The sequence below is a fragment of the Mytilus trossulus genome, chromosome 2, assembly GCF_036588685.1.
Source record: "Mytilus trossulus isolate FHL-02 chromosome 2, PNRI_Mtr1.1.1.hap1, whole genome shotgun sequence".
NCBI lineage: Eukaryota > Metazoa > Mollusca > Bivalvia > Mytilida > Mytilidae > Mytilus > Mytilus trossulus.
Window position 1 is genome coordinate 72,834,328 of NC_086374.1, and position 72,089 is coordinate 72,906,416.

Sequence of the window (72,089 nt, forward strand, 5' to 3'; positions counted from 1 at the left end):
GTAAAAAAAGTCCTATCATTTCAACTTGTATATCTATTTATAACTGACAACAATATGCATAACCTTTTAGTTTAAACATATTTTATTTGCAAAAGTAGCAAAAGGGATTGGACATAAGTTATAACAACATTAGAGACGTCCTCTCCCAATATAAATATAAACACAAAGTACATTAGATAATGGCGAGAGAAAAAAACCACAACATAGTAGTAATGCATGTAATACATACTTCAAACAAAAGTTAGAAATAAAAAGAAAAAAAAAATACAATATAATAAGGAATAATAATGAAACAACTAGACTAAAGTGAAAGGTTGTAATTTAAAAGCAGAAATTTAGAATGTTAATTGATTGTTTTAAATCTTTATGTTATTCTGATATAAGATTGTACGGACTCAAAAATGTCTTTGTTTTGCTGAAAAGAAAGGTCACCCTCACCAGCTAATAGAAGCTCAATGGATATAGCATAACTTTCTAATTTTGAAAACAGTATTTCTCTGGCTTCGTTGTGAAGAGCGCAACCTAAAAAATAGTGTATACTATCCTCAACCAGGTGGCCACAGCTGCATGCGGGACTGGGTTTAATATTAACACGATGTAAATCTGAATTTAAAGAACTGCACATATTTCTCAAACGTGTATGAATGATATTAAGTTTTCTATCCCCACAACTAAAATAGGAAGGTGGCTGTATCAATTTGGACTTCATCTTTCGTTTAAAAATATTTATGTTTTGGACGTACGTATGTCGGGGGAAGGCTATTCCATTCAATAGTAGTGGATGGGAAAAAGGATTTTCTAGTTATGTCTAGTCTATAACCGGGTACTACATAATTATTACTGTTTTGCAAATCGTAGTTAAATACTTGACCAACAAGCGGGGGCATTAAATTACAGAGATAATCAGGGGCAGTCCCATTATGTAAAGAATATAACATATTGAGCTTTCTGGATTTTCTTCCGTCCACAAGCAATTGCCAGCCAGTTTCAAAATATATAGCTTCCTGACTAGCAACAGGGGCGGGTTCAGGTAAGGGCGTAATGGGCGTACGCCCCCCCTTTAAAAAAAAAAAAAAAAAAAAAAAAATATCGTTATAATCTGCTAGTATTGTATTGAATAATGGCAATTTATCATATTCATTAATTAAAAATGCCCTGTCGTTGTGCTAGACAGACACATCGTAACAATGTTCCGTCTTCATCAGATAAAGAATACTTTAAACGGGCAATCTACTTACCTTATCTTGATGAGCTTATTCAGCAACTTGATATGCGTTTTGGTCAAGAGGCTGTCTCTGTTGTTCGTGCACTGTCAATTTTGCCTTTCCGAGTTCACCTTATCTCCGAAGAGATGGAGAAGGATGTTTATGATTATTACAATACTGATATGCCTTCGCCTGAAACATTCAGGCAAGAGATGAGACTCTGGAAGTCGTTTTGGGAAAATCAACCGGACAAACCAGAGTCAATAACATCAACCTTAACTGATGTAAGGGCATGCTCGACTTTATTTCCAAACATCATGAAAGTTCTCTTCTTACTTGCTTTGACGAGCGTCACGTCAAGCTCCACCGAAAGAGCTAACTCATCCCTTAAGTTGATCAAGAATGATTTGAGAAGCACCATGAAGGAGGATCGTCTAAATGCTCTGCTTCTTTTATATGTTCACAGAGACATTAAACTTGCTTTTGATAAAATTATTGACGATTACGTCATGAGAAATCCACGTAAAAGTGTTCTAATGAATCCACTCTAGTAATTGAAAATGAGAGTCCGTCAGTATTTTTCTGTGTTCATTTTAGGTTTTGCGTCAAGGTACATGTATACTAGAAATATGTATATTTCCACATTAAAGCAATACTCAGAACGAAAGAACTTTATTCTTCAGTGTTTATTTGTCTTATATCATGTGTGTCGTTCAACGAAACCCGAACTTAATCAAAAATAGAGGGATTACTTCATAATTTGATGCTAAATTGATGAAATTCAGGAGCTTCTGAGCTTCCCCATGGACCCTCAACTGTAATCACGCCTCTCGTTCATAAAATCCTGGCCTAGGAATTGAAATGTTAAGTAACTCCTTATATCCTTGAGTTTGGAATTTCACGTTATTGGTCTACTGCTGTTTTAAAGATCCATCCAATTATTTTAATATACCATAGACAATTAATGGATAGAACTCGGCATAAAAAATGTCAAACCCTGACACTTTAACTATAAAATATACATGCTCCAAGTCAGAAGTCAGGAACCGTTACATTAGTGCAATTCTCTATTATTTCATGTTTTTAAGCCAAAAAAGGGTCCAAAAAATATTCGCCTCGCTTCGCTCGGCAAAATAATTTATTCTACGCCCCCTTTCAAATATCCTGGACACGCCCCTGAGCAAACACGGGCAACCCAGTTACTAACCTCCCTGCTTCTAACTGAACATGTTCTAAATTGTCGGCTTCTTGTTGAGTACAACCATCCCATAACTCACATGCATATTCCATAACGGGTCTTAAATAAGTGAAATATATACGAGCAAGATAATTTCTATTCAATACATATTTCATTTTTTTAAGAACATTTAATCTCGTGCTTGCACACTTTAAAATATTTTCTATATGTGTATGGAATTTACCATTGGAATCAAAAGTAATCCCTAAGTGTTTATGACAGGAGACAAATTCTACTAATTGGTTTTGAAATTCTATTTCAATATCATCTGGGGAAGTATGGCAGGAGAATATCATAGCCTTTGTCTTATTAGGGTTAAAGTTTATAAGCCAATCTTTAGATTATACTGAAATGTGTTCTAAATCGCTGTTTAAGACATCCTCTATAGTGTAAGGGTTATTGCTGGAATAAGAAAGAGATGTATCATCAGCAAACAATCGAGTTAGACTTGTCAAATTATCAGCTATGTCATTTACATAAATAAGAAATAGTAGGGGACCTAATACAGAGCCTTGCGGAACTCCTGCATTAGTATTATCAAAAGGCGAATAAGCATTTGAAACAAACACGCTTTGTTTTCTATTTGAAATATAACTTTCAAACCATTTATACAGATTTCCATCAATACCATACGCTTTTAGTTTTATTAAGAGGCCACTATGCCATACCATATGATTATCAAAAGCTTTCGAGGTATCACATAATATAAGAGATGTTATACAGCGATCATCAAGTGACATGCATATCCTATAATAAATTTCTATTAGCTGTTGAACCTTTTGATATATACATGTACCTGTTAAAAATACGGAAAATGAAGCAGCTGTCGAGTCAGCTATTGTGGTAAGTAGATATTTTGATTTTTTTCAAAGTTTCAATGTTGTGTGCGCGTTTAAGTCCGTTTTTGTTTGGTTTTTTTTTTAGGGGGAAAGGGGGGATGGGTTAGCTATATCCCATATCCCAAAAGTGCAATCCTTTCAATTCATTGCTCAAAATGAAAGTCACGTATACCACATTTTCATATGTCATATATATGTTTTGCCTCCAATATCACGTTAATATTAAAATTCTGCGCGCAATGAACAAAAGTTTCCGTGAATAACTTTATAACTGCGTTATCGGATTTAACAGTTGATACTTTTATCGGTAGATATGAGTGTTCATATTTCCCCTTTCCTTATTATTCAATAAATATAGCCGTCCATTTTTTCCCCCTTTGATTCCCTTTTTTCTATTTTATACTGATATAATATATGATTTTAAAAATTTAATTCAAATGTTTTGATCAAATACCCATGTATTTTAGGACGTTTCTTTAAATAGTGTGGATGATAAAGGATTTAAAATAGTTTTAGTTTATTGTTACTATTGTTTATTGTTACTTTTGTTTATAGTTACTTTTTTTTTTTTTTTTTTTTAGCCTTACCTATAGTCTTAATACGAAACACTTGACGGACTGAAAAAAACACACACAAATATGTATATTGATAAATTACATCAGAAGGCATAACATGTACATCATCACAGTCGGAACTTGTTTAATTACAAAGATTTATATAGATTTTACAACAAATATTTTGTTCTTTGAACAGAAAAATGCATGACAATTAGGTTAGGCTAATTTTTGTTTTCATTTAATATAAAATAACTTATTATATGGCAAGTATGCAAATACAGAAATGTTCCTTGTTTAGTACCTTCAATATTTGTCTCTACAATATCTTCCATGCATATGTATGCATTATACTTTTCATATACCGAGTATTTATGAATTTTTGAATAAGTTTGGTTCTAATATTGCGGAATATACGTTATTTTATTCTTCACTTTGCAGTCATTCTTTGAATAAGTATTTCTTGTAAGACAATTTTAAGCCACATCAACTTCATTTCTTCATTTTCGGGCTTTTGGCCAAACTATAAGAGAACACAAATCCATGTTTGTCAAAGAACTCCGCGTTACTTAATTTCATAATACACAAAAAATCCCAACCTTTCTATATTCTTATATAGCATTAAATGTTTAAATGATGTCATATTGTTATAATTCAAAATTAAATTTGTGTTGTTTATAGTTATTTTCTAAGATATCGAATTTTCAGTGACAGTCATGAAGTAGCTAAAATGCCAAAAAAAATGTGGTATGATTAACAACGAGACAACTTTCCACAAGAGACCAACATGACTCAGATATTAACAAAAATAGGTCACCGTACGGCCTTCAACAATGAGCAAAGTCCATACTGCATAGACAGCTATAAAAGGCTCCGAATGACAATGTAAAACACTTTAGACGAGAAAACTAACGGCATTATTTATTAAAAAAAACTAAATTTTATGATATACTAGTATGTAGATATAGGAAGATGTGGTGTGAGTGCCATTGAGACATGCAACTCTCCATCCAAATAACAATTTATAAAAAGGTAAACCATTACAGGTCAATGTACGGCCTTCAACACGGAGCCTTGGCTCACACCGAACAACAAGCTATAAAGGGCCCCAAAATTACTAGTGTAAAAACAATAGCATAAAATCACAACAAAGAAAAACACACGTTACAATATCAATTGGCAGACTTAACTCAATCAAAACACATAAATTAATACACATATGTAGCTGTTTTCCTAAGAACTGTTAATAATATATGCATAAACAGAAATGTCATAAGATGTTGGAACGTTTCGTATATAATTCATCGACATAACTTCATTATATGCTATCAGATATATGTTTTTAGTGTCAATATCAATAAAACACTTTCCAGTTACGATTATCTTTCCATTTTTAAATACCATAATTACGATTATCTTTTTTTCCGAGTTACGATTATCATCCCGAATTTTTCGACGGCAATTTTCAAAGCGCTTAGACAAATCCAGTGCACCTTTACGATTCAAATATGATGTAATGGTATAGATAAACCTTGCAGCTGAGTAACTATTGACAAAAGCATGCTACATTTAAGAAAAATGAGTGTAACGATTTTACCTATATCTACCGTCGCCATATTGGGATAATCGTAATTGCAGTTACTATTATCTCTTTAATACCAGTGCAGTTGAAATAGAACAAAAGAATCGAAGCTCTTTGCTAGAGAAGGCGATAAATGCTTACTGTACTGTTAATTACGAAGTGTTTTATTTTAAAAGCACCGTTTGCATAATTTTTCAATTTATCTATTTCATAGTGATTCAGAACAATTACATATCAACAGATCAAGTCGACGACATCGGTGTTTATCAAGTTGGATGAAGTAAATGTACAACCTTCTTTTTTGTTTTTAAATCACCACGGACGGAGAACATATCAATCTATTCGTTCAGTAGTTTTCGTGTCTGCCCTTCCATTATGTGACTCAAGAAAAAATTCCAAAAAATGGTTAACAATTGTATGGAATAGAGAAAATCGAGTGCACCTTAATATGTAAGGACGTGTTTGAGGTGTTGATTTTGTCTTTAAAACGTACAAAACTAAAGTATTTTATATATCATCTCGCTTCAGATTCTATAATTTTTATATATCAAAGCTACAGGTTAAATTTATCATATAAAAAAATCACAGTACGAAAAGATGAAATATGTGGGTCAAGTGAAATACCTATCTAATGAACCACAAGCACAGAGTAGGTGAGTTTGAATAGCTATTTTTATTCAAAGTACTTGATGACAGTATTTTAAGTTATATTATGAAAATGCATATCTTCGAGAGAAAAAAAATTGTGTGATAACTAGGGTTTATAATCTTCAACCATTTAAAATTTTAGTCTTCCCTTCCTCAAATATTTAAATAGAATTTTTTTAAATGATTAAGAATTTCCGTAAATTCCACCTGACAACCGATCAGACAATAGTTTTAAGTTGAATCAATGCAAACAAGCCCATTAACTGATGCTCATTAGCCATTAAATACATTTGTCTTTTAAAATACAACTGGCATATAAGGATTGTAATGGTGCTATGTGGATAAACTTATCGGTTTTTAGGAGAAAATTTGGCAGCGCGTCGTCCCTACAATGGCTTCATTTCTACGATTGTGAAAATGAACTTGCGTAATGGGGAGATAATTGAAACGAAGTAGAATCCTTACTGAATTATCGGTGGACTACTTTTGTCCATTTCATAACACGCAAATTGTACATTTTCAAGACGTATAGTCAATTTTGTTTTTTAAATGCATCCTCTTCCATAAAAAGAAAATAAAGCAGTGCATAAGAAAGAAAATGTTAGTATGATATATTCAGTATTGCTATTCCAAAAACTAATCAATTGTGAAAGATATCCTGAAATTGAAGATCTTACGAGATCCATTGATTTCAATTTATGCGAAAACAGAGGAGTGTGTGCGAATGTGTCATAATGATTATATTGTACTTGCTTGAAAATATAAAGGAACAATTCTCAATAAAAGTCAGTCAAAATGTGCCTCTCTTTGTCAATTGAAATTTATACATTTTCTCTACTAGCGCAACATCCTCTTTAAAACAGACAATGCATTTTTACACTCTAGTCTTGTTTATGCTTGCAAAAACTTACTACATGTATGTATTTTATGAACAAAAATGTGATAGAAAAATACTCTTCAACTTTGTACTTGTCTAACTTTATAACTATTTTGATCTGAGTGTCACTGATGAGTCTTATGTAGACGAAACGCGCGTATGGAATATCAAATTATAATCCTGTTACATTTAATAACTATTAAATGGAAATTAGAATTAGATTATAAGAAATGATTATGATATTTGTTTCTGTCTATACGAAATAGCTACGTGGGTTATTCAGTGTGCACTACAAAAAAGTATGTAGTGCAATTTTCAACGCACACAAATATGTCGGACTTATAATTGACGAAAGCCGTACGAGAATATATAGTTCATGTAACCTCAACGTTTTTTTTATCAGGTGTTTTTACGTTGAATTCAATCAATATGAACTATGAATACCAATAAATTATTGGACTAGGGGTGGAGGGATTTTGTCTTGTATTGGGATTCGGGAATAATTGAATATTTTTTGGGATCAGTATAAAATTATTGTTTTTCTTCTTTTGGATTTCGGTGTTCAGCTTTTTTTTGGGAATGACATCCCTTATATCCCATTCTCACTGTCCTCGGCGGGCAGTGTTGAGGAAAAAAGAACTAATTCTGTATGAGACTTTGATGATGTTTTTTTAATTGCGATTCTCAAAAAATCTCAAAACCTGCAGATATTCTGTTATATCAGTGGAATGAATATCATTCAAAGGGTGTGTACGACTTTCCAAACTTTATTTACATTTTATCTTTGTTACTCAACACTTTTAATACTGAAACAATTAGAGATATCAACAAATTTTGTTTCTTTTTCAAATATCGAATAATGGAACCTAAATAAATATGTAAATACATCTGAAATATTTCTGGGATTCTCGTCCACTACTCGACAGTAGACACAGCATTTGATAGGACCAAGACGCCCGGCTAAGTTTATATGACTTCAGTTTAATAAAGGCGTGGCAGTCAATCACTTTTATCCAAACAACTGTCCTTTATGTTAAAGATTGGCACGATATTGTAGTCAGAAACAATAAAATGACATTGTTATAGTTTAGTCATAGTCACGTCACTATCAAAGGACACTGTACTTAATTGTGGAGTTAGTGGACTACTGGTTCAAAATAAAAGTGTGCTCATCAAGTTGCTTTGTAACGACTGTCATGATGCTATGTGAAAAAAGAGTTGTGTATGCTTTAATGGTCTATCTGCAAATTTGCGGATGCAAGTTTTTGTTCTTCACTCTGCAGGATTCAAACTCATGCTATTGGGACATCCTACAATGTGACCAACGATCTTGAAGACAAGGCCACCTAAACTAAAATTAATTCCTAGTATTACCTTTTGCCTTCAGTAGAATCAAGAGTTGCAACAGATAAACCTATTAGTGACCGTCTGATGTTGTCTATTTCTATGGTCGGGTTGTTCCTTTGCCACATTCACCATTTCCATTCTCAATTTTATGAATATGGAATTGATTGCAGATAAGCTAAATATATATCGTAAACAGTCATACTATTGTCAGGTCATTAACGATTGCATATTTTGGTGTTAATATTGATTCACTTATAGGGTCACATCGGTATAAAGACATCATTCGTTAATATAGCTCAACATGCAGACTTCTAATACAGGTATCTAGTTCAGGTATTTCACATCCAATGTTTTATGGAAATATTCTTTATAAAGCACAAAGGTGTCAGTATTCACCTCAGAAACTTACAAAACCTTTGAATAGACTTATTAAGAAGGGATATAATTACGATACTGTTGTCAAGTCATTAAAGATTGCATATTTTGGCGTTAATATTGAGTCACTACTAAGGTCTTTGCATCGGAACTAAAAACAGTTGTTGGCATGACACGGGTTATGTTCTTCTCATATATGTTATGATGGTATGATACTAAACCCCTAACGGGAAGGATTGTGCCTGATGTTCATATGATGAAATCATAATCTTTCAGTCAGTTTAATTGAAGTCTGGAGCTGGCATGTCAGTTAACTGCTAGTAGTCTGTTGTTATTTATGTATTATTGTCATTTTGTTTATTTTCTTTGGTTACATCTTCTGACATCAGACTCGGACTTCTCTTGAACTGAATTTTAATGTGCGTATTGTTATGCGTTTACTTTTCTACATTGGTTAGAGGTATAGGGGAGGATTGAGATCTCACAAACATGTTTAACCCCGTCGCGTTTTTGCGCCTGTCCCAAGTCAGGAGCCTCTGGCCTTTGTTAGTCTTGTATTATTTTAATTTTAGTTTCTTGTGTACAATTTGGAAATAAGCATGGCGTTCATTATCACTGGACTAGTATATATTTGTTTAGGGGCCAGCTGAAGGACGCCTCCGGGTGCGGGAATTTCTCGCTACATTGAAGACCTGTTGGTGACCTTCTGCTGTTGTTTTTTATTTAGTCGGGTTGTTGTCTCTTTGACACATTCCCCATTTCCATTCTCAATTTTATCTTTCTTCGGAACTCACACATTTATTCAAAAACCAGTTGTTGGCACGACACGGGTTATGTTCTTCTCATTTATGTTATAATGGTACTAAACCCCTAACTGGAAGGATTGTGCCTGATGTTCATATAATAAAATCATAATTTTTCAGTCAGTTTAATTGAAGTCTCGAGCTAGCATATCAGTTTACTGCTAGTAGCCTGTTGTTATTTGTGTATTATTGTCATTTTGTTTATTTTCTTGGGTTACATCTTCTGACATCAGACTCTGACTTCTATCGAACTGAATTTTAATGTGCGTATTGTTATGCGTTTACTTTTCTACATTGGCTACAGGTATAGGGGAGGGTTGAGATATCACAAGCATGTTTAACCACGCCGCATTTTTGCGCCTGTCCGGAGCCTCTGCCTTTGTTAGTCTTGTATTATTTTAATTTTAGTTTCTTGTGTACAATTTGGAAATTAGTATGGCGTTCATTATAACTGAACTTGTATATATTTGTCAAGTTAGGGGCCAGCTAAAGAACGTCCCCGGGTGCGGGATTTTCTCGCTACATTGAAGACCTGTTGGTGACATTCTGCTGTTGTTTTTTCTATGATCGGGTTGTTGTCTCTTTGACACATTCCCCTTTACCATTCTCATTTTTTTTAAGAAACAGTGCAGGTGGTATTGTATCGATATCCAAATAGCATGAGTTAAAATCCAAACGAGTGAAGAACCAAAATGATGTTGTGCAACCAAATGGTATTGATATTGATTTGGCGTTGTGACATCTATCAATCTGGTTATGGGTGGTCAATAGCAACACTTGTTTATTTTAAATTTTTTTAAGGACAGTAAATTTAGACATTAAATTGTCTGTTGATAGTAGGTTCATGTATACCTGTCTGTTAATACACTCATCAGATATATCAGGATTGAAATATTATTCTAAATATTTGATTCATACTTTCATTGCAAGGCATTTCAAGGGGGAAATGAAGGATTGAACCTGGTTTTGTGGCATGCCGAACCTCCCGCTTTAATTGCAATGTTAATTATAACATCAAAATGACAATATTACATGACAGGACTAAAATAAACAAATGGGAGAAAAAATAGGATAGAGACACAAATCAAAAATCAGTATAAGAATTCGTGCGACTTAAAACTACAATGGTATGTCTAATAAACTCAGGTAAGTGATAAATTAAAATTAAAATATGCAAATGTGTTAGACAGGCCGGTCAAGATGATATAACTCCCGGTATATGGTATAATAATGTCTGAATAGATAACTGTTACCTTTATGCATGCCCCTAATTACTGCATCATTACACATTACATGATGCTCTACAGCTTTGTTTTTACAATCGTCTACCTCCCATCCGCTAAATTTCAGTTCCTCGTAGACAAAGTAAACACACAATACGGATTCCAGATCTTCGAGGTTGTATTCAATTGTATAAGAAACATTTTCATAAGATCTGGTACCTGTTGGTGTCTCGTTGTGTACTTTGTGTATCGTCCATATAGTTATTGAACTGGTGAATATATATGATAAATATAAAATAAGGAAATGTAATTCGAGAAGTTTTCAAAATAATCTTTAAATTAAATAATTCGACTGTAAATGACGTAGTATTAATGTAAGAAATAAATCAATAGTTTTAAACCGATGGTGTACTTTGTAATTATACCTTATTCCGAAAGCAATACGTCTTATAGGATACATATACTGAATTTTACACCAATATACGAATTTTATAAGAGGTATGTAATATATATAAATATAAAGGTGACCATCAAGGAACATATAATACATAATGCATAATACAAAATACGAAATACCAGCGGAGAATGATAATTATAGTATGTAAATAAAGTTAGAACAAAAATATTATTTACTGCAATTAAATTCTATCTGGGTTACTTTGAAAATGAAAGATTATCAAACAAGACTAATTTCCTTGAAACGTTTCCAAGCAGATAACACTTCTATATATAAAAAAAAGAGATGCTTTTAAATTTAAAAACTCAAATTCACATCTTCTCATAAATAAATCCTCTAAATAAAAAAGAGGGAAAAATGCATCGGAAACATGTTTTCATTTAGATCATGTTCTAACAGAACTCGTTTTACCATCATAATACGAAAGGATAACATCTGTACATTAACATTTGGGGCTTTCAGATACAATTTTCACACGTTAAGGATGAAGTCAGATAAAGTAGGCATCTTGAATTTGAAATTCATATTAAATATCAAAAGAGCATTAAAGCCTCGGTCACATCTTAAATTACGGATAGCTCAAACGAATGACTAACGGATTACTTTTTTTCAAATCAGTCCGTTTCCGTTTGAGGTTTGTTTTTATCCGTAAGGCGTCCGTACATATCCGATGTATGTCCATTTTAGCGTACGTTTTATCCGTCGACGTCGTTTCTGTGCGGTGGAAAACTTTGAGCATGTTCAAATTTTGAACGGACGTCTAACGTTAACGGATGATGTGTCCATTAAAACGTCACGCACGCTGTTCCTACAACCCCTATGATTTAAAACAGAATCTTCGAAATTTCCTCCGCAAAACAAAATAAAATGTTAACAAACACTAACCACTATAAAAACTAATTCAGTATATGTTTTCCTTTACGTTCTTATAGCTCTTGGTCATATACTTAGTAATATCTAGATATAGGAAGATGTGGTGTGAGTGCCAATGAGACAACTCTCCATCCAAGTAACAATTTAAAAAGTACTCCATTATAGGTAAAAGTAAGGCCTTCAACACGGAGCCTTGGCTCACACCGAACAACAAGCTAGTATATTTGAGGATTAAAACAACAAAGCTATGTGAAAAAAAAACGGATATCCAACGTTACATTTTTGAACAACGGTTTTTTCTCTTATGTATAGTGAACCTATTTATTATTCTCTGATCTTCTCGAAACTTGGCGGAAGCAACGAAATGTGTCAGTTCTTGATTAAATTAAAGCCGTTCTTTTGTCGAATTTCGTTGGACTCGGTGGTTGCATATTAAGCTGGAATAAGAAAGAAATCAGTCGTTTAATTGATTATAAGAAAGTTTCAGTACATCATGGCTAAAGGATAGTTTTATAAGAAGACATAGCTAAAAATGTCTAAAAAATGTGAGATGATATTAACATCTTCCGAAAGAACAAACGTTTGCCTCATTGTTCGTGAGTTCAAAAAATGTAGATTCTATAAAACCATCTCTACACAATCATTTTTCAAGGGGTAGCCATTTTGTCCAATTTGATATTCCATTTGTGCAAGCAATTTATGCGGGTTTTTTACCTGATATTTCAATAAGTAATTTATAATTTACCAAGACAAAAGTTAGATACACGAAAAGAACATAAAGTCTAGATTCTTTTTTAATAACTGCATACTTGGTTCTTACAGGAATAAAATGCTATGAAACATAACAAAACGGTAGCCATTTTGTCCAAACGTCGAAAAACGTCAAAAATTCCAAACGTTACATGTGCAAAATTTGTAACATTGTACATTCCTGATACTTCTATCTAAAAAAAACAAATTGCTTGTTGTCGGAAAAAAACACGGTGCACGTCGAAATGCGTATCTGGTGCATGAAAATTGGTACCGTTAATCTTATTGTAACTGAAAGACTTATCGGAAATAGCGACAAAAACGGTTTCTTTGAATTAATGCCACCCCGTATTATACGTACTATTCAGGAGAAGATTGGTACATTTTAAAAGCAAGTAAATTCAAATGGCTGTGAAAATAATTTTTAAGATCGGGTTATAATAATTTTATTCAATGCGGGTTGTATTACAACAAGTTATGTGTGTCAAGCAAATTTTTAATACAATTCAATTCAAATTCATCAAGGGTATGTTTATATTTACTTGCATAGTGTCGGATAAATTTGTATTAGGGTTGAATCAAGTTATGAAAAATTTGCAATGACAGATGATATGCACCATGCATTTTTAGCAGCCTGCGATTAAAGTTTTTTTATAATTCATTTATTGAAAACCGTATTATTCTGTCCCATTTTTCTTCCTTCACGTTTATTACTTACGAAAATACAACATTTTAAGGAGAGTTAAGGGTAAAACTTATTTAATCGATTTCCACAACTTGAGGTAAATAAATTCATGATAAATAGACATCACAAAATTAATAGAGACAGATTTAGAATCAACCAACTACATAAAATAAAGGAAATGAAACTTGCAAATTGAATAAATGTTCGTCAAACGTTTCCGAAAACTCTCTTTGACGTCGTGCTGGTGTAACGTCGTGTTGTAGGGACATCGTGCGCAACGTTTAAACGTCCAGTAGGCGTCCGTTTTGTACGGTACTCGTCATTTTCGTTTCCATTTTGTATCCGTTACTTGTCCGTTATACATCCGCCGGAGGTCTCGTAGACAAATTCATCAACGGGCTTCTACTGGACGTATAAGGGATAAACGGATGATGAACGGATCTGAAACGGATACATAACAATTGAAAATTTCGCGTCATCCAGTAGGCGTCCGTTTTGTACGGTAATCGTCATTTTCGTTATCGTTTTGTATCAGTTACTTGTCCGTTATACATCAGTTGGACGTCTCGTATACAAATTCATCAACGGGCTTCTTTCGGACGTATAACGGATAAAGCAGATGATGAACGGATCTGAAACGGATAAATGAAAATTGAAAATTTCGCGTCAGGAATACCAATTATTGGTATGTCAGATGTCTTGAGGTTCATGAATTTTTGTTATTCATACTCAAACTTAGAGTGATGGCGCGTCTTCATTATAAGGTAGCTCTTATGTAGGCATGACACTGCCCTTTGGTGGCATTTTTAAGAATAAACCACACAAGTTACACAGAATTATTTTGAATATTTATATTAACACAAATTATTATTACCGCCTTTAATTTTTCCGTATTTCTTGTTCGCCCGTTTTATCCCATACGCTTCCGTTAGGTGTCCGTTTTATGCGGTACTTGTCCGTTGGAGGCACGTTCGACATACGTTCTGTCCGGTACGTTTCCGTTTCTCCTACGTTGTATATCTGGTGTGTGTCCGTTATGCATTCGTTACGGGTTCGTTTTATTTGGTCAGTACATCAACGTAGTTCCAACTGAAAACAGGTTTGTCAACGGACAACTTTGTTTTTATCCGTTAGGCGTCCGTTCGTGCTATCTGGTAAGGTATTTAAGAAATAAAAGTATCTAAAACATTGATACTCCTATTTGGCTTACTTGATTTGCTTTATGACGAGGAAAAAGGATAAAATGTATTGTTATTATTTCCTTATATTACCTTATCTTTAGCATTGACATTATTATGGTCTCAAATCTCTAGAGAAGAATGTGCTTTGATTTTGTGATGACCTTATAAGAACTATTGAAATCTTCTATGAAAAGAAAAGTGAGAGTTATTGGGCAAAAGCATTGTACGTAAAAAAAAAACTAAGAATTCTAACATCTGACAAAAATTCCTAAACCTAACAATGTCAAAATACACAGATGTGATATGCTTGAAGCTGAAAGAACTATCTACCGAAGTTCAAATTGATTGGATGTTAGCAATTATATGCATCAACAAAACCGTATCGTTGTCTATAACTCGGAATAACAACGTCCTTAAACTTAATGAAATGAGAGAAGCAAGTTGAAATTTATTTGAAAGATATCTGTTTAGTAAAACAGACAACTAGAGGGCCAAAAAAAATAACCAACACACAAATCAGAAAATGAATCGAAGAAGTGGTAGTCAATGATTTTAAATACTCATTACGGGTTCGTTTTATTTGGTCAGTACATCAACGTAGTTCCAACTGAAAACAGGTTTGTCAACGGACAACTTTGTTTTTATCCGTTAGGCGTCCGTTCGTGCTATCTGGTAAGGTATTTAAGAAATAAAAGTATCTAAAACATTGATACTCCTATTTGGCTTACTTGATTTGCTTTATGACGAGGAAAAAGGATAAAATGTATTGTTATTATTTCCTTATATTACCTTATCTTTAGCATTGACATTATTATGGTCTCAAATCTCTAGAGAAGAATGTGCTTTGATTTTGTGATGACCTTATAAGAACTATTGAAATCTTCTATGAAAAGAAAAGTGAGAGTTATTGGGCAAAAGCATTGTACGTAAAAAAAAAACTAAGAATTCTAACATCTGACAAAAATTCCTAAACCTAACAATGTCAAAATACACAGATATGATATGCTTGAAGCTGAAAGAACTATCTACCGAAGTTCAAATTGATTGGATGTTAGCAATTATATGCATCAACAAAACCGTATCGTTGTCTATAACTCGGAATAACAACGTCCTTAAACTTAATGAAATGAGAGAAGCAAGTTGTAATTTATTTGAAAGATATCTGTTTAGTAAAACAGACAACTAGAGGGCCAAAAAAAATAACCAACACACAAATCAGAAAATGAATCGAAGAAGTGGTAGTCAATGATTTTAAATACTCTGAATTACTATATAATTTATCATTATGAACTGTCAATATTAAAAACAGGATAACGGGATTATGAAAGGCCCATTTGGCTCAATGAAAAAGAGATTTTAATCATATGTTTTATTACAATCAAATTGTGTTAATGAAGTAAAAGAATCGTACCTAATATTGTATTCACTGTAAAGCCATGGAAGATGTTCAAGTTCCACTACTTCATTCATTGCATTTGTCGAATACACCATTTGTTCACTCTCTGATTCACAGAATTCATACGCGTTCTTCCATGTCATTTTATTAATTGAAAAGACAGAACGTGATTGCACTATAAAAACAACAAAACAGAATTAAGATAAAAAAAAAAATGATATTTTATATGGCAATGTAAAGAAGTGTTGTTAGGTGATGGAATAACATTAATAGCATCAATTATACTGCAGCAGATGTACATTTCGACAGTCAATGTATCTTCACAGAAGCTCAAAGCTTATTCAATTTAAAATTGAAAACATAATACAAAAATAAAATAAAAGTCCATTTAAGTCTGAATGAATACAAGATGAGGACCAGCAATATCGATTTACCAAACTATACAAACATGTTTAACCCCGCCGCGTTTTTGTGCCTGTCCCAAGTCAGGAGCCTCTGACCTTTGTTAGTTTTGTATTATTTTAATTTTAGTTTCCTGTGTACAATTTGGAAATTAGTTTGGCGTTCATTATGACTGAACTAATATATATTTGTTTAGGGGGCAGCTGAAGGACGCCTCCGGGTGCGGGAATTTCTAGCTACATTGAAGACCTGTTGGTGACCTTCTGTTGTTGTTTTTGTTCTACGGTCGGGTTGTTGTCTCTTTGACACATTCCCCATTTCCATTCTCAATTTTATTTTATACACAATTCCTGATTATTTTTATATTTATTTCTGCAATTTCAATGGTGGAATTCCAATATTCACAAGCATTTGAAAAGAGATTTAATGTAAATATTTATCTTAGACACCAAAAACCATGTAAATATAGATTAAAAGGTCAATTCTTATTTGGGAAGAAGATAAATAATTATTGTGCTTAAATCTGTTCATACATTCGTAAGATTTACGTCCAATGAAATATGTCGTATTATAGACAATGGATAATGAACTATTAAAATTAATTCATTAAACACATTGTATAGTTGATGTTATAGGCATTTCTTTTATATAGTTAAATGGAAGGATGTCTTTAGAATGAAGACATGATCAATTTGTAAAGCCACCAGTCTAAATACCACATATTAAGATTATCAGTTAACTGTGTAAGGGATAACCTACTATAGTTATGGAGTCAGTTAATTCCATATCAGTTCATTGATCCCATATATAAATATCAAATGGGGTCCTAGCACTTCATGTAACAAGCAATACCATTTTTCTGTCACATACATTTGTAGGACTCGGAACCGCGATGGTACTCCGAACCGCTGCGGTCACGCTGAAGTGCGATGGTCTACGCTGAAGGGCGATTGTTATATTGTGACGTTAAAACGCTGAAGTGCGATGGTGGTTACGTTGAAGTGCGATGGTGGTTACGCTGAAGTGCGATGGTGGTTGAATAAAAGCAAAATGTTCATCAGTTGTTAAAATAAAATAACACCATTAAGATTTGACAAACGTAGCTGCTCAGTATCCTCTTAATTAAAAGACGTTTCAACTTTTTTTTTATCAAACCAAAGACTTTAATTTTTGTTTAAATCTAATTTTCGAATTCTCCAATTCTCCTTTAAGCACACAAGAGTTAACATGAAACCTTCATCTATTATGATTAATATTTACATTAGTATACTGTTTTTATCGTACAAAAAGTCTACGTCATAATTTAGAATACTTGTTAACCCATTGCAGCCAAATTCATCTTTCTGCCGCTTTGCTTCCTTAAATGTTTAAACATATTTTTGTAACTTCAACATGTTATGGTTAAAACTGTTTGGGACTTGAATCTTTTGTGTCTTTCTTTTAACCTTACTTTCCCTTGTTATCATGAAACCTTCATCTACAAATTCATATTCCCCTGCCTGCGAAATCATGTTGTATTTTTAGAAAAGGTCAAATTATTCAAACGTCATACACAAAACCATCGCACTTCAGCGAAAGAACCATCGTACTTCGGCGTGGACCATCGCACTTCAGAGTGACCATCGCACTGCAGCGTCCCTATCACACCTCCGAGTCCTTCATATTTAAAAGCAATAATGTGTTTACTAACGTTACGTGATTTGATCATTGATATTTACGAGATAAATCTTGGAAACCAATTTAAATGAGCGCTCCGGAACTTCAAGTTTATCAATAGGTGCCTTGTAACAACCCCTAAATTGAAAGGATAAAGGATTAAAGTTGTCCAAGATATTAGTCTCTTTAAAGTAACGGTAGGTAAGACGAAGCTACCACATACGTATACATTAAGACAATAATGATAACAATGTATGCTACAAAATTGAACCAAACGTGTAATAACATCAAAATGACATGAGTGTGTAAATAACAGTAATATATTCGGCTAGCTTGGTTGCGAGCTGAACTGTAATCGTTATTAGGTTAGTCATTTGGCTGTAACAAGTAATACACTATGTGTATACACAAAGACTAGAATCCTGCCAACAGTGAAGTTGCAGAACGGGGATTATCCGTTGTTGGGGTTGTTTATATAAGAAAATATGAAAAACAATAATTCATGGGTAGCCCTTGTGTTCGTTAGGGGCGAAAAGATTTTTTTGGTATATTTACTTGACGTAAGGCATATTAAGTTCATTAAGAAATGACTGTAATATTTTTTCTGTCTATTAAGCAGTAAAATCAAAAAATTATTTTAAAGTGTGCAATACATTTTTTTAAGTTATTTCGAATAGACAGAAAAAATATTTCAGTCATTTCTTATAATGTAATTCTAATTTCCATTTTTAACGGGAGTAAACCATGAAAAAATGTCGTCACAGTCACATTACAAAATAATGTCTATAAGCTGATAAACAAAACAACGTAAGCGAATCAGAAGACGTGTTACATCCAAAATTAGATTATATGTAAATGCACCACATTCCACATGTTAATAAATTTAATATTTGTTAATTTCCTATTATTTACGACTTATTTATCAGTTTCATTTTTTATAATAGATTCAGAAGCAATGGTTATTTATTTTGAATTGGTAAGCTTGAAGGAGGTAAATATAAAGATATGTGGAATGCTTTCTAATTAATTTTTGTTATGCTCAAAGGCCAAAATATTTATCATCTAAATTTACACAATTACAACTTTTATCTGACATAACGCATTGAGTCGTGAAAAATTCGAAATATAAAATAATTAAAAAAATTTCATTACCTTTTATTAATCTGTGGATTAACATCCATAAGAAAGCCCAGTAAACCTAAAACATATGTTATAGACTACAAACAATAAGAGTAATGACATTACCATGAATACATTTTTTAACTGTTTTTTGTATTATTTTCCTACTTTTTGTTTCTTGGTGTACAATGAATGTAAGTCAATTTGATATTTTTTTCTATGTCACAATGAACTATAAAGATAAATGGACTTACGTTGTAAGAGATAAAGATAAGTCTTAAATTCTGTAAAAACGATTAACAAATCAAAATTATACTTCATTCATGGCCCCGTTCATAAAATTGTTTTAGGTTTGACAACGTTTTTGCAATCTTAAAAACTAACCATCGACGCAACCTTGTCATAGACATCATCGACGACAGGATATAATGTCGCTATGTCTCGCTTCAATGATATACATGTCACAAATCTTTAATTGACAAAAAATCAATAACTTGTTTCGTATTTAATTTTAAAAATAAAGCAAAAAAGGAAAGATAAAATATTTGATTATAAATTATAAACATAAAAACATGTATTATGACAAATTAAACTCATCACCATAAACCTAATGACTTAGAGTTAAAGAGCTATAGCTTAACGAGTTAACTTCAACAATCAACAAAACACAACAGCGCATTGTCATCCCATCGAATTGGAGATAAAGGATACTACAGATACAGTTAAGTCGGCTTCATATCTCGCCTTACATCTAAAAATTGACAATTAGGGTCGGTTGAAAACAAAACTTTACGACAAAAGAGATGATTTCAGCATTCCAATTGTGAACTTTACATTTCTAAGTAGCAACATTCCAGCAGCACCTGCATACGGGGTATATATCTCCCAATTGATACGATATTCCCGTGCTTGCATTTCCTATCATGATTTTCTTGATAGAGGGTTACTACTCACAAGGAAGCTATTAAACCAAGAGTTCCAAATGGTGAAGTTGAAATCATCCCTTCGTAAATTTTACGGACGCCATCACGAGTTGGTTGACCGCTATGGAATAACCGTTTCACAAATGATATCGGATATGTTCCTTACGTCGTAACTACAATCCCCCCCTTTCATGAATGTGACCTACCGAATGAGACTATTTACCGGATTTGTAATCACATAAGCAACACGACGGGTGCCACATGTGGAGCAGGATCTGCTAAACCCTTCCGGAGCACCTGAGATCACCCCAAGTTTTTGGTAGGGTTCGTGTTGTTTATTCTTTAGTTTTCTTTGTTGTGTCATGTGTACCATTGTTTTTCTGTTTGTCTTTTTCATTTTTAGCCAATACCTCTGAATGACAACAAGAAACTAACAGTTTGATTTGTGTACAACACAATGAACGAAAAACAAATGTATACTGCAACACACTACAACCATTGATATGCAAGCTCCTGCCATGCGACATGCAAACACATAACATGTTGGCCGTGTTGGGAATTGCCTGAACAAAGCACTGACTACCAAGTAATTTTGGTATCTTATAAATATAAAACAGAAAAGATAATTAATCAACGTACCGAAATTAACATGGCTATAGTATTAATCCATCAATTCTTTTATCTCGTATTTTTTCCTGACATCATATGATCTGCATCCGCTTAATGTATAAAACAAAGGCTATGATAAATAAACGTACAAATTTATGAACCAACTTTCGTTTCTGATTTTTGATGTTATTGTCCCATTGGTAATTTTGGTCAATTCTATAAGTTTTGGTTTTGATGTTACGTTTTTTGGGGGGCAAATATTTGTTATTAAAAGCATCCGAATTCTCACTTTTGTATATTTATGTATTAGAGTTAAACGCGCGTCTCAACTTGAAGACTCGTTATTTGCACTCGAATAAAAACAAATTTGGAAGGTCCTATGAAATACTAAAATTTAAAAGCATTAAAATGAAGAAAAAAAAATGCATTTGAATTTAAAGTTTCAAAGATATTTATCATGGTATATCTCATTTGCTTACCTGGCCTATCATCCGACAGCAATAATTGCAAATGTCTGAACAAGTAAACAAGTTACTTGAAGGGTCAATTTTTCTCCATTTCGAAAAACATGATTGACTTTGAAATATCGATATTGACCTATCTGTAACAAATGTAGTTCTTTTGAAGCGACATTGAATTACATCTTTTATTAAAAGGGTTTATCCAATTACGGATAAATTGATGCCCAATATTATCAAATGTTATAGTTATATAAACAAAAGGTCGTTGGTCTGGCTGTACAAATATGAATTGTTCAGTCCTAATTTTGGAAAGCTAAATTTATTTAATAAATAATTCAATATTTTTAAATCGACACCGTTATTCTTATATTTGTAAAACACAATTTGATGGAGCAGCTCTTAGTCTCTTTGGCGTCCAATTCCATAGCAATTTAAAAAAAAAAAGCAAACAATTATTCAAGGAATAAAACATAAACATGAACAATCCATTGAAATACTTTATTTGCCAATATCGGCAATCTAAGTTAGACTGTTAGTCCCCGATGGCATCACCAACCCAGTAGCCAGTACTTCGGTCCTGGCATGAAAAAACGGATTGTTTGTGTTATTAAAATTATTATTCCTTTCACGGATTTGGCTATACTTTTTGGACCTTTTGGGTTATAGCTCTTCATCTTTTATATAAGCTTTGGATTTCAAATATTTTGGCCACGAGCATCACTGAAGAGACAAGTATTGTCGAAATGCTCATCTGGTGTAGGAAAATTGGTACCGTTCATGTTATTGGCAGATTAATTGCAATCACAATTTTCAAACAAAGCAGAAAAACTTCAATCAAAATAGATTAACGAAGTAAGACATGCTTAGTTTTAGAATTAATTGATTAACATCTAAGTTCACGAAATTAAGTACTAGTAATTCGTAATAATTAAGATATAAGATGTGAAAGGGGTCAGTATTCTAAACCAGGAAGTTATCCACGATTTTGTCTGTCTACCAACAGGGAAAAAATCAAGGTGAATACCTTTACTTTTCAGTCTGCCCATGATATGCACTGATGAGAGATACCTATTTTAAACAATTGACACAAATAAATCAGGGTCTGCTTACCTATCTAAAGTACATGAAATCAGCCTAAAAATGTTTATGAGGGTCGTACTGCTTAATATTTGGTTTCGTGTCTTCATATTATTTTGTCTTTTTTTCCAGCCATTGCGTTATAAATAAAAATCGACTTGTGTTTTAATGCCCATTTGGTATATTTGTCTCTCTTTATAGTACTAATAGTATATCACTGAGGCAGATACGTAACGGGTGAGCGAGGATCATTAGCCATGATTGGCATCACTACAAAATAAACTGATAATTGTCGTTCATTAACAATTTTGTTTGACAAATCTGTCTGAATGACTTTATTTTTGTATTCTCTTAAAAAAGCAGGAGACTAAAAGTTTAATAAAATAAAAACTAGTGTTATCAATTTTGGTAGCACTATTTGGATTCTTCATTTCCAGAAATAGAAGTAATAATTTTCCAATTTTGTGTAATGCTTACCACTCGCAATAATAAGTCAGCACAAAAAATATGAATCATCAGTATGTTTACATTTTTGAACAGAGAATTTAATTCACTTGTATTTGTTGCAATCAATTACTTTCTTTTTCAGATCATCATATGCAAGCCCCTGTCACTCCTCATAATTATACAAAATTATGTGTGTTGTATTGGTAGTATTTGATCATGTCATTACACATTTTTATTGAAATGTGTTTGAGGATTTTTCGAATTAAATATTGTCTAAATTAAGGATAGTGTTTATTTTCTATGTCAGACAAGACATGTTCAGGAACCCAATTGTAGAAAAATATGACTTTTTGTGTATTCGATCATTAATAGATATAGGTAACACTAGTATACCGATGTTTAATGGTTATAAACTTATTAGGCGAAAAAAATTTGGGTCACAAACTAGAATCGAGAAGATGAAAACAATGAAACTACAGAAACACTGAATTGCAACAGACACAAACTCAAATATACATAGAAAAAGATTAATTGATGACGACTGTCGTATTCCCGACTTATTTATATTTATAATTTGGATATTCGTTGTATTATGTAATAAATCAAATATGTGATTGGAGACAAATCGGTGAAAATCTGTTAGCAGCAAATGCCCCTTTAAATGATTTGTTGGCAACTTGTTGTATAAAATCTGATCGGAAATGAGTGGGTGGGTGAAATATATCAAGTAAAACACGTCATAAAAACAAAATAAGACACCTTATTGGTTACTTCACATTGACATTATAAAAACAATATAGATAGAATATAAGATCGGAACAATTAAAATTAATCATGGAAAAAAGCATTTGTTTTTTTATTCTAAACATGCTTAAGTCACTTTTTTCTACAATAAATATAAACTAACGTTTAATATCATCACATCAGTAACAATACAATCATCTTGGGGTCTTTTCTATTGGTTGACCTTATATGTAGTTGTCTGTCTATGTCTTTTCATATCTTTTCATGTTATATTGCTTTTCACGTATTCAAAACAATACTTTTTTATCATATTACATATGTACCATTTACAAACAAGAAATACACACCTGAGCGAATGAATGATTCATTAGTGCCTGAAAATATACGATTTAAAGGAATCTTTTAAATGCGTCAGTACCAAATGAACAAATTCTAGACAAAGGGTATATCTCTGTTTACCTTAGATTTATTTGTTTATTTTGTTTTTACATCCTTTCATGTTATATAGCTCTTCGTGTATAGAATACCAAAGTTTTATCATATTACAAATGTAATGTTTATAATCAGACACATACGCCTGAGTGAATGAATCATTTGTCAAAGAGAATATGCTATAGATTCTCTATAAACTTACTAAAGGTTTAGCACTACAGAAAGGTACATAGTCCTTAATGAATCTTTTGAATACCCCAGTACACGATCAACACATCGTAGACAATTGTAACTTCATGTATAGCATGTGTAGTATAAAATAACAATATCATTTCTGACTGTGGTAGTTATATAAATGTATGCTATCAATTAAGGATATACGACATACTCAAATTTGAACATCAAACAACGGCAAGTCAGCCACTTTTCTGAGGGGTGAAATAACACATCCAAAATTTATAAAGACGTTGCTTATTACTCATGTTACTGTTAAGGTTTGCATTTAATTTTTCTAGATCGTTATATTTAGTTTAAGTTTATACACAGTATTTTTTATTATTTTTTTATTTTAATCAAATGCAGGTCTTTTGGTTCATTTTTCCAATAAAAGTAAAGACTGATTGATAAATGTCTTATTACGCTAAAATCATAGGTGAATAATTGCTATGATGAAGTAGAAAATCGAAGTCCTTTGTATTATGAGTTCAAAGATGTTTTCTTAGTGAATATAACTGTTGTGAAATAGCCGTTAACCTTAAAATGTTCGGTTCAACACACCTATGTTGAACAACGACCTAGGTTCAGACTTGACATCATTAGCAAAAACACACTGAAGAACATTCTAGATCATTTTTCATTCAGGATACTCACAAACACATATTTAAATACATTTAACTTGCATCTTTTGTGTCGTTATTGCTCGTCAACTTTGTACTTTTTCTATCATTATTTTGATATAGCGAACGAGTTTTAAAATAAACACTCCGTTTGAAAGCGTAAACACAAAAAAATCCGGTAAATTATGATTTCATTTGTGATATAGAACTGGTTTTTAGAAAATGAATATCTAAGCAAGAAAGTTCGTGTTTTATCTTTCATTGTATATCTTTGAACTTCAGTTTTATCACACATTTCAATACTGTACTATTATTATTATCGTCTATGTCATTATATTATGCTGTTCCTTTACTTTTTGACTCGCAACACCGAGTTCTTAATTTTGATATCGTGACATGTGTCAATTAATAATATTGTCATGTTTTAGCTTAGGTCGATAAAAAGATTTTTGATGACGTCTTTTGAATATGTAAGTTATATTTAATAGATGACAGATGTGTATTTTAGTTAGATCGATCAATGTGTTGATATATATCTGAATAAATTGATGAGTCAATGTTTTCATTTTCTGCTGATCATAGATACAGTACACGCATGTTTTGTGATCATAGTTGACTCAGATAAATAATTTGAGTGACATTTGCTGAAAAGTTGCAAACAGTTGAAACGCGGTAAATTGGGTTGATGATTAAAACAGTATTCATGTGGAACCAACTTACATTTTATTCTATTTTTTCTATTGTTTGCCATTGATTAGTCAATATTTTTTATTCAAAAAAGATACCAATATGTTCTTCCTATGCTTCTAACAATCGCCAATAGGATGATGCGCAGATTTCCTACGGTATTTGAATATTCATGACCTTATTGCATAATATAAACCTGTCAAAATAAGCATATAAACTTAAATTTTTATTTTCATAGTCAACAACATGGCGCCAGCGCCCTCAATTACATCAATAATTCAAAGCTAACTTTGATAATACTAACATCCACCCGAATGATGGTAGGGTGCAAGTTTATCTTTAGTTTGCATAACTTGTGAAATTCAAATGCTACTTCTCCTGTTGAATAGGCAATTTGTTTGATTGTCAGTATAATAATTGTCTTAAAGAGTATTTATGGATATTCGAATTAAACAAGAGCAACTGGTATATCACTTTGGAAATCTCCATCGAAACAAAACGTAAAATAATATCAAAAATACAAATGGAAGTTTTCCATATTATATCACAGAACATTAGTGGAAGAAGCAGATTTTAATGTCTTCCGTTTCTTTTTACGATTACTTCGGATAAATGTTTGATCACTTTTCACTGACGATGCTGAAGAATCTGAATGTATTATGTCGTGAATTCGTTCACGCATTACCCTTTTGTATAGTTCCTGACTTTCTTTATCTATTGTTTTGATATTATACGTTCTATACGCAGTTGGGCGTTTATTGGGCATTGTAGGCTCACTCTTTTTATACATATTACTACATCGATTCATTTTCAGAGGTGCGTGAACTTCAGCTATGTGAACTACATTTTCATACGAATGTTTGTCCTTTTTACCAGTGTGACGTGTAGACCCATTTGAAAGTGTAGACTTTTGCATAATTCTTTCGTCTTCACTTGCTCTTATATCAGATAGAGACTTCGAAAGAATTTTATTCTGTAAGTAAAACGCCGGGTTATCAACACCACTTAAGTGTTTTGAACGCTTTCCTTTCTCCTGTAAATGTATAGTATCGTTATATTTAAACTTATTAAGTAAAATATCTGGCGAAAGATTATCTGGTTCTGAGTCATCTGTTAACGTTATCACTGTATAGTCATCATCTCTTGATGAAGGCATATAACCTTGCAAGTAATTCATTTTATCAATAACCGTAGAACTCCTACGAAGTTGTGGCCGCTTGCCATCATTTCTATCGTCATTTGTGATTTTCGGACTTGCTTTACCCTTGGTTTCTGGCGCCAAAACTCGTACCAAGCTTACTGACTCCTGTGAAATGATAGGAAGATCATAACTAACAGACACATTGTCATTTAAGTCTTTGTCAAAACAAACACATTGATTAGATAATGAACACATTGGAATATTCGGACAGCTAGAAATTATTGAAATTCCAGAATCTTGATCAGTTCCTGAACTGCGCTGACCCCTCGATTTTCTCGTTCTTCCAGACTGAGATTCCTCACTGCTTCCTAGATAGAACATGAGAGGCGGATTAATCTCTTTGCTGAACACAGGACTTGACGGATCTCTGAAACTCATCTCAATTGCACCCAATCTTGCATTATTTCTGTTGATGTTGGGTCGGTGTCGAACAGTTTTTGAAATAACCCATGATTTTGTTTTAGATAAGGTTTCCCGACACTTTCGATGCATTATAGCAACTAGAACTCCAAATATAATTAAAACACTGAGAAATGTAGCGATGAGAAGATATTTATCCCTCTCTGATTCAGATATCCCTGTCAACGGATAAATTACATGTGGTGGGTTCGTCTTGTTTGACGTCATCACAACTGAGGGATGTCATACCTACAAACAAAGAAGGAAAACATGGATTTGTGTATAAAAAAAAGTATGCAAGTAAATCGTGTAAAAACATAGGAAATTGCAAAGTTGCACTGTGGAAAGGATGTGTTTAATCTGGTGGCAATAAAAGAACGCTTAAACTCTGGTTCTTTAGTTCATGAACAGATTAACAAAGCATTTACACTTGAGGTTCTGCCAATATCAATAAAATATGGGTTATTGGAAGAAAATGGTGTCCACATATATGAAAAAAACCTCTTTTTTATATACATGAACTTTATATACAAATAGAAACACTATTTTTGTACATTGTCCAATTTGTTTTAATATTGAAAGAATGTTAAGTGCCAGTGGCATTAACATAGGTCTAATCATTAAAAAAAAATATGGTTACAAAGTTTTATCATAGGCCAATTCATTGATATTAATGAGACGTAGAAATATTCAGCTAGCAAAATGAATGTAATTGAACTTACCATATAAATCTCATGTTTTTTCTGACCTGTTGATATTTTTTTTTTATTTAATGTGTGTTTTGTTATATCTCAATCCTTCGTTGGTCAAAATTTAATTATGACGTCAAATTATCAAATTATCATGTTTTTTAAGTGGCCTATTGTGACATCTCGAAAAAGGTCACCATGTATATCATTCGTAAAGAAGGATTTTATTTGTTTGGATATAGTCATCTATTCAAAAGAAAATATCACACTCGATAGATTGCTAGAATCTATATTATACGTATGAAGGTCAGGGTGACTATAAATGAACCAAGCTGTTCAGCAGGGAAAAAAAGCAAAGGAAGAGAAATGTTTTCGTCTTAGATCACTATAAAATCAATTAATATGATAATTATATTGCATGTTATATAATCATGTATATATCTTTTGCCATTGATAATGATAATCGTAATATGTGAATTATTATGTGAATGTACTTTTAAATATTAATAAGGCTTAACACAAATATAAGAATTAGCTTTCTTTTTGTGAAACAAATTGACGGCAACGTCGTTAAACTGACGTCATTAATTGATGATATTTGCGATACTGGTGTCACCTAACGTTGCACACTGAAAGACGTAAGACAAAATAAAAACGTTGGATTGCATGTTGTTCAGATGGCTTTTTACAATAAATTTTAAAGGATTGATTTTTTTTGGCTAAGAAATGATAATTTTTTTTTCTTAGATAACAGATCTAAAGCTTTAGTTTTATTTACAAATTAAAAAGAAAAAAGAAACTTGAGTTGAAACCATTTAATTATAAAGGCAATCGATTTCTTTATTTTTATGGATAAACTATGCACTGCGAATGCATTCATTTTTGCACTCCAGAATGTCAAGGCGAAAGGACTACGGCATATCTAGCATGACAGTTCTGCACAAATATATGCAAGGGAATTAACGAGAACAATTATTATAGCTGGGTTTTTTTGCTATTAATTTATATTATAGCGGATCCGACTATTATAGTCCGGAAAACACTTCAGTTCCGCGAGGAAATCTCTCTCCCCACCCCTGCTTTATGAATCGGTAAGCTTCAACATAAAATAATAATTTTAAAGTTTTCTTATTAAGCAACAAAATAAAATAGCCGTATTCCAAATCGTCTGTGAAAACCGCAATCATGACAATTAGACGGAACGTTAGGAGCATATCTGATTAAATAACGTCAAAATCGTATATGTGGACATTGTATCGGACATTTTAGTTCTATCTGATATCTCGTATATTAGATTTGAGTTATGGGTATTTAATATCAAAATAGAGATATTTTTTTGTACTTTTATCCATTATAAATTTTTTTATAATAGCGAATGGCACTATATTAATTAAACATCATGAAAAAAACAGAAAACGTAACCCTACGTTTAATTTGGTTTGAAGGGGACAAAATGTCGGACATTGCTAATCAACTCGAATAAAAATTTTTTTTTTTTAAAATTCCTTATTATTGCATGAGACGAAAGTGTGATCTTTGTACAAAATACAAGTATAAGAATTATTTACTTTCGACATGGGGATTGCTCTGGAAATCTCTTTTTGGGACAATTTAAAAAAAATTATGGAAACCTATCGTGCATGGGACACATAATTTGTATCATCTTGATCCCTTTTTTTTAATATCCGTCTTTTCGAGAGTGAAAAATCGACATTACATCATCGCCCACTTATGAATTGCTTGTTCTAGACAAACTTTTATATCGTTTGGTAAAAAAAAAATGTTTTTTACGGTATTCAGAATTTCACCAAACTAAAAGTGTAACGCGGGACAAGGAAATCATTTTGAAAAATAAAGGTTTAAATGAGTTTTAATTAATGAAAATGGTCTGTTACATAAACAAAATTGGAATAATCTGAAAGAAGAGTTTAAAAGGTTTAAAATGATATACAACACTTTAAAATATCCTTTTTTATGTTTAAAAATCAACAAGATGAATGTGTCTTGTCCGTGATTTCACCAAATTAACACCAGTAGCGTGCGACGTTTCAATACATTAGAATTATTAATTAATTCAAAAAATTGATTATGCAGACAACATGATAATTTAAATGTTTTGCTATTTGTTTCAAAGTCGATTAACTTTGTAATAATAATAATAATAATAATAATAAAATTAAGTCATTTTTCTAATCGCCGCTTTTACTTTTTATATCGGAATACTGGTACATATCACCTTTTAAAATAACAATTAAGGACTTTAATCGTATACCTCCCATTTGATTGGTCGTTTGATACGGCAAAGATATAGTATATCTGAGAAAATTGTTATTAAATAGTTGTGTTTTCTTGTCGTTTTCAGTTAATTTATCTTTTTAGTTCAAAAAGTAAGCTATAGAAGACGTATATTTTTTTATTGTATTTTCAATAACTCAATATATAATTGTCTCGCATGTTGAGATATGGTGTACACACAAGGCACTAAAGGGTCGATAATCAATATATGAATGGTGGGAGGGTCAGGCTTTACTAAAAAAAAAATTGAGATCCCTCTCACTGAGAAACAGGACCCTAAGCATCAACTCCCGCGTTGCCTTGGATCAATACATATCAGGAGTTTTTGAAATAAAGTGTTAAAATGGGAGAGGTAAATTAATAAAAATTTTAAAAAAAAAAGACCATAAAACGTCTGTCGTCAACCCTAAGTAACAAAAATGTCAAAAACACATTACGATACTACTAAAGTCGATTACGTACGAACCTTTGTAACTTTCATATATTTTTTTAACCAGCTGTAAGAGTCTATAAATGCTTGATATGAAAAGTGTTACAGTAACGGTTGTAGTTACGTAAATCGTCTCAAAGTGCATAACTTGTATTCAATTACTTTTTAACAAAAGCGTTTAAAACGTCAACGAACTCATTTGATAATGTTTGATATTAGTCAGAGGAGTAATGGTCGATGAAATATTCACTTAAAAACGATGTTCATCAACATAAAAGGCCAGACTAGCGTTTTTTGTTTCTAAAAGATATTTAGTCCTGCATAACATTTTGTTATTTGAAAGCGTTTCTGACTTTTGCAAGACGTTAAAGAGTGGTGGTATCAATGTTTTTAAGTTATTTTTAAAAGTGCACATGAAAAGCGTGTCCGGTATTATCTGCGTTCGTTAGATACGACAAAGAATCTGCCTTGCTGTTATGAAAAGTCCTATTGAAATTATCGTAATCAGACTCAAAAGTCATCAAATGAACATATCGGATTTGGTGTTTCAAGCAAAGCATTTGTACTCCGGGTTTTTTTTCGGGAGGGGGAGCTAAATGTTTAGAAACAAGACCTTCTGTTATGGCAGCTAAACAACAAACAAAAATATCAGAGACCATGAAAACGAAAACGCCCATTTATAGAACATCGTCCATAGTTCAATGTGACTATATTGATTTGCATGCAATAGTTTATGAATTGTGCAAAAACAATAAAAATCTTATCATCAAAAGTATTCAATAACAAAGATATATGACTACTGGGACAAACATCAGTGGAACCAATCTGGTAGTGGTAATATCAGCCTATGTCAGTGCGCAAGAACAAATACATCTTCATCAGACACATATAAGACCAAATGGTTTGAAAGTTAAGTTCATAAAACATTAAAGAGCTACAAACAAGTTTTTTGGTTAAGACATAAACTGATGGCTCAGAAATTAAATTGTCAATTTCGTCAAACATCGAACTAATGAATTCTGACCAATATCCTATTTTTTAATCGACAAGTGGTTTCGTTACTGATGCAGAGATAGATATCTATGTAGATAAGACATATTTTTTTATTCGTCCATTGGGAACAAAAGGGTAGGGATATACATCCTCCAAAATACATTGAAATATAGATATAGCATTACTATCATATCAACCAAGTCAACTTTTGGATGTGAATTTTGTTATCCGTATTGACAGACAGCTTGATGTTAAGAATATGTATAAAATAAACCCCAATATTCCTTCACATTAACTTTGTCATGTGCATATAGAAGCTAGGTTCTGCATGATGAGCCTTTATTTCATAATTCTTTAGGTATTATATGACTGTTCACATCTTTAAATTGTTTGCCCATTATTCTCTGATACTTTTATTTTAGCACCCCATTATCATAAATTATAACTATTTTGATTTTAAAAAAATCTCTGTTTTCTGTAAAAACCCATCCAAACCCTCATATTGGGATTTTCAAAATATATACATTATGTTCCTTCTCTTCAATTTTGTATAAATGCAACAGTTTTCATTGCTTAACTTCATATTGAAAGGAATTTTAGCAACGAAATGAAATGAGACATACTGAAGAACATTCGTGATGTACGAGACAAACTAGATAACAAACAACTTTAGTTCCAAAAGTGCAAATGATTTTCATATTATTTTAAAATGTTGTATTGGTTTCAAAATAAACCAATAGTCAAACTTACAAGTGCCAATTACATTTCGTGCTTAGTCATCATTAAAGTGCCTACCTTATCGCATTTGATGTGCAATACCTCTTTCAATATAAGTGTCCAATTACTTTCCAGTAACAATATAAGTTTGTGTTTCGGAATAACCTATACTCCTGCAAAACGTTTTCCCAGAAAAGCCTAAAATAAACTAGGAATGTGTGATTCATGTAAAAAATGTTTAAACAATATTGACAAAACATATATTGAATTGAATATTGATTGTGATGTGTATTGCTATTTAACGAGTGTAACAGCTGGTATATGTTTAATCTTACAATAACCAACTTTCTATTAGATTGGACATGATACAATCGGATGTAGGTCACGGCTTCCTAAGAAATGGGTTAACCTAGGACCAATAGTTTTCTTTCTTATTGCTCGAAAGTAGGTTATTATACATTTTTATGTATGCATGTTAATTAGGGGGAGGGGGATATGTTTTAGTATATTGCAAAGTAATTTTCCGTTTTCCATATCGGGGGGAAATATGTTTAATAAGTATTTATTACAAAAAAAACACCATTTTCTTTCTGAAAAAAAGCGCATTGAAACAATTGTACAGTAATTTGTGTCTCTTTGATCAGTTCATCTTATTTATCATGTAGAGGTTCAGACGAACTTCCTATAAACTATCACATACAAGAAATGATTCCAATTGAAGTTTTGAAGTATTCATTTAAATACAAAACTGATCTATTGAAGATTATAATTAAAAATATGTTATTTGCCTATTAAAGAAAGAATTTAAAAAAGCCCGATTAATCCACTCTTTTGTCTGATACACATAGGTCTGCGTTTAGCAAAACAAAATCCAACAAATTTAGGAGATGATGCCAAATGCACGTACATGCTTTCATAAATTTACTGATTAAATTAAGAATTGTAAGAACTGAGTATACACTTGCCAATAACAAATTGTGACTTTACAGATGAAACTTTATATATCTTAGTCTGGAGATTGACAAATCTAAGTTAATTAAAGTTTACTGATGAATTTTGAAAATTGTCAATTTTTAATGCTTTTGAACATTGTGGTTACGTTTATGTAAATAACAAGGAGCGGCACAGATAGAAATAGACATAATGCAAATAAATATATTTACGTCTGTTAACATATTCGAGTTAAAAAATCTCAATGAAAAGTCTGTAACTGTTTGAAAAGTGAGTTTTTATAAAAACTCTACAAAACAGACCCAAATTGATCTTTTATATTTGAAGGTTTCAAAATCATTCAAAGTCTTAAATATTTACATGCATTATACATCAAATAACTATCATACCTTGTGAATATAAAGCAATCTTGTATATTATCTAGACACATTTACTGATATAATTATTCCGTTCAAAAGAGACAATAACAACTAACGTAAGCGTATTATTATTTTAACAAAAAGATACCTGAAAGATGTTGCTAGCCATCCTACAGATGACAAGATAAACTGTTGGTACAGGTCAAAAGTTCATACTTACCAAGCTAACTGTGAAAAAACTCCATGTTTTACAAATAAAACTCCAAGTTTCATCTGAATAGAATTAGAATAGAATATACATGAACGTTTTCGGTAAGCCGTCTCAAATTGTTCTTAAATGGGCACTTGCTACATATGAACAATAGAATATGATTACACAAGTAAAATTTTGAAATAATAAATCGCTTTTAGCACAAATTTGGTTCAAGTTTGTCAAAATGAGCAGAGAAACATCGGTTTTGAATTATTCACTTGAAAGTAAAAAATCAATCTCATTTAATTCGTATTTATGTGTCCTTCAATTCAACCAGTTCCCTAGATAATGGTTGCCATTGGCAAAGTTGAAACATTTGTTGTTGTCTGATTCGATCCACAAAATTCATTTTAATACTGGTTAATCCAACTTTTTTTAACCAATAACAAAATTTCAAACAAACCTAGAAAAATGTAGCTCAAAGCCAATAACAACTGTGAATAGTAATCAAAGGTACCAGGATTACAATTAAGTACGCCAGACGTGCGTTTCGTCTACATAAGTCTCATCAGTGACGCTCATATCAAAATATTTATAAAGCCAAACAATTACAAAGTTGAAGAGCATTGAGGATCCAAAATTTCAAAAAGTTGTGCCAAATACGGCTAAGGAAATCTATGCCTGGAATAAGAAAATTCTTAGTTTTTCGAAAAATGTTAACTTTTGTTAACAGGAAATGTATAAAAAATGACCACCTTATTGATATTCATGCCAACACCGAGGTGTTGACTACTGGGCTTGTGATACCTTCGGGGACGAAACGTCCACCAGCAGTGGCATCGACCCAGTAATGTAAATAGTTAACAAAGGTACCAGGATTACAATTTAGTACGCCAGACGCGCGTTTCGTCTACATAAGACTCATCAGTGACGCTCATATCAAATATTTATAAAGCCAAACAATAAGCTATATAAGTCTAATATTCAGTATGGTTTAAATTTACTGATAAGAAATTCAATATCTATACCAATAAAGCAATGGTATCGTATAAAAAGGAAAATTAGCAATAGGGAAAGAAAAATCATCTCTTATGGGTACAGTTTCTGGTGAAAAACTGAAATATCTAAGTCTAGGAAAAGAAAGTAATTGCTGTTAGTATTTGGTTTATTTAAAGAAACTTTCTTTGGGTAAATGTCTGCAATATATTTAGAAAGTTCTTGATTTTTCAACAAATTTTGATTTTTGAATAAGCCTGTTGGCAATGTTGATCTAGGAAAATCCAATATATAAACCCGTTACTAGATTGTACTGAACTGTTAATAATGTCATCTAGTCAATCGAATCATAACAGATGACGAGATCTAAAGCAGCTAAATACAGAATGCATGGTTGGTCTAACAACAATCAAACTTAAAATTGAATGCACCAAGAACTTACTCAAAATAGTTTAGTTAAGTTGTAACATAATCTGTTTTTTTAATGCTTCACATGTACCTTTTGAATGATTACATACTGAAATATTCAATAATTTACAATGGTTGTCTTTTTATAATAAATGATATTGCATTCATGATTATAAGTGCATTATACTGATTCAGTGCCTCAATCTGTTTTCATTTGTTTACATATCATATTATTTGATATGAGTTCATTGTACTTAACAGCTGATCGTTTGGTCACCACAACATTAAATAGCCTATGAGGTATGAATTGCCTACCATGTCATACAAAATCATACTATTTTCCCGTTATTAATTCGGGTTGTTTAGTACTATATTTCAATGACAAATTTTCTGAAGTATTTTATGCAGACTGGCAAACGAAGTTAAATATCAACGAGCATGCATGTAAGATTTATTTTATCCACGAAAATCAATACCCACAAAAATGAATGAATTCACATTATAACATAACAACTCAACGTTAAATAATACCCCTTAGGATCAACAGTGATCGTGACAGACTGAAATATATTCTGTGTATATATATTTATGTATATAACTCGTCTAAACACCAACCCAACAATGTTAGATCTGTAAATTTGCTTTCGCAAATTTTTGGTTCTTCCCTCGCCGGGATTCGAACCCATGCTACTGTGATATGATATATAAGGCATGAAGATGTTATTGAATTATCTATAGTAAAGGATCCTTCAAATTAATGTAAGATACAGTCACAGAAAATAATTATATTCATAAGTACGTCTGAGTCAGTGACAACCCTACAACAGATGTATCCATCGGATCGCCATCAATGATGGTGATACATGGCTGTGTACATAATGTATATACAACTCGTCTAAACATCAACCCAACAATGTTAGATTTGTAAATTTGCTTTCGCAAATTTTTGGTTCTTCTCTCGCCGAGATTCGAACCCATGCTACTGTGATATCGTGACACCAAATCGCCTGCACTGCAGCCGTCCCGCTGGCCATGTGTTACCTTTCCACGTCAGTTTTGATCTAGCGGCGTACTACAGTACATGATAAATAAGGCATGAAGATGTTATTGTTACAGATCAGCTTAATTATCTATAGTAAAGGATCCTACAAATTAATGTAAGATACAGTCACAGAAAATAATATATATATATATAATTCGTATAAGTAACAGCCAAATTATATCATCTCTGTAAATTTGCTAAATCAAACTTGTGTTCTTCCCTGGCCGGGATTCGAACTCATGCTACTGAGATATCGTGGCACCAAATTGCCTTGCACTATGGCTGGCGAGTCAGTCGATCTCCTAGGCTCGAAACATTTCTAGCTTCATTGCACGCGTCTTACCTTCTCTGGTCAATTTTATCTAGCGTCGTAACACAGTGCATGATAAATAGGTCATGAAGATGGAATGTTACAGATTAAAATTATCTATCGCAGAAGATCTTACACAGAAATGTAGGATGCAGCCACAGATACAACTATATTATAAGCACGTCTGAACTAGTAACTACCATACGACAGATTTTATCCATGGATTCACCAGTGATGGTGACACAAGGCTGAAGACCCGTTCTGTTTGATATATATAGCTCGTCTAAATAACAGCCCAACAATGTTAGATCTGTAAATTTGCTGAAGCATGTCTTCCCTGGCCGAGATTCGAACTCATGCTACCCGCGAAAATAAATAAATTCGCTGTATATTATAAGTACATTTTAACTAGTAACAATTCCACGACAGACTTTATCCTTCAGATTTCCAGTGATTGTGATATAATGATGAAAACACATCGTGTCCATATATATAATTCGTCTAAATAACATCCTAACAATGTTATATCTGTAAATTTTTTAGTAGTAAAATTCTAAGGCCGTGATTCGAACTCATGCTACTGAGATATCGTGGCACCAGATTGCCTTGCACTAAAAAAGTATAAGCCCGGCGCAAGAATGATGTTTTAATTTTCTATTCGTTCTATTCGGAGTTGATTAACTGGTTTTTTTTATGATGTAATCGGTCAGTTTTTGTTTGATATAGCTCTGCTTTTTCCCTAGTATTAAATTTGAACATATCATGACCAACTTCCCCCAGATTCAAGCATTGCTTACTTTTAAACATATTAACTAATTAATCACGCATGAAAATTGCAGAAAACCGCATTTTTTGTTGATGAGATTTCGCAAATTTTGTTCATCAACCCCTAATCATTAAAAAAAAACAAGAATGTGTCCCCAGTGCACGAATGACCCACTCGCACTATAATTTTCTATGTTCAGTGGACCGTGAAATTGGGGTAAAAACTCTAATTAAAATTAGAAAGATCATATCATAAGGAACATGTGTAATAAGTTTGAAATTGATTGGATTTCCAACTTCATCAAAAACTACCTTGATCAAAAACTTTAACATGAAGCAGGACGAACGGACGTACAGACTAGAAAACAAAACCCCCTCTTCTATCGTAGGTGGGGCATAACAAGTTTTACTTAAAGTCGGAATTCAGGAAACTAAATATGACCCAAGATTATTTGAATTTTATAAATTGGATCAAATACAATATATATATGCATGTGCAAGTCATGAAAACATCACCATTTTTAAAATACAATTCATAAGTACAAGTTACTTTGATGCAAGTTTCCATTTCTTACATCGTGAATTTTGATTTCTATTCACCAATATCCAACCTGTTATCTTTGTTTAAACAAATGTATATTTGTTACCTAATATCTAAAATATAAAATTCCTGGTACATATACATAAATTATGTTATGTTGGAAATTGTTGTATTATTTGAATGTATGTATTTATTTACTGTCTATAATTCAGTGTAAAAGACTCTATTTTATATGTACATTTTCCATTTAATGTACTAATGTTGTATTATTCATTCTCACATAAAATATTGAACTAAAATTAATTGCATTATTTGACCTTTCAATAACTTCTGAAAATTCCTGAAACTCATTCAGAATTTAAAGCATTTTTTTACTTAGACCATCATAATTAATCTTGCTCTTTCCATCAGCAAACGGAACCTTTTTCAATTCCATGTTGCTACTATTGTAAATATGGCTGTTTTCTATATCTGATTTCATTGCTCATGTTCGTATTTAGTTTGTCCTATTTCTGTGATGTATTTTGACCTTCTGAATCACTCACGGTTGTTCAACACCTGTGGGAGATCACTGGGGTTGTTTTTGTTTTGGTGGGGTTCGTGTTCCTCAACTTAAATATAATGTTTTGTAGACTGTTGTTTACGTTTTACTTGGTTTGTTTTGCCATGATATTGTCAGCTTCTCTGATTATGATTTTTCATTCACCCTTTGATATCTTTCTCTCCTTCCCCCCTGCTCTATGGCAATATATCTGGTTAAGCTATAATAGTTTTTTGGGGAAAGGACAAGGGCACCTGGTTATGTTGTACTTACATAGGCTTGACACAGCCTTTAAGTTTGCTTTCAAATAAGGTCTATTAAATATATCAAATACAAACTTGCTGGTCTTTCAGTCTATATATACATGTATATATGAATTCTGTCAAGGCTGGATCCAAAATTTATTTTAAGTATGGCACTCCTTTCCTTCTCTATAATTTTTGCCATCTCATAAATGTCATAGGACAGAGGAATTAAGACTATGTTGGTTTTTTTCAAGAATGATCCCTATATTTATTTCTCCTCGCCATTTAGCATGATAAAACATAACTACAAGTATTCAAATTAAAAAAAAATACCTTTAAAGGTAACATAATAAAAATCTTTATTTGTTTCAAAAACGTCTGTACATAATATTATTTACATAAAATAAAAATCTTCATTTGTATCAAATAAATTTACACTTTATAAATGTTAAACACATAACTAAATAAATTGACCAAATGCACCAGATATAAACAATTAATCAATAACAAACACCATGATCAGGGGTTGGGGGTTTGGGGGGGGGGGGGTTGTGGGGGGCAAATACTACTTTAGAACAAATTTTTATTGGGTCTGTAGGTGAACAAAATTTCTTTTTATTCTTGTAAAAATAGGGAGTTGGGTATGACTGCCAATGACAAAACTATCCACCAAAGTTCAAATGAAGTGGATGTAATCAATTATAGACAACGGTTAACAATCTTCAACAATAAGAAATACAACACTTTTTCAGCTTTAAAAGGTCCAAATATAAAAATATGAAACAATTCAACTGAGTAAACTAAAGGCATAATTTCTAACAAAACTTTTCACAAATACCCCTCCTGAAAATGATATTAATATCCAATGTCAATTGACATGGTTTAGTTAAATATTCAATATTCACTTACACTGTTCTCTGGCTATTAAGATATTTAATAGTGAAACAAGCAGATTTAATCAGGGACACAAATAATCAAGCATCTCTGTTATGATGAAAACAATTAAAAAAATATTTTGGCAAACATGCTTTTCAAGGTTTTATAGCAAAACAAGCAGATTTAAAAAGGGGCATATATAATCAAGCATCTCTGTTAAGATGAAATAAAAATTACAAGAGTGCACACACTGAAATGTCTCGCCTTCTTTACTAATCATTGCGATATTATGTTGATAGTCCTAAGTATAAAGCTTTATTACAACTGTCACATAAACTTAGCATTAACCAAGATAACTAAACAAAGACCAATGAACCATGAAAATGAGGTCAAGGTCAGATGAACCATGCCAGGTAGACATCTACAGCTAACAATGCTTCCATACAACAAATATAGTTGAGCTTATGAGCTATTACTTAAAGTTTTAGAAAAATAGACCAAAACACAAAAACTTAACACTGTGCAATGAACCCTGAAATTGAGGTCACGGTCAAATCAAACCTGCAGGAATGACATTTAGATCATAATATATTTCAGTACACCAAATATAGTTGACCTTTGGCATATAATATTAGATAAAAAGACCAAAACTTAAAAAAATTACTTTGACCACTGAACCATGAAAATGAGGTCAAGGTCAGATGACATCTGCCCGCTAGACATGTACACCTTACAATCATTCCATACAACAGATATAGTAGACCTATTGCATAAAGTATGAGAAAAACAGACCAAAACACAAAAACTTAACTATAACCACTAGACCATGAAAATGAGGTCAAGGTCAGGTGACACCTGTCAGTTGGACATGTACACCTTACAGTCCTTCCATACACCAAATATACTAGCCCTATTGCTTATAGTATCTGAGATATGGACTTGACCACCAAAACTTAACCTTGTTCACTGATCCATGAAATGAGGTCGAGGTCAAGTGAAAACTGTCTGACAGGCATGAGGACCTTGCAAGGTACGCACATACCAAATATAGTTATCCTGTTACTTATAATAAGAGAGAATTCAAGATTACAAAAATTCTGAACTTTTTTTTCAAGTAGTCACTGAACCATGAAAATGAGGTCAAGGACATTGGACATGTGACTGAAGGAAACTTCGTAACATGAGGCATCTATATACAAAGTATGAAGCATCCAGGTCTTTCACCTTCTAAAATATAAACCTTTTAAGAAGTGAGCTAACACCGCTGCCGCCGCAGTCGTAGCCGCCCCCAGTTCACTATCCCTATGTCGAGCTTTCTGCAACAAAAGTTGCAGGCTCGACAAAAACTAGATGTGTCAAAGCACACAAATGGCCCCGTCTCAAAAAGTTGAAAAATCTGCAATTTCGATAAAACATGTGGACACAAACATGATGGTAGTCTCACTTATCCAAAATCAGCTCAAAATCTGGAGGAATATAGAAAAAAATTCTGTATAACTATGACTTCCAACATTTTTTAAAGTTGTAAACACTTAATCTAGGTAACATACCAAAATTCAGCCCAATATCTGAAAGCATTTAGAAAAGAGGTCCGTTTATAAACTGATTTTCAAATATTTATAAAAGTCCAAAGCCCCAAATAACAGCAAAAATGAACCGAGCAGAACAAAACTTAAACTTGATCTGTAACTGATCATGGATAACTCACATACCAAATATCAGCCCAATATCTGAAAGCATTTAGAAAAAAAGTCTGAACATTTATAACGTTTTGCAGGTACATCATTAAATAAGGTCACACTGACATACATGGCATATATACAGATAAACACACATGGCAATCAAAACATACATAGCATATAAAATTATACATTATGCTTTTGAAACTATTTTTTATAATCAATGTTAACAGAATAAGCCCAGGACACAATAAAACACTAACATTACTCACGTTTTTTAACGGCAGTACAATGAACTGACTAAATGTACTTTATTTTTACAAAAAATGACCTGCTTAAAAAAAATTAATTCTGACACTGTGCTCAAATTTTTAAGAAGATCCTGACATTTGTAAAATGGAACTAGAGGCTCTAAAGAGCCTGTGTCGCTCACCTTGGGTCTATGTGAATATTAAACAAAGGAAGCAGATGGATTCATGACAAAATTGTGTTTTGGTGATGGTGATGTGTTTGTACATCTTACTTAACTGAACATTCTTGCTGCTTACAATTATCACTATCTATAATGAACTTGGCCCAGTAGTTTCTGTGGAAAAATGTTACTGGTAGTAAAAATTTACAAATTTTATGAAAATTGTTTAAAATTGACTATAAAGGACAATAACTCGTTAAGGGGTCAATTGACCATTTTGGTCATGTTGACTTATTTGTAAATCTTACTTTGCTGAACATTATTGCTGTTTACAGTTTATCTCTATCTATAATAATATTCAAGATAATAACCAAAAACAGCAAAATTTCCTTAAAATTACCAATTCAGGGGCAGCAACCCAACAACGGATTCTCTGATTTATCTAAAAATTTCAGGGCAGATAGATCTTGACCTGATAAACAATTTTACCCCATGTCAGAGTTGCTCTAAATGCTTTGGTTTTTGAGTTATAAGCCAAAAACTGCATTTAACCCCTATGTTCTATTTTTAGCCATGGCAGCCATCTTGGTTGGTTTGGCGGGTCACACCACACATTTTTTAAACTAGATACCCCAATGATGATTGTGGCCAAGTTTGGTTAAATTTGGCTCAGTAGTTTCAGAGAAGAAGATTTTAGTAAAAGTTAACGACGATGACGACGACGGAAGACGGACGACAGACGCCAAGTGTTGAGAAAAGCTCACTTGGCCCTTCGGGCCAGGTGAGCTAAAAATTCAAGATATTGAATTTATTTTCTGGTTAATAAATTATTAATAATAAACAATTTAATTATGGCACATTATCATGAATATCTTTGTTTGCAAAATGTAATCATAACAAAAATCATTGGCAAAAACTATCTGTTACAAAAGAGTGGAAGCTAATCAGTAACACATTTTGAATTACATAACAGACTAGATGGGTCAAAACGACACAAATGGCCCCATCTCAAAAAGTTGAAAAATCTGCAATTTCAATAAGGCATGTGGACACAAACATGATGGTAGACTCACATATCAAAAATAAGCTCAAAATCTGGAGGTGTGTAGAAAAATATAAAATATAACTGTAATTTTTGTCAACTTTCAAAGTTGTAAACCCTAAATTTTGGCAAAAATTAGCGGAACCAAACTTTAACTTGATCTGTAACTCATCTTGGTTAACTCACATGCTGAAAATCAGCCAAATATCAGAAGGCGTTTAGAAAAACACTCGGTATAATGGTTTGTTACGGAATGACAGAATTACAGAATTTCTGTAAAAAATATAGCACTGACAACTTTGTTGCGGGCCATAAAAAGAAGATAAAGGAAATGCTGTGTGCAATAATACAGCAAATACAGAAAAAAGAAAATAACATGTAGAGGTCAATATCTAGACTTCAACAAAAGAAAGCACTTTCAAATTTAAATATTAGTATAACTTGTTAATTTTTATTACAGATAGCTTTTACCAGCATTCACCTATATATAATACACACTATATCTAGCACCAAATATATTTTTTTTCCCCCTGATATTTAAGTATTGAAGACAATTTTACATCAAATAAGGTGTAATTTTTTGGAAATTTATTTAGCTGTGTAATCATTCCTGTTTGCATATATATATATCATAACACATAATATGAAGTTGGATTCATTGAATTTTTTTTTACATTTAAGAGATACTGCACTTTATATAATCGTTGGGAATAAAAGGATACAAACTTCCATTTATTCATTTTTTTGAAGTTTTATCAAATAAAACTAGACAATAGATGGAAGAAAAAACTCAAAAAAACAATTATGGCCTTGTATAAATCATTCATAATAACATATTTCTTCCATGCCTACTAGATACAAATTCTAGAATTTCTTTAGCTTTGTTACGTACATGTATTTTCAATTTCCCCAAATCAAAATTTTTATTGTTTGCCCAAGAATAACTTACAAAATAAGACAACTATTAGCATGATTAGTATATTAAATTCAAATCCTAAAAGAAAGACTGATAAGTCAACAGTGCTTTTAAACTAGAAAAGTAAGGAATAGCCATGATTCGCTATGAAACGACATCATTAAATAGACAAAAGAGCAAGGGTGAAAACAAATGCAGGTCACATACATGTATACAAAATGTCAACTTAAAATTAACATGGTTATATTTCACAAGAATGTGTCCAGTTACATGGATGCCCCACTCGCATTGTCATTTTCTATGTTCAGTGGACCTTGAAATTGGGGTAAAACCTCTAATTTGGCATTAAAATTAGAAAGATCATATCATAGGAAAACATGTGTACTAAGTTCCAAGTTGATTGGACTTCAACTTCATCAAACACTACCTTGACCAAAAACTTTAACGTGAAGCAGGACAGACAGACGAATGGATAAACAGACGACCAGAAAACATTATGTAGGTGGGGCATAAATATCACACATTTTGGATTACATATGAACATGTTAAACAGCATCATTACATAAATATTCTTGTTTATTGATTGATAATTATATAAACTGATTATATCAATAAAAATATCAAAATTGCAACATACTTTAAAATACAGAAACTAAATATTTACATAAACAATCAATTCAGTCATATGCTGTAATATATATATTTATTTGAATGAATCACTCATCATAATGTTTATATAAGGTTTAGAAAAAAGAAAGTCTAAAATGTGGTTTATAACAAAAATAATATGAACTTAAAAATTTCACACAGTCAATTGAGTATTACTTACAAACCTTTTTTTTTTTTAACTTATTAATACCGGTAGTTGTAATACATGTATATCAATTTGGTGATATTGCACCAAATCAAATTGTGCATAAAAAATGTCAATACTTCCAAATTAAAAATTAAATCTTCCCCCCTCCCCCTCAAATATACAAGATACATTGTACATTCAAACTATCACAGAAATATTTTGACTTTTTATATAAACAGTATATTACCCTGTCATGCCTTTTGACCATTGTTGACATGAATAATCTATCATGCCCTGTATAGTATAAAGATGTTCAAAGTCAGTAATACAAATGTATTTAAAATTCTAAATTGTAAAATTGAGAAAGGAAATGGTGAATATGTCAAAGCGACAACCATAGAGCAGACAACAGCCTAAGGCAACCAATGGGTCTTCAATGTAGCGAGAATTACCGCACCCATAGGTGTCCTTCAGCTGGCCCATAAAAATATTTTTATTTTCTCTCAGCAGTATTATTTAACATGTGTAAGGGCGACACTATAGGTATAGCTATAGTATCCATAAATTTTAGGATTCTGATAAATCTGCAAGGATATGATTCCAACAATACAAACTAGCAGTACATGTAGTTATATTATGTATGTTTAAATGTACTGTCTCTAGAAAGGTCCTTTTTCTTGATTTCATACTTTACTTAATATCAGCACAGAAATTTACTGATTAGGACATAAGAGTTGAAATTTACCCCTAACAAAGAAATGGGGCATCTCCTTTCCACGTCTGCTTTTAAGACGTCTGGTTGGCACATTTTTTGGGGTTAACCATATCTACTCAAACTTAACAATGCTCTGGATTTTTTCTTCTTTTTTTTTTTACAATTTTCAAAATAATTACTATGATGGCCTACTTATAACATGAGTATTTGTAAATAAATAATCAAAGGATTCTTAGTTTTGCATGAAATTGACTGACAATTTTGTCAACCCCAAACCACCGCACCTACCCCTCAACTGCCCCCCTCCTATAAAAGAGTTTAAGAATTCAATGTCCAGTCAAATTGATGTAGCATTATAAGCATGTCTAATAGGATGTACAAAATGATCAAATCTGATTTGATTATGCATTTTTTGGTTTGTTAGTTTTTTAGCACCATGATAAATAGGTTTAATAGACAAATTAACAATAAATTTTACAATATTCTGCTATGTACCAATAGTTCTAGCCTGTGTAAATGTAGCAATCTGATGAAGTTCTACCTTGTAAGATTTCAGCCATTGTTTTCCGTCCCAATATTTATCATTGAGCTCATCATGCCAAGTACCTTCTGGTAAATAAATATCAATCTCTGTTGTCCCTGGCGACAGAACTGGTGCCACAAGTAAAGTTTCTCCTACCAAGAACTGGTTACCTATTGCCAGTGCATCTGGGTCTGTTGGTGATACCCACCATAATGGTCTAATAATGGGAGACCCTGTTAATACAAGAAATGAAATATATAATAAATATATCATTAACAATGGACTATGGTTGTAATAGTGAAAACACATACCATAGATTCAAAATGCTGTGTATTAGAAATTGTTAATACAATTATCAATTTTGATTATTTAGTTTATTTTTCTAATTTGATTTTATCGGCAATTCTGTACAAAAAACTCTGAGATAAAATAGTAAAAAAAGTATATATAATAAAGATGTTAACAATAATTTTGACATGAATCCAAAAGTTCAATCAATGAGCTAACAATAAAATATTAAAATGAACATGATGAATGGGCCTTTTTGAATTTGTTTACTGTAAAGATGTTAACAACAATGATATTCTTGTCAATTCCATAATCCTTATAGTACATTTAACTGATCAAACCAAGGAATGAGATGTGGTTGTACCTGAATAGATGAGACAATGTTTAAATAAAGAGTGTCACAAAACTGAATATATAATTAGCATGATTAACCCTATATCAACATCCGGGCAACTGAAATTACAAGTGTAAAGTTCTACTTGTATGTTCTGTACATTTTGATAATGTTTCACTTTATTTCTTATCTAATAGATTATATAAAATCATCTAGTCAACAATCAACAAACATGACAAATGATTTGCCACATAATTAGCTTGTGTGACAAAACCATTTCATAAACTGTTCTTTTAAAGATTTTCATATCGAAAAAAAAATCAGATTTAATCATACATGTACATGCAATTCCCTGGGATGCCTTGATATCATTTGTTATTGACTGTACACTGTGAAGAATCTATTTTGTTATCAGATGATATCTCATTGGTTTAATTAATATGCTGATGCTGCAAAATGTATGTACTTACATGACTTATAATATTAAAATAGACTTTTGCATGATAACTAATTCCTTGAAATTCTTCATCATATACATGATACACTTGCTTATTTCCCTTTATTCTTATAAAATTTGTGTGATTGTAGAAGTTGAATCATTATATTTATTAGACAGTAGCCTCAAGGCAGCAAACCAGAAACAAATAACTGCAGTAATTTACCTAGAAGCCTTATGAAAATTCCATATTACACTCAGTGATGTACATAGAATGTACAATGTATAATTATATGCCTTATTTGTTCTGTTGCACCACTGTCCCATGATTAGGGATAGGGTTTGAAGCGTGCTTACATGTTTAACCCTGCCAAATTCCTTATGTATGTACCTGTCCCATGTCAGGAGCCTGTTATTCAGTGGTTGTCGTTTGTTGCTACATGTATGTTACATATCTGTATTTGTTTTCTCTTCATTATTTGCAATTTGTACATAAATAAGGCCCTTAGATTTCATGTTTGAATTGTTTTACATTTTTTATTTCTGGCCTTTTATAGCTGAATACATGTACTGGGTATGGGTTTTGCTCATTGTTGAAGGACGTACAGTGACCTATAGTTGTGAATTTCTGTGAAATTTCGTCTCTTGTGAAGAGTTGTCTCATTGGCAATCATTCCACATCTTCTTTTTATATGATTATGTAAGTGGCAAATTTCATTACAAACATCAACAATTCAACCCTCATCCTTCATACAATTCTAAATAACTATGGAGAAACTGCTTAAATTACAAGTAGTAAAATAAACAAGTTGCGATTTTTACCATAGTGTTCTGCTTCTCTTGCTGCCTTCTCAAGTAAAGGTAAAATAGATTCTCTCTTCTCTAACATTGTTTTTGTTAATGTCACCATTTCTTCATCATAATCCCATGGTGGAATGGAAAACTTCATTACAGGTAAATATGTAGCTACCTGTAACCAGCGGATGTACAGCTCTCTATCAGGTAATAAAGTCTCATTAAAATTATCTCCCTTGAATCCATTACCTCCTATAACATCTGGAATAACATAGGGGTAACCAAGGATACCAAGAGTCAAAACAGCAGGAATGATGCTATTGAGTCCATTATAATGGCTCCATGTAGAGTCTCTGCTACTTAGATGTATATAAACTGGGAATTTTTGTGTTTTGTGACCACATGTCACTTGGCAGCCATATTTGATCACATTTGATATAAAAGTTTGAATAAATGTACATGGATTTTTTAAGAACTGATGTGATTTATGACTTGACGGAATAAAATTTGTTTCACAACCATGGAAAGTAAAATTTTTAAGATTGAAATTACTTTTCATATCTTCTAGTTTTTGTTTATACCATTCTTGTGTTTTGGGATTTGAAAAATCCAGAATTGCAACTAACCCACCATACCATCCAGTCAGTGTAGGTGCTTTCCCTCCATTGTCATGAATAAATAATGCTGAATTCTGTGCAAAATTTCTAGTGTTGTTATCTACAGACACAAATGGTGTTAAAACAGCACTGACATCAGAATGGGTCTGTTTTAAGATACCAACCATTTGAGCTGAGTTACTGAAAAAATCTGATCTAAAATCAAAATTTCCATATGCAGATGAATAAGGTTCATATATTTCAAAATTTGTTTTCCTTTTATCAATTTTTGTAATGTTTGATGAATATTTTAAAACTACGTTCTGATTCAATCCAGATTTATACTTCGCTTTAGTAGACCATGTTACTTTCTGCATAACAGACAAATCTGGAATTCCCTGTGGTTTTTCAAAGTGAGTTCTCTGGAAAAAATCTCTCATCTTTTTTACATTATCTTCTTTACAAATTGTATATTTCAAAAATGGAGGTTCATTGTTTGGATTAGGGAATGGTGATTCATTGTAATCTCCCTTGAAACATAAAAGACTACTTCCTGATTCGTTCAGACTAACATGCAAAGGAACACTACTGTCAACTACAATACCAACTCCATTGGAATTTATCCAAAATCTCTCAACAACATTACCAAAAACATTGGTACGATCTTTTTCAACTTTTGACTTAAATAAAATATCATTGGTGATATATGGCTGCATAGGAACTTCAGCATACTGCAGTGGCATGTACTGACTGGACAGTAAGGAACCTCCAAACCAGTGATGTGGTCCACGTAGGGTGAAGCAATCATGTGGAGTGAAGTCACGACTTGTTGATGTCCAATAGACATCGTGGCAGCTATCATGTTGGTGTTGAATCACCTGTAAATATATAAGATCAACAGATTAAGGGGGGTCAGATTGGGGAGGGGGGTTGGTGGGGCTTCTGATCCCAGATTCCGCTTACTGTTTTGTCAGATTGCAGTTTCTGGCTTACAGTTTGTATGTAAGTTATTCATTTTTTTGTAATTTCCCATGTCACGCTTGACTTCATTTTCCGTTTTCATGGCACAATAATTTGACTTTAACATGTCACGCTTACAAAAAATCGGAAATCCCACATCACGCTTAGACCACCATGAGACCCATATTACAATGTAAGTACTGTAGATTCATTATTATTCGTTGGATACCAATTTTTGTGGGTTTCGTGGGTACAGGTGAACCAAGAATTCAAATGTTCAATGAAAGCTCATATTTTAATAGGCATATATTGTATATGTAGAGATTGCCAAAACCACGAAATCAAATATCCACAAATATGCTAGTTTTCAGCAATCCACGAAAATTGATACTCACAAAAATAAATGAATCCACAGTATCATAACCACTGAGAAAATGTTACTTTTGAGAGCCATGAGCAACAAATTAGACATAATACATGCATATACCAACTATCCTTGAATACTAGAAAATGCATGTCATTGTGCATTTTAAACAAAAGTTTCATTACTAATTATAATTATAAATGCTTAATATATTTGTTAAACATTACCATTAAATTGTTAACACATATCATTTTCTTTTCTTATGAAACTGATTCACAAATTGCTGTTGCTTCAGAAAATAATTTTAAATATTACATTTATTATTCATGCTATGTTTAGAAAAACTTTGATGGCAAGTGTAATAAATGTGATAAGAACTTTATTATCTGATGACACATCAATAATTTTATCATGACTGGATAATCCAATCCTGAAAGAGACAAAAAAAAAGGTTTAAAAAGAATATTATTTATTTCAAAATATGTGTACTCAGCTTTCTCCAACACTGCAACAACATACGAAATTCTTACAAGAAAGAAGTTTTAAAAAGAAAAAACATACTTGAACCTGAATAAAATAAAAAAAAAAGAACAAAAAAGAAACAAAATCAAAACATTGAAAAAAAAAATTAAAAAGTGACAGATACAAAAGTGAATAAAAACAAATAAAAAATACTTGAATAGAAAAAAGCAAAATCAAACATACAAACCTGAATGTAATAAATAAAAACAAATAAAAAATACTTAAATAGAAAAAAAGAAACAAAATCAAAACATACAAACCTGAATTAAAAAAATAAAAACAAATAAAAAATACTTAAATAAAGAAAAGAAAAGAAACAAAATAAAAACTTTGAAAAAAACAAATTAAAAGAATAAGATACAAAAGTGAATAAAACAAAGAAAAATTCAAACAAAAGAAAAAAAAGCAGAATCAAAACATACAAAACAAATAAACAAGTAATTTAAATGAACGAAAATTAAAACAAAATTTTATTATATAATTTCAAGAAAAGGTTAAAATGTCAATTTCAATAGAGTCATTAGTTACACATATGTATGCACAGGTAAATTTTAATGACACACACTAGCAGAAAACTTCAACCCTGATTGATTTCAACAGGTAACATAATTAGATAAAACATCAGCCTATGTTTTATGACCCCAATAAATGGCCAACATCTCAAGATTGAATACCCCAATAAAAGGTCACCATTTAAAGGTGACCATACAAGAGGGTGGACATTACTAAGAGAAAGTCACAGGCTGTACTGTAGATTATAAGAATGACATTGATGGCAAGCAGGATAAAGACTTGTATCATTTTACATTTTTGCATGATTAATATATTTTTTTGGAATAATTGAGTTTGCAAATATCATTCATGGACAAGAAAAATCTTATCAATTCGGTCAGGGGTATTAATACTTAAACAAGTCATTTCTACATGTTGAATTTACTTGAAGGTGTAAGTACTGTAATAAATTCTGGTAAAATTAATTTGTGAGATTTTTATTTCATTTTCTAGGTGTGAATTATCTCCCATTAATCTTTCTTAAAAAAATACTTATACAAGTAACTATGTTTTACTAACATGACTTATATGGTCCAGAACAAATATAATTATATAGAAATTTTCCATAGAAGAGAATTATTTCAGTTCAACAGTTGAACCTGGAGCCTGCAGCTTGATTAATTGATTCCTTAACAAACAAAAAATGTATGTTTTTGAGTTTTAGAAGAAAAAAAACAAGGCTTCACTTACATAGTCATGATTTGTTGTTCCTGAAATACTTTAAATTATAAGCATATATTTTCAAACAATACTGATGCAGTAAAGATCCAAAAGTTAGCATGCAATAAATCTTCAAAATTCACAACATCATCAACGACAAAATCTAAGTTAAAACCAATTTATTGCCAAACAATAAAAGGGTTATTGCAGGCCTAGAATATTGGGGAATATAGTCCGTTGTAGAACATATATATTGCAACTGGTGATAAAAAAAAGTTAGAGCATTAATCTGAATTCACTAATTATTTGATATATATATGCTTAAATTTTTAATTTGTAAAGTTTATAGTTGAATTTGTGACCAAGCAATGTTTAGTTCGTGTATTTGTATGATTTGTGGTATTCACAAAATCCGTTATCATTTTTTATGTAACTTTTAGATCATATTATGGTTTTTAAACAGAGACTTTGTGATATGTATTGTCAAACAAGAGTTTGATGCTACTGTAGAAGTTAATCAAATATTTTTTTTGTATAGATATATATGATATCCAATTTTTCAAACAACTCTCAAGGTATTTTTATATCTTTTATCAAGCAATAATCTAGATTTCGTAATTAATAAGTTGACCATTTATTGAATTTTTCAGCATGACAAGGTAAAGAATCTCAAATTTAATCAAAATAATAAAGCATGTATTTTTCTTTTTGTGGTTTAAAGATTCTTCAGATAAGTAAAATGCTGAAAAAATATAATAAACAGATGTAAACAATACCAAATTTTCACATTATTTTTTCCAAATGGTCACAAAGCTTCAAATTTGCAATTTATTTAATGAAAAATGCACGAAAAAACAAAACTACCCATAACACTTCAGTTTTGTACATTTCATGAGCAGAAGATTATATAATTTAGTCAAATACAAACTTATAACCCCATCAAAGTTTCGTACGTAACATAAATTTCAAACAAAACAACCAAAAACTGACAAAAAAGACTCATTTTTGCAAGAGTTATCTCCCCTTCAAATGTTAATTTCCATAGGAATTAGAAATGCTGATTTTGAGTTTTCCTCAAGTTTGACTTTTTTCTGTGTATATAAAGGCCATAATAATATAGATTAGAACTAAATCAATTTCTGTTGCGATTAGTTTGAGGTTAAATCTTAGTTTGACTGGACTATAAAGAATTGACCACCTAACTTAAGGGGGGCATTACTTTTTTCTAAAAAATATTTTAATTTTGATCCCAAATTTTATGAGAAAAAATATGTTGTGGTCTAGCATATAACATAATAATGTTCTGATGCCTGTATTTCTGGATACCGTATATAATCATCTACATGTAACTTGAAAATAAATGAAAATAGTTGGGTGATACATGTATGTATACAGCGTTCAAACCCAGTGTCTTGCCTATTTTTGCTGTAAATCGCAGGCTCAACAACAATGAGGAAAAAAATCAATAAAAAATGTTCCTCTTGTTACTATTTTATGATTGTAAGAAAATCTAAGTCCATTTAAAAGTAAATTACAGAAAAAAAACGAGTAATCTTTTTACAAACTTTACTTCTGGTTACAATCTTATGATCATAAATAAGCTTCTGTCCAAGTTTGGTACAAACCCAGGATAGTTTAAGAAAGTTATTTAAATTTTAAAAACTTTAAGTACAGAGTGAATGTAATGGTTCCCTGCAGAAAAAACTAAGTCTATTTATAAGTAAAATACGAAAAAAATGGAATTTTATTTTTACAAAATTTACTTCTGGATATTATCTTATGATCATAAACAAGCTTCTGTCCAACTTTGGTACAAACCCAGGATAGTTTGAGAAAGTTATTAAAATTCTAAAAACTTTAACCAGAGTGAATGTTTTGTTTCCCCTCAGAAAAAAACTAAGTCCATTTATAGTAAAATACAGAAAAAATGGAATTTTATTTTTACAAAATTCACTACTGGATACTATCTTATGATCATAAACAAGCTTCTGTCCAACTTTGGTACAAACCCAGGATAGTTTGAGAAAGTTATTAAAATTCTAAAAACTTTAACCACAGAGTGAATGTTTTGTTTCCCCGCAGAAAAACTAAGTCCATTTATAGTAAAATACGGAAAAAATGGAATTTTATTTTTACAAAATTTACTTCTGGATACTATCTAATGATCATAAACAAGCTTCTGTCAAAGTTTGGTAGAAATCCAGTATAGTTTAAGAAAGTTATTAAAATTTCAAAAACTTTAACCACAGAGTGAATATTTGTTGACGCCGCAGACGACACCGACGACGACGGAATGTAGGATCGCTTAGTCTCGCTTTATCGACTAAAGTCGAAGGCTTGACAAAAAGTAATTGAAGTCTGAATGAGTCCGACCATAGATTTTCAGGTCCCTTCAGGTCTTTACATTTCTTATTTCAGGTCCAACTTTTGGCATCAAAAACTTATTTTTAATTTAAAACATTTTAATGAAATATGGATATCAACAATTAATAAGATTCCAACTTGAAAAAATTCCATCCAATAATGAAAAAAGTTCTTGCAATTTGAAAAGTTTAGTAGTATATTTTCAAGTCTTTTCATGTCCAGTTTCAGGTTTTTAGTGTAACCCCTTGTTACCTTGTTTTCTTACCTCTAACTTGGCATATCTTATCCAAACCAAGCACAAATAGTTCTTATCTGATGCTTTACTCTTTGGTTTACATGATAAAGCTGATGTTGATCTCAGAGTTTCGGACACGAATCCCTTTAAATACACATTTTGTTCTTTATTGGTGAATGTAAACACTCCTGTAGAGAAGTCAAACCTGACATCTCCTATGTTCGCCTCAACAACACCGTTTGCATATAATGGTGTTACTTTAGGTTTCAATGCCGCTAGTATATATAGAATAACTATAACGGCAGTTGTTAAAATTCCTAAGATCTTAAATAACTTAATTTTTCTATTTCGTGAGAAACGCATTTTTATTTTCACTGGAGGCAACCATTTTCTGTAAACACATGTAACCTTCCGGGTTTTAGGTCTAGTTGAAAACCAAAAAGAAAAATAATTACCTTTTCCAAAAATATGCATTTCATGAATGTAAATTTATTTGTTTTCTGGCCATTATCTAATCATAACATATTCTTTTAATTTATTCTGTCTAATAATGAATGTGTTTTCGAACAATATGAATAAACAGTTTCTTAAAAATAAAATGGGTAATTACGGTAATCTAAAAATAGCTTTAAGGTTAGTCACGTGACAGGTAAAAAAACATAAGAGGAACCATACCTCGTTACGATTAAACGTCAAGCGGGAATACAAGTAGGTGCACTTGTGCTGCTGTAAAATAGTCAAAGCTATGGGTCGCTGGGGAAATGCCCGGCTTGTCCGACGTGACAGTCCAACTTTTGAGGATGTTGAGCTCCGTTCAAACCGAAGATTGATCGAACAGGTAAACCATAAAATTACAATAATGTAAAAATGTTCACCCAAGGTATTAGTTTTAGTGTTTTTAAAGCACCAGAGCATTTATTCAGCAGGGTTTGTATTCACAAATATCCCTCCAAATATGTAGTATAACACTTCAATTAACTTAATTATATTTAGAAGCACTTATTTATTGACATATTTCACTTGCCACAATTTTTTAGCAAGAGTTATTTCCCTTGACACAATCTTGGAACAAATCTAGCAGTTAGTTATCATCATAGCTGGATTTTCATGTGTCACAATTTTCAAGCAATAGTTATTTCCTTTGACACAATCTTGGAAAAGACCTAGACGTTAGTTATGATCATAACTGGATAACAAATAAAAATAAGTTTTTTACTTGATTTATTTAATATAGGCATTTACTCCTCAGTTCTACCTTATTTATAGATGTAAAAGTGATACATGAGGGTAGAAATGACGTTTAACATCAGGCTTCAAACGGTAATTTCAGCTACTGCCATTGTCAAATTGGTTAAAATCTCATCATGTTTCGTCAGAGTTCTTAAAATATTTTCATCAACTTGATTCGTGAAGATCAGTAGATTTTTTTTATCGTCTAATAAAGTGTTTTGTCATCATGCACCAAAAAATACTGAAACGTTTTGACAGTTATATGCCAAGAAGGTACCCCCATTACAACCCTCATGCATTTATGGTTCAACAATGGTCAGATGCAAAATAAATGCAGAAAAAAAAATGTTTGAAGTCAACTGACAGCTCAATGCTTGTATTCAATGCTTGTATTCATTCTTTGTGCAGGAGGCAAAATTTGTTTTGGTTTTATTTTGTGTATTATTTATCTTGTGTTGCTTCTTGCTGATATCAAAAGATTATAAAAAATAACTTTCATTTATATCAGTTGGACTGAAATTTATGCACATGATTTTGATGCATTTCAGTTTTCCTAATGAATTAAGCCTGTAATAAAGAATTCTTCAAAACAAAAACTTGTAAATGTTCTTTTGTTAATATAATTGTTAGTTTTATAATCAATAAAAGACCAATAGCAAATAAATATGTCATATAACTAAAGTTTTCAATGTAAGAAGTTACACAATTTGTCACTGAAACTTTATTTAAAGAGTGCATTTGTCATTTGAAAATATTAAAAATCTATTCAAGTTTGTCCATCATCAGAAAAAAAAGTCAATTATGTGCGCCATTATGACGTCATTTAACATATAGAGTCTGAGAGGATCGCCTCATCCCTGCACTACTTACGTTCATCAAGCGTCTTAGTGATCGTAACTGTACAGGATAAAGTAGAAGTAATGTTTGTTCTGTAGGTACTTACATGTAATGCTGACTGTCATTTATGAGAATTTAATTTGCTGAATTATTGGTGCAATATAGCTGCAGCATCATAGTTTTTGATGACACCCTTAAATGCATGCATGATGTTCAATTAAACCAGAGATTTTGACAGAAATGCATCCAACTTGAAAGTTGTCTATTGAAATACAATTCAGCATCAAATATTTTAAAAGTAAAACCACAAATAACTGAACTCTGAGGAAAAACTCAAATGGAAAGTCTCAATTGTATGGCATAATCAAAATGGTTTTGCTTAGATACTGGTTTGACCTATGACATATGGTTTAGTTGGTGTTTGTTAACTTCTACAAAAATGTGTATAACAGTTTATCATCTTATAACTTTTTGTTAAAGATCTGATTCTACACCTACAACAATCTTTCATTGAATACATTAATAGAAAAGGAGTGTTTCTTATTAACATAAAATGCATGAATGACTAAAACTGGATTTGTAGGAATCTAGTAGTAAATTGATTCTATTGGAAAGGTTAATATTTGTTATGTTGAGAAATTTTTCGTAGATATTTGTAAATTAAGGAAGAAATTGTCAATGAGACAATTTTTTTTAATTTAATTATGTGATCAGTTGTATTGCCCTTTTGTGAGTCATCAGGAACACATATATTGTTAGATATACTGTTCCCAGGAGTCATACATTTTTTCATACAGGAAATATTTGGACAAAAAGTATCAATCAAAAAATGAAAGAAAACTTTTCAAGGGCTGATTTTGTGTGTCAGAAAGTTCATTCATATTTACATCCCATATATATATATGATGTCCATGTTTTGTGGAGTGAGGAACTTGTAAATCAGTGGACAATAAGTTCTAGAGTTATTTCCCTTATCATAGACATTGAAATTTTGTATAACAAAAGTAAATTTAAAGGATGCATAATTTATGGATTAAAATGCATTTCAATTATATAACAAAAAGTGTTTAATCTCATTAGTTAAAAATAAGTATCAATAAGGTGTATGCCTCAGAATTCATGGTTCACTGAGGCTGAACATGGACACAGTGCAAGAAGGAAAGAGTTGATATCAAAATCTATTCTTGTTGAATTTACATTTTTTTAGTCTAGGAGAAAAGGCTTTAAAATCATATTTTCACCATCTATTTTTAATGTTTTATATATATATTTTTTTAACAGTTCAACTGATTTATTTAAGTTTGATATGGTTCTGAACAGCATTGTTTAAAGTGAGTGTTATAAACATAATATAGTCAAACTGTTAATAAGGATTAATGCATTAAAATTCATTAATTTCATATGGGGTTCTGTTGGGATTGTAATTTATATGAATATAAAGTTCTTTCACATTTTGTTTATATATTCTGATATAAAGAATAAAAATAAACAATATTTTCTTTCATAACTAAAAGAAATACTGTATAAATGAAATTTATTGATATTTAATCATAAAAACAATCCACCCATTGAGATTCCATATCAGTTTAATCAAGGGTCCCCTTTATTTTCACCTCTGTGTATTACACCTAGGAAACAAGTAGTTTTTTACCTGGACATATTTTTTATTTTGTATAATTAAAAATTGATGGACTACTGGCCACAATGACAACTATTTCACCATGTAAGTAAAAGTAATGGTCAGTTTTATCCCTCTTTTGTGGCATTTTATGTTGTTCTTAAAATTGGCTAGAAGGAGTAAGCATCGTAAATATTATTACTGATATATACTTCAAATTCTTTTTGATCCTTTGTTAATAGTGTAAAAATATTTTTATAATTGATTTGACATTGTTTTTACAACATGACCCAGATTGACATATTTATAACATATAGTTTACATGCCTTTAAGCTATTTTTTTTACAAATTTATTGGTAGGGGAAATCTTAAGGCATATTAATTATTTGTCCTGAAGAAGAGTTAAAATAATTTGCATCCATTGTTTGACATCATATAGAAACATATAAAGCATATCAGAGACATATATATTAGTATGTATCTGGCTATATATCTTAACATCCAAATAGCCATGTCCTATAAGAATATAAGATAAACACTAGTAGATTTTTAAAAAACAAACTCTTATTTTGCTAGTGGGTCTCTTTTGCTCTTCTTAATTGCAATCTTTTTATAATTCCCTTGATACAGTTCATTTAATTTAAACCCATATTTATACATGAATTGTTGGAAAATGCCATATTACTACGTTAATTTCCTAAGCAAAATTGCAAGCTAAACATGTTACAGCATTTTGAGGCTACATGTATTTGAAGTCCCTTTTTGGGAAGAAAAACAATGGATACACATTCAAAACCAAATTAGATTATTACGAACAAAACCTGTTTTTCTAGTTTGTTCAGAATTGTTTTTAACAGAAAAAAAACTTTATACATATGTAAATGTATATAAATTAAAATGCTTACTTATTTTAGTCAAAATAACTGTTTTAAAAAAAGTTCCATATCTGTACGAGGGTCAAATATTTCACATGTTTCCAAGTTATATTTTGTGGGTAAATTTCCCCCTTAATTGTAGCTATAATATTCTAATGTCAAATGTATTAAACAACGTAAATCATCTGGATCAAACAACAATAAAAAAAACTCTTGAAAAAAAACCTGATATTTTTCTTATGATAAATTTTTTGGTTTAATTTTCAATTTAGGATGTATTTTGTCAAATTTTTTGTCAGATACTTGGGCTTCTGAGATCAATATTATAAAGGGTAAAATACTTTGCTTCACAACACCCATTGTTTCCTACTTTGGTTTCTAAACTTATTAAAGTTGAAATTGAGCATTCCAATGTCCACACTGTCAAATGATTAATTACTTAAACATATATATGTTCATGTTTTTACAGATGAAACTAAAAAGAAATCAAACTTAGGAATACTAAAGCCATTAGAATGGAATGCTACTGGGTTTACATATTTATTGGTAATACAGTGTGACAGTTTGAACATTTTGTGCCATTGCATGCTGTGTTCATCATATGTTGATATCTGTGTTGGGTTTCTGGTCAAATCATTGAGAAAAAACACAAACAAATAACACAGAGGAAAGAAATTGTTCCTTGTTCGTAGAAACGTTTAAAAAAAAAAGATAAACTTTTGTGTTCTTGTCACAATAATACCTTATTTTACATGATATTTGATACTAGAGTCTAGACGTGATCAATATTGAGAATGTCAAAACTGAAAATGAAAGGACCATGAATTCAACACTGATATCAACATTAAATTAAACCTAAATATTTCCCCTTGCCTAAAGAATGTTAAAATACAAATCAATTTATTTTTTATACAGCCAAATATGATTTTGAGAAAACTGATACAGTTGGTTTCTTGGAGAGGGTGAGAATATGATTTAATTCATGTACATTGTAGTATTATCAAAGAGCTTACAATTAATTTGAATGTTTTGGATAAAGGTTCACCACACATAATCATATTATAGACTTTGTACAGTTGACACGAAAAAATTCTAATGAAAGGAAATGGTTAAAATTATGAAACAGTAAATATTTATTTGATGATTTTTTTGGGTATATTTTTCAAAATAATTCATGTAATTAAAAATTTTAGTTAAAGAGACATAACCCAACCTGAATAGACCCTTAAAATGAAATTATGATCCTGTTTGGTGAACCATATAGGCTGAAGTAACAAATCTTCTTTTCTTCTACTTTTATCAATTTCTTTGGCTGATATCTCAAGTTTTATAATCACAGGTGTAGTCATTGTTCATGAAAGATCTCCTCTAGTTCAGCCAATCTTAGTGATTATGTCCCACAATGCAATTGTCTTTACAATCACTTTAGATTTTAACTGGAAGCTGATTGGTGTTATAGATATACAAATGTATCTAGATTTTAACATGTAGATATGTCTGCTAGACTATCACTTGTTTGTATTATAGTCAATGCCTTGGACATCTATATCATTGGTTGTTTGTTCAATGTCCAGTGGCAAATATTTCATGCATTTTGTGTGAAGTTTTCATCTGACTTAAATGCAGGTTTACATTTTCATGATTCTATCCCCTATATAAATCAATACTTTTCCTTATTAAGTGACCTTTTGATTAAAAATACATGTCTAAATATTTTGTAAATTTGATTCATCAATTGAACTGTTGTAAGATGTCTACTAGATGTGTCACATCTTATAATTACCTTGACATAATCTATATGATTCAATCATTGTATTGTTCTTATTAAGTTATGTTATTAGGTCAATTCTTTGGTTTCTAGGTATTAATAAGTATACTAATATATGTAAACTGATAATAAGTGGCTATAATATTACCTAACCAAAGTTTTACATTTAATTTTTATTTGGTCTCTTACATGCTGACAGTGGCGGATCCAGAACTTTTCTTAGGGTTGGGACTGGGCCCGCTGACTGGCCTTAAGGGGGGCTCCAGTCATGCTTCAGGGATTTTCTATATAGTCAACCAAATTTTTCCCACCTAAGGGGGGGGGGGGCAGGCCCCCTGGATCCGCCTATGGTAGGTACAACATCTTTGCATGTTCACATTTATTTTGTTTAGAAGTATAATGTACAAGGATTTGGATTACAGCATATATATTATTATAATATCCATGTTCATTATCATCATGTTCTCTTACATACAATGTGTTTACATTCACTGTTTTCATACACTATTAGTGCTTGCATCTGTATGATAATTTACTGTTTTGAGGGGAGGGTTCTAGAATTGAACTAAAATTTATAGACTGTGCTTCTGGTCATGACTTGAAGCCATTATTTATAACATTGACTTGATAATTCATATGGGACTTGACAACACAATTGTTCATATGGACTACCAACCCATTAACTATCTTCTCAACTTATAAACTTTGATATATATAGATAGCTTTAATATTAATGCTGTAGTTGGTTGCTGTCTGTCATATTTTTTTCATTTCATCCTTCTTTTTTTGGTTTCAATTGTTTCCCTTTTTGTCATGTAAAGGCAGTTAAACATGTAGCTGACTTAATTAAATGTATGAGTTTGCTTATTGTTGAAGGCAGTACAGTGTCAAATATTTGCTAAAATGCAAGTCATTGGGACTCGTGTGGATAATTGTCTCATTGGCAGTTTTACCAAATCTCATAATTTTTATTTCTATATATAGTCCGTATACATAATATTGAGAATGTTAAATTGATGAAAAGAATTCTCAGTATTTGATCAAAAGAAGAACGCCTACCAATGTACTCAAATAAAAAAATGTTTTCAAGGACTTTTAAATGTTTAGTGTGTCAACAGTGTGTTTCCTTATGTATTAATCCATGTCTGTGTTCTGAATACTAACTGAATTAAACTGCTTTAACACTCATGAGTGTTACACTGCTTGTAGTGTGGTATTTGCACTGAATTGACATGTTTTTATATAGCTTAGCTTAATAGCTAGGATGTCCATATATTAAACTTAAAACATACTTGTACTTTCATTTCTCAGAATGTATAGTTAACAATAGACTGATGAGGTTTTTTTGATTTACAAAATGTATACACAAGTCTGCCTTTACATAAATTAGATGTTGAAGATCAATACAATAATGTTTTGTCATTTTTTTACCTGTCTTCAAATGGAATCGGTAAAACTTCCAGGTAGTCCAGTGTGCCCACTTCCAAGCCAAACATATATTTATTTGTTCACCATAAAATTAAATTGCAATAACCTGAGTCTACAGTATTTGCAAAATTGACCTACCAATGTACTCTTTTACTTTCAATAGACTATGATTTAAAATTCAATATTATTGGATTTTTTTTTATTAAAATTCAATGCTAAATATGTGAATTTTTTTAAATTCAATATGTGTGAAATTTAATTGTACACAAAAGTACCCACCAATCAGAATATTTCTTCAATGTTCATTAACAACTGGAGTAATACTACTGACAAGTCGTGAGATGACAATGCATCTTTTCATTCTGATCAAGGATTTGAATAATGAATATTCCTTGATCTGATTAGATGACATTAATCTTACATAACAATAAGAATTTGCAAGTGAAGAATTTAAAATGTGTATCTCTCAATCAGTGTTTAGAATTACATAATTATTTTTAACAGTATTATCAGGTCTACCACGAATTGGTCATGCTTCAGTACCCACCCATTGTTCTCTCTGTGTATTTAATCCTGTGTGTTTTAAATCTTTATTTGTTCGTTTAAACTTTCGGAGACCACAGGTTTTATTTGCCGGTCAATACAATTACATGTATGCTTGTTTGACCACTTTGCAACATTAGGCTGCATGTAGGACTACTGTTAATTGTAGAATTTCTTTTGTATGACCACATTTGATCGGCTGCCGTGACAATTTAAGCATACAGTGGAATTCGCTCATTTTGATTTTTTCTATGAAAAAAGGTAGGATTTTTTTTGCCACTTGAATGAATTTGTTTGAAGAATTGTTAATAAAATCTACATCTATTAAATGTTAAGTGCTAGAAAAATTACAATAAAAAAGCATTTAAATATATTCAGGGTGTAAAATCATCATGGGCACTCAAGATTTTTATTTTACCTGAGTGTGGTCACTTATTTTAACAATACAAACATTTAAATTTTGACCTAAAAAGATATTGTTTACTGTTGAATAATAATATAAGTCTACAATATCAGTCGGCTCATTGATTAATTGGAATATATTATTTTTAATTTGATTAAGAGGTTCATGTTTATCAATAATTTATCGTTCACGGAAGACTTAATATAGGTGAAAATATATAGAACTTAACATAAGAGAAATAATGTCAAAATAGTGAATTCCACTTTAAGCTTGAATTGATTTCCAATACCTTCATTTTTGGTGTCAGAAGATAGAACACAGCATTGTAGAAGATTGTCAGAATAGATTTATTTTGTAATTCTTATATGGAGTCTGGATATCTTTGTGCAAGATTTGAAAAGTAGAATTTTTCGTATTTAGTAGCTTTATATCAAAACTATGGAATATCGCCAATCTAGATCTGAAATATATCTCCAACCAGAAATAGGTAATTACCGCCAGCCTCGTTCAGAAATGCGTGTTTCTGGTCGGTCTTACAGACAACCTAAGCAAAGAACAGTGCAGTATGTTACAAGGGAACAACCCAGATATATTGTTAGACAAAATGAGGAATTATCACCACAATATGTGGTCAGAGAGAGGAGTAGGTCACCATATACGATAAGTAATGGTCAATCTCCGCAATATGTGGTCAGGGAAAGGAGTAGATCTCCATATATGATAAACAATGGTCAATCGCCTCAATATGTGGTACGAGAAAGGAGTAGATCTCCATATATGATAAGTAATGGTCAAACTCCTCAATATGTGGTCAGGGAAAGGAGTAGATCTCCATATATGATAAGTAACGGTCAATCTCCGCAATATGTGGTCAGAGAAAGGAGTAGGTCACCATACATGATTACTAATGGGGACTCCATTTCACCTCGCTATATAACAGAAAATCCATATGCTGTGAAAGATAGAAATATTCTTCTGTCAAATGGAAATACACGTTATGTAAGCAGATATCAACCTAGGCCCCTTACAGAAATGGAGTTAGATATGTACAAGGTATACTATATTTTTTGTTCCTTAATACATTGAACACGATTGTCATTATGTATTCATTAATGCAATGATATCCCTAGTTTCAGTGCGTAAGGCTCAGTGTTCATGCTATATTAGTTAAAGCTCTAGTTTTAATACGACCGCAAAATTTGAAAATATTTGCTCCATAAGTATTATTGGTATGACATTGGCGTTGTCGTCGTCCGAAGAATATGGTTTGCCCACTATAACTTAAGTATAAGTAAATAGAAATCTATGTAATTAAAACACAAGGTTTATGACTATAAAAGGAAGGTTGGGATTGATATTGGGAGTTTTGGTCCCAACAGTTTAGGAATTAGGGGCCAAAAGGGGCCCAAATAAGCATTTTTCTTGGTTTTTGCACAATAACTTAAGTAGAATTTTAAAAGAAAGCTATGCAATTTTAACATAAGGTTTATGACCACAAAGTTTTGGAGTTTTGGTCCTAACAGTTTAGGAATTAGGGGCCAAAAGGGTTTCAAAATTAAACTTGATTTCATCAAAAAATGAATTAATGGAGTTCTTTGATATGCCCAAACTTACCGTGTATTCAGATTCTTAATTTTTGGTCCTGTTTTCAAATTAGTCTACATTAAGGTCCAAAGGGTCCAAAATTAAACTTAGTTTGATTTTAAAAAAAAATAAATTCTTGGGGTTTTATGATATGCTGAACCTAACTATGTATTTAGATTTTTGATATTGGACCAAAAAAAGGTAAATGTCCAAATTTTTTTTTTTAAAGTTTTTAAGTTTCAGTTCTTAGACCACATTCATTCTATGTCAGAAACCTATGTTGTGTCAACTATTTAGTCAAAATCAAAATTCAGAGCTGTATCAAGCTTAAATGTTGTGTCCATACTTGCCCCAACTGTTCAGAGTTCAACCTCTGTGGTCGTATAAAGCTGCACCCTGCAGAGCATCTGGTTTTGTTTGAAATATTCAGATATTGTTTCTACCACTCTTAAAATTAAATGTACAGAACAAAAGTATAAGTAAAAGAGCCTGTAGAAATTTTCTTGTGAGTTCATCTTAACTTCCTCACGATGTTTATGATTTTTTAGCGCAAAATCGTTTAAAAAAATTGTCTCCTGAGTATTGGATCATCCTTGCACTCTATATACAGTTTTCTGAAATAACTATCCAGCATTTACAAAGTATTTTAAGTATTTAAGGTAAAGAAATATTTCATAGAGGACTTTATTTTCACATATGTGTTAATTTGACCTTCTTACAAACTTCTGAATTCTTTGTGTAATGAAATCTTTGTATTATGGATCTTATTGTATCTTTAGAGAGATTGGTACTGAACATTAAATTAATTTTGATTCTAAAATAAGACATAACGATTAAAGATTTATCAAACTTTCCTTGAGGTAATTTCTACCTAGGGTTAACATAAAGGATTATATATGTAATTTAATACAGTCTAGAAACTGTCTTATTGAACCTTGAAGATATTTTTATCACAATATAAATTCTTTATCTGTTAAAAAAACGCCCAACTTTACCAAGTTGAATGATTGAATACTGTTTGCCTAACATCCAGTGGCAAATATTTCGTGCAAATTCAGAAGTAGAAATGATGGACAAATTAATGCAGGAGATGAATAAACCCCTTTATTTTACAAAAGTGGTGTACGGGTTCTTCAAAATAGGTTAACCAGGTTGAAAAGAGCTTTGAATGGCTTCATTTGAAGGTTTTTGTATAGTTGTCTCAAAGGCATTCATACTGCATATCCTTACTTAATATTAGAATGTAGATGGCTTAAAAAAGTGGATGCTGGAAAGGGAAAGAAATTCTGCCTTGCAAAATGCTACTGAAAGGCCTCTCAAAGAGTTATTATAATTGAAACATGGCTATCACCATGATCAAGCATTGGTTTATATGTAACTATTCTAAATCGATATGACTGCATATTTATAATATCCTGCAATGAAACAAATGCCCTATATGGGTTTAACTACCAAATGGAAATCTGGGCGAACATGCTTCTTTACCCTTTCAACTGTCAGGGTTAACAGGAAGGATTTCTATAAAAAAAAATCTGTTAGATCATTATAAGGACAAATATATTTCTTTGAAAATCAAATTCATACTTTCTGAACTGATAAGAATATGTTGTCAAAAAGAAAATTTTCAGTTTGAGAATTTTATTTCTTAAAAAGCATCTTAAGGGGGAAAATTATGACTATATAATTGAAAATGAGAATTTAAATATTAATGATAATGGCATATATATATCAGTGACGTTTAGATATTGTACTTGAGATGCACGATTACTGTTGTTATAGAAATGTAAAATGAAGATTGTTTTGTGTGAGTCTGACAGGATTTTCCTGATATTGTCAAATATTTTATTTCATGATTAATACTTTCTTATATGTAAATAATTTATTACAGATCAAGTGACATTGAAAAGAAAAATGCTTACTAAAGGACTTTCAGTGCATCCTTTACATCAATTCTAAGAGAGTCAATTTTAATCAGGAACACAAGTCATTTATATTTTGATAAGATGCATATTATTTTCTACTTAAAATTAGAACATTATGAATTGTTAAAATCTTTGCAAAATCTGGAATTTTCAACCCTTGACCTTTAACCCATTCATGAGAAAATTAAAAAGTACAAATACAAGATGACTTGGCAGAAAAAAAAGAACACATAATCAGCTTTTTAAAACCTATACTTGGCATAGAACCTTGCTGGGTGGGTGTATTGGACTTTAAATTTATATGCCTGATGTCATGCAAATTTTCATCATAATTAGACAAGCATTTTGTCATGTTAGTGGGATGTTGGAATCTGTATACCTTGATCAAATATGAATGATATTGTATGTAGTAATGCTAATTTGTTTTCCTATAAGACAGTAAGACTTCAAAGCTGAGGAGAGATATGTAAAACTTATGTTGTAAACTTGCAACAACTAGTAGAACCCAAAGGGTAGAAATAGCAATTGTTGAAGGCATATGTTTGATAGACTGGTTTCCTGTTATTTTAATATTGAGTCCTTGTTCTGATAAAGGTCATAAAATACCTCCAATGTTAAAGAGTTATCTCTTATTTTACCTGTTTATTATTTATATATCTCAAATTCATTATTTATGAGTGATTATCCATTTCCTTATGTTCTAATGGAGTACCTTAAATGTTAAAGAGTTATCTCCCATTTCCTCAGTTCTAATAGAGCAATTCGACTGTTTTTTTATTAGAGTACTTTCAATGTATTTAAAGTTATCTCCCATCTGACCTGTTCTATAAGAGTGTCTTTAATTTCAAGGAGTTATCTCCCATTAAATATAAAAAGTGGGTTTAATTTTTCATTTTATTGTTGAAAATGTATAGTTAAATAACGCTTAAATGAATTAAGATGCTTTCTAAGAGTTTAACATAATTGAATTAGTTATAACTAAGAAGTATATCTTTTATTTAAGAAATAATTCCTTCATGTCATGCTCTATGCTCATTTTAACATGGGTAGGCATTATATTTGTCGATATTTTACACTGAGCGTTTATTTTAACATGGGTAGGCATTATATTTTCAGATATTTTACACTAAGCGTTAGAGAGGTGTAAAATGTTGTCAAATATAATGCCTAACCATGTTAAAATGAGCAAAGAGCATGACATGAAGGAATTATTTCGATTCTAATATGACAAATACAATATATTTATAGATTGAAGCGTACGAAAATACCGTCAGAATGTTTGGCTGTTCTCGTGTCCTCCCCTAGGAGTTTGTATATTACATTTCATATTTGATAAGTTTAAAAACAACGAGCAGGGCAAATATATGTTGTTTGATAAAAATATATAATAAAAGTTTATGTTAGCTGCTGAAATGTAAATATTTAAAAGGATAACGATGGAAATAACGTTAATATAAACAGTAAGTCCGTGCGCATGTGTCAAACATATTTTTTGTGCTCATTAGAACACGGCTTTGTTAACAAAGCGTAGTAAGGACGTCATATTAGAATAAAATTATTTATCTGTACTTGATATATATTTGCTGATCAACAAATCTGAATACAGCATTATACTATTTAAGTAGCATTTAATGTAGCTTTAATGTGTTCAAGGTCTGAAAACTTTGAAACAACTATAAAGTCAATAATAAATCAGGTTCATCTTATAACTATAACTCTGCATAAATTATTGAAGTTTCTTTTTGTTGTGTTGATATTATAAATCATGACCCCCATACAACTTAATCAAGTCTGAAATGTATGTCTGTTCTATATTTTTTTTAATAATAATTATATTTTTTTCTTCTTTTTCATTTTCATGACAACAGAGATACAAGCCAATATTTGATCGGGTGAGTACCTCATTTTTGCAGAATTCTTATGTGGTAGATACTTAGGTACTATTCTTCTAATTATAAATGAGGCTGAAATTGACCAGAAATTAACAGATACCATGTGATTATTTGTTGACATTATTCAGTGATTAGCAAGATGATTAGTTTCCAAATTGTACCATCAATTGTACTATATTTTTAAAGTTGTCAATCTATCTATTATATTGTGAAAACTTGCTTTTTTCTCATCGTGTGAACAAATTCTTAATATAAAATTCTTTACAATTTGTACGTTTATCAGAATATAGAATCAAACTATTGAAAAGTTTCACACTGCATTTAGTCTGCCAACTGTCATGTGACATTCAATTGATTCAAGGTTAATCTCTTAAAGATATTGTTGACATAAGATTTTTTATGATTTAGAAAGCTTTCTCTTTTTTTTTTGGTATTTTTATTTGTATTTATTGATAATTATGGAATTCACTCAACCATTGTGTCAACAACACACATTTCCTTAAGATAACGTAGTATAAAATCACTGAAGAGAAAAAAAATAAAACCATTAAAATAGAGTGAAACCTGTTTAAATTGAACTGCTTCCTCAGACAATATTTATGGTTTTGATTAGATATTTAATGGTAATAAGTATAAGTTTAAATCACAAAAATGTACAAAATAATGGCGTTAATGGAAGAGGTCAATTTCAACAGGTTTTGCTGTATTATGAAATACCAAGCTAACTGTGATAACTACAATAAGATCATGTTTAAAAGTTCATGTAAAGGTTTGCTTATTTTTGGTGTCAAATTAGTTAAAATGGGAAACAAATACCTTAGACCCATGATCGATGGTGCAATAACAAGGTCATGAAGAACATTATAATCAGCATCTCAGTCATGAAAATAATTATAATATTTCAGAATCAAATTAATAAAAACTCTTTGATTCAGGGTTTTAAAAAAAATACCCTTTGCCTAAACATTGAGTCAGCTGAACATGACTTTTCCCCCTGCCTGTTTTAAATCTTTTGCTTATGTTGCTGAAGATATTTAGGTCTATCACCAGAAGTTCATAATCAAGGGGAAGACATTCATACTACTAAAGGAAGAGACCACCAATTTTTTTTTAAAATAATCCAATTCAAACCGGACTGTGTCATATATGCTTTCAGGCATGTTTAGTCACCACGAAATTTAAAAACTTTTGTCTCAACACTTGCTAAATTGAACCACGATTTTGCAGGCATCTTCTTAGTTGTTAAGAATTAGGAATGTTATTAGGTTATTTCTCTAATTTGGATGCTGTATCATTGACATATTCCTTTTCTAAGTACTGTACAGAACAACTGCTGTTTCTTGACAAGTTTTTTTTTTATTGTAGCATGAACCTGATGGCGTACCTCTCAATCTCCTGAAAGAAGAGTTAAAAGATGAAGGGATCACAGATCATATCCCAGAGGCCAGGCTACATCGTATCCTTGACAGAGCCGATCGGGATGGAGACGAAAGAATTGATTTTGTGGAATTCATGAAAATGGCAAGTACATGTATATTTACCGAGTTATAATAAAGTTGAATGGTAAAAGGGTTGTCCTTTTTATACTAGTATATCATAAAACAGTAATGTTAAAAGATTTAACAATCCAACTGCTTTTAATTAAGAAAAAAATGTATTTTGTTCGTTTAAGTGATTAAATACTCATAAAAGACTAAGGTGGTCAGGATGGCAGTAAGTAGGCTAAAGCATTCAATATTTTAAAAGTGAAGAAAGTATTCAGAGATGTCAGTTACGATTGTATGCAGACTTAAAAATCCATGAATTAAAATACTGGATTTGATGTTCTGAGCACAAGTTTTGGTCTTTAAGCTGCAGAGGTAAGTTTAAAGATTAAAGAGCCCTATGGGGGGTCAAAATTTATACACTAAATTTCTGGCAAAGTTTCTACCAGTCTAAAGAAAACCAAGAAAACAATACTTTCATACCCTTAGTCACCTTTGGAGTATCAGCTTAAAGTTACTGGTAATTATGACTAAGATTATATGGTATATATTCTGTTTGAATATCATTTATATATATCATTTTTATGCTAATTTAGAAGTTGCATATAATCTTAAGAATTTAAAAGAATGTCATGCATGTTAACACTACAAAATATTTTCATTTTGGGTTGAAAAAAAATGAGGAAAAGAATCAGATAAATAATGTGTTATTGTTCTATTTATAGATGACAACAGATGTAACAAAGGAAGAGAGATCAGCATTTCAGAGTGTTATAGGTGCTGCTGTCGCTGATATTTTACCCAAGAGTATGAGGGAAGATTTTCTTGCCAATTACACCTGTAGACCACCACCTATATTTATGATATTTATAAGTTTAGTTGAGGTAATTATCTGCTAGTCAATGAAAAATGTACCTGGTGGGCAATTTTAAACTCCATTCAGTCAGTGGTTAGAATTAAATTAGACCACATGTGGATTTAGTTTTCTGATGTCCTTAACATGATTGTATTTCAGGTGCTTTTATTAGTAGCGAATACTTTATGACAGTAATTGGTAGATTTTTTGACAACAGTCTCATCAATTATGGTTGAATTTGATCATAGGTCTTTTAAAATGAAGGAAAAACATATATGAGAACTCTTTTTGTTTGATCTTAATTTTCTCAATTTCACAACTGCTTCATTTTTAGAGTTGAGCATATATATTCCTTAAAACTCAACAAAATAAATTGAAAGTTGTTTTTATGCCCACCTACCATAGTATAGGGGCATATGTTAACTGGTCTGTGCATCTGTTCATTCATTCGTCTGTCCATTCGTATATTCTTCTGGCCTGCCTAGGTTAAAGTTTTTGGTCAAGGTAGTTTTTGATGAAGTTGAAGTCCTATCAACTTGAAACGTAATACACATGTTCTCTATGATATGATCTTTCTAATTTTAAAGCCAAATTAGTGTTTTTACCCCAATTTCAAGCTCCATTGAACATAGAAAAGGATAGTGTGAGTGGAGCATCCGTGTACTGGGGACACATTCTTATTGTTATCAAATGTTGATTTTAGTAAATTAAATTACCAGGAAAAAATAATATTTAGTATAAATCTTGAAAGTTTTAAGGTAAAACGAAACAAATTACTATGCAGATTAAAAAAGAAATCACAAAATATCATCCCACTCATACTCAAAAACATCTATTACAACAAAAGTCCCTTTAAATTTAGAAATTATAAGCTTGTACCTTGAAGTTTTAAATAAGCATTAATTCTGAAAAAAAAGATTAATAAAAGTAAACTGCATTAAAAACATACATGTACCTGAATATAAATCATAAAAATCACAAAATATCTACCCACTCAAATATCTCATAAAATTAAGGCCTCTTTAACTCAATAAAAAATATAGGATTCCTCGTAATTGAACAGAAATGGGTTGTAATTGCCAATGGTAGGAAGTCCTCGATATTCTGTACCTGAAACTGTCGTAGTTATCATGCAGTCAATATCCCTAAACATTGATACTGGTACATTGACTGATTGTGCTACTTGCTCTTTGTTGGAAGTAAGCCAACATTTGTGGATACAGTAAAGGATAGTAGTACCAAAGCCAGTAGTATTTAACACCAACAATCAAGAAGACTGGCATTACAAAGGCAAAAATTAGATAAAAGTTCCACATCATTACAAAAGTTGTCAGATATCGGTTTACTTAGTTGAAAGCAATTTACATCTGAGTAAAAGGCCTCAGAGAAGATCAATTGTATAGCAAGCAGTCACTGTAGTTCACTAAACACTACACTGAAAGTCAAAGATTGAGCAAGATAATGCCCATTCCAAGATAGGGGTGAAATCAAACATACATATAGGCAACAGTTCACTAAACACTACACTGAAAGTCAAAGATTGAGCAAGACAATGCCCATTCAAAGATAGGGGTGAAATCAAACATACAGGCAGCATTTCACTAAACACTACACTGAAAGTCAAAGATTGAGCAAGACAATGCCCATTCCAAGATAGGGGTGAAATCAAACATACAGGCAACATGTCACTAAACACTACACTGAAAGTCAAAGATTGAGCAAGATAATGCCCATTCCAAGATAGGGGTGAAATCAAACATACATATAGGCAACAGTTCACTAAACACTACACTGAAAGTCAAAGATTGAGCAAGACAATGCCCATTCAAAGATAGGGGTGAAATCAAACATACAGGCAACATTTCACTAAACACTACACTGAAAGTCAAAGATTGAGCAAGACAATGCCCATTCCAAGATAGGGGTGAAATCAAACATACATATAGGCAACAGTTCACTAAACACTACACTGTTAGTCAAAGATTGAGCAAGACAATGCCCATTCCAAGATAGCGGTGAAATCAAACATACATATAGTCAACAGTTCACTTAACACTACACTGAAAGTCAAAGATTGAGGAAGA

General features: G+C 31.5%; 3 protein-coding genes across 8 annotated transcripts in view; 1 reads left to right on the top strand and 2 right to left on the bottom strand.

Moving 5' to 3' along the window:
• Positions 1 to 25,638: 25,638 nt before the first annotated feature.
• On the bottom strand, positions 25,639 to 32,366 carry LOC134705388 (uncharacterized). Its single transcript, XM_063564127.1, has 2 exons — positions 32,228 to 32,366; positions 25,639 to 27,274 (listed from the first exon to the last, which is right to left on the bottom strand). Exon 2 carries the CDS (start codon positions 27,251 to 27,253, stop codon positions 25,970 to 25,972), a length of 1,284 nt encoding a protein of 427 aa, XP_063420197.1. The 5' UTR covers positions 27,254 to 27,274; positions 32,228 to 32,366; the 3' UTR covers positions 25,639 to 25,969.
• Positions 32,367 to 39,848: 7,482 nt separating this feature from the next.
• LOC134707946 (myogenesis-regulating glycosidase-like) lies at positions 39,849 to 53,992 on the bottom strand. The gene is made up of 3 exons (XM_063568118.1): positions 53,596 to 53,992; positions 47,340 to 48,786; positions 39,849 to 45,692 (listed from the first exon to the last, which is right to left on the bottom strand). The coding sequence occupies exons 1-3, from the start codon at positions 53,926 to 53,928 to the stop codon at positions 45,424 to 45,426; spliced, it is 2,049 nt and encodes a 682-aa protein (XP_063424188.1). The 5' UTR covers positions 53,929 to 53,992; the 3' UTR covers positions 39,849 to 45,423.
• Positions 53,993 to 54,188: 196 nt separating this feature from the next.
• LOC134707947 (rhomboid-related protein 2-like) overlaps positions 54,189 to 72,089 on the top strand; it is a 26,934-nt gene continuing 9,033 nt past the window's right edge. The window contains exons 1-5 of one of the 6 annotated variants that reach the window (XM_063568121.1): positions 57,256 to 57,355; positions 58,595 to 58,671; positions 67,642 to 67,665; positions 69,031 to 69,186; positions 69,875 to 70,033. In XM_063568121.1, the coding sequence (XP_063424191.1) occupies positions 57,337 to 57,355; positions 58,595 to 58,671; positions 67,642 to 67,665; positions 69,031 to 69,186; positions 69,875 to 70,033 (435 nt within the window). In that variant the 5' untranslated portion in view covers positions 57,256 to 57,336. The other 5 variants (XM_063568123.1, XM_063568120.1, XM_063568122.1 and 2 more) reach the window with 5 other exon arrangements.

Bases quoted from the DNA above. Each gene is read 5' to 3' on its own strand.
- LOC134705388 (XM_063564127.1), bottom strand. From the start codon at position 27,253: ATGACGTCAAACAAGACGAACCCACCACATGTAATTTATCCGTTGACA.
- LOC134707946 (XM_063568118.1), bottom strand. From the start codon at position 53,928: ATGCGTTTCTCACGAAATAGAAAAATTAAGTTATTTAAGATCTTAGGA. The intron at 48,787-53,595 runs GTAAGAAAACAA...ATATATTTACAG, and splicing joins TAAGATATGCCAAGTTAGAG to GTGATTCAACACCAACATGA. The intron at 45,693-47,339 runs GTAAAAATCGCA...TTGTATTAACAG, and splicing joins AAGAGAAGCAGAACACTATG to GGTCTCCCATTATTAGACCA.